We start from the raw sequence: 72,089 nt of genomic DNA, 5'->3' as shown, positions 1-72,089 counted from the left end.
CATCAGCCACTCTCATAGATAAAGTCATAGAAAGTCAATAGCTGATTTCAGTCAACAAGGATGATCTTGGCCGATACTGATGTTCTGCTAATATATTGGTGAATGTCTACTTCCTACAGAAACATTACACAGGGGGAATTAGGCATAGTACTGAAAAGAGCAAGTGGCTAAATCCTGTAGACAATATTTGACACTGCATTTAATCCACCCTATACCAACAGTGTAACCAACAGTGCAATTAATATACAGGTGGGTCTACAATTACAAGATTGTGCAATTTTTCAAGCAATTTTTGTTGATTTAATCTTGATTACAGTTAATGAAAACCAAAAAAAAAAAAAATCAATCAACTCACTATATTATAATAAAGAGGAATACAGAAATGTCGACCTTTTGAAAATAAATGAACAAATCTGACTTGTCAAAATTTGTTAATGCATATGTCACCGGGGTTAAGGCCAAGGGTTTATTTCACCACACTCTGGAGAAGCAGACACCATAGGACACCAAGAGGCAGACAACCACAGTGACTTTAAAAGGTAAGTTTTTATTCAGTTTAAACAGGGTAAAAGCAGGGACAGGGACGTTCATGGCTCTTTGCGTCGTCAGACTCGTCGAATAGGCTCGTGGGATAGACAGTGACTCCTCTCGTCGTCAGACTCGTCGAATAGGCTCGTGGGATAGACAGTGACTCCTCTCGTCGTCAGGCTCGTCGAATAGGCTCGTGGGACAGACAGTGACTTAAAAGCTCACTTCACCAGCGTTGCTGCATACTTCCAGACTCGGACGGTAAGTAGGACAGGTAAGGATTCTTCACAGTACAAAGTATTTTCGTCGGTGCACAGTAATGAGACAGTGGTCTAAAAGCTTACTTCACCAGCGATGCTGCATACTTCCAAACTCAGACAGAGAGTAGAAAGGTAAGGATTCTTCACAGTACAAAGTACTCTTCGGTTCACAGTAGTGAGACAGTGGTTGACAAGCTTACTTCACCAGCAATGCTGCATACTTCCAAACTCAGACAGTGAGTAGAAAGGTAAGGATTCTTCACAGTACAAAATAGTCTCCAGCTCAGCTGTATCACTCTGGCTTCTGAGGGAGAGCAGATAATAACAACTTTCCACAAACGTGTACGCATGGGTTGGGACCACTTCTCAGCAAAAGCACACCACACTCGTGTTCACTTCAATTCCACAGCCATGAATCAATGTGTATCAATAAGGCAAAAGCACTGCAATTCACTCACACGATAGGGCTGATCAGAGGCCTACGATCCGTTTGTTACACTCACGTGGGGGAGATTCAACCTTCAGTTCCTCCTCGACACACTCTGCAACACACACTTCTCTAATAGTCAGGTTCACACTCACTGCATCCTCTTCAGGCTGTTTGAATGTTCGTAAGATGAAATCAATGCACTTATCTCTCTCTTCGCCGTGCAGGTCGAATCGATAACTCGGTCCGGCAGATTTCCTACAGACGATCACTCTGATCCAGCAGACTTCAATGGGCGGCGGCCGCATCCCGACAACTTTCCTGAACAAGCTGGTACCCGAAACCACTCTTCACTGCGCTGGAACAACCACTCGAACTCTGAGACAACCACTTCTCCGTGAGACAACCACTTCTCCGTGAGACAACCACTTCTCCGTGAGACAACCACTTCTCCGTGAGACAACCACTTCTCCGTGAGACAACCACTTCTCCGTGAGACAACCACTTCTCCGTGAGACAACCACTTCTCCGTGAGACAACCACTTCTCCGTGAGACAACCACTTCTCCGTGAGACAACCACTTCTCCGTGAGACAACCACTTCTCCGTGAGACAACCACTTCTCTGTGAGACAACCACTTCTCTGTGAGACAACCACTTCTCCGTGAGACAACCACTTTTCTGGGACAACCAGCTTTGAACACTTCAACCAGCTTTTTCTCTCCTCTCTTGACCACTTCAAGCCCTTCTCTTTATACTCCTTTTTCCCGGGCAGGTGGTTCAATGAAGCATTTCTCATGGGCTTCAGCTGGCGCTCATCATGGTCGGCGGCCATGATGTGTATACCCAGCGCCAGCCCGGTGTTACACCGGCATTTCTTCCCCCTGGAATGTGAATGTGGAATGTCAATGATTTTTGGTTCCTGGTTTGTTCACCCGGTGACACATACACTCTATACTTGGTCTGGCTGCTTTTGCACAAATTACTGCATCAGTGTGGTGTGGTGTGGAGGCCATCAATGTATGGCATTGCTGAGGTGTTATAAAAGCCCATGTTGCTTTGATAGTGACCTTGAAGTTGTCTGTAATGTTGGGTTTGGTTTCTATCATTGTCCTCTCTATGGGGTTCAGGTGAGACGAGTTAAGCACAGGAATACCATGCTAAGCAACACAGTTACTAGCAGTTTTGGCACTGTGGCAGGGGCAGAGTCCTGCTGGAAAAGGATATCAGCATGTACATAAAGCTCGTCAGCAGATGGAACCATGCTCGAAAATCTCCAGGCAGAAGGCTGCATTGACGCTGGACCTAAAACCTAGTGGACATGACAATTCTCTCAACGCTGCTTTTTGGATGCAAAACTTTGAGACCCACCTGTACATTTAAAGTTGTGTGTGCTACAATATAAATTTTCAACCTTTATCCACTACCTATGAGATGGTAAAAAGTGGAAACAGAGTACATGTATGAAGGCAATATAAAGCAGTACTTACCATGCAGAGCAAGGTAACCATCTCACCCTTACTTCCTCTTGCCCCTACAGAAAGACACAAACATATAATCAGGTTTTGAATTTCATAATTTTTGGGGCAAGGCCACTTGGCCTTCAGTTGAACTTAAATGGACTCAAATTACCAATGCTTAAATGGTCAGTATTTTATGATATGTGAAATACCAGATGAGCCACAGACAATGGAGAGATGATCAGACAGCCTAATGAAAAATATATTTCTTACCTCATTTATCCTTCGTCCTGTTATGGAGTCATATTTGAAAACTTTTTGCCTACTACATTTCCGGCAACCTTAAAATAACACAAATAATAATAATAATATTAATTAACCATAAATGTAAAAAAAAAATCTTGAAATTAAACTTATAGTTGTTCTCCAGGTTTTTTGAAACTTGAAGTTTAACTTTAAGCATTGTCCTTGAACTTTGAAAACGTCAGAAAATACAGCTAAATAACTAAAGAATACATATATAAAGGGCCATTCACACCAAAAACGATAACTATATAAAAAAAATATTGTTCTCGTTAATATGATAAACTATAACGACATTGAGAACAATATCGTTGGGGATCGCTTTTAAAGTGATTTTGAGAACAATAAAAAGAAAAAGCCAACAACCAATAAGAACCTATCACATCTTAGCCATCACATTTATTAACACAAGGTGAGACTTTGCTTATAGTTGGTCAGTCTGTCTGGACGCTTTTATCGTTATAGTTATAGTTCCTGGAATGAACTGCTCTTTAGCAATCAGATTCAGTGATTTCATAACCGAAATTTAGCCTAATTATCCTACTGCCTAGCCTAAAGGTTATTGAAGCAGATTGTGAACAGTGAAAGGGGGGGATAAGCTACCTGGGCTGCCCACTGATGTGTGTGTGTGTGTGTGTGTGTGTGTGTGTTCTCTCCTCAAGTGTGTATTGCTCATTTCTTTACTCCTAGAGTGTGCGTGTTCAGTACTGAAAGGTATGCATGCGAGGACAAACTCCTTTGTGTATCAGACTGGCCTCTTAAAATTACTCACTATTAACTACGGTAATTGACTGCACTTAAATTCACCTAAAGATTTCTGTATTTCATGAATAATGATTACAAAAAGGAGAAATTCATACATAGTGGGCTAAGACCACAGTTAACTTACACTTTCTTTTTTTTTGGGGGGGGGGGGGGGGTTGTGGAGGAGGTCTCTTCACAGGGAGAGTGACAGGTGTAAATATAAAATGTCTACTTTTCTTGGGCCTGGGCCTGAGGGTGTGGGTCTGGCTGGGCCTGAGGGTGTGGGTCGGGCAATGTCGTCGTGGAGTTCCCTACAATATTGCATGTGTATGTTAATTTTCAATATTTCACCATCATAAAAAAAATAGGCAAGACTTAAATTACACAAATCCTACCTTCTTTGATCAATACAAAATTGTAGGCCTTTCTCATGGTGGCCACAATTTTTAGGTTGTCCTCAGTGAGTAGCAGATGGGTCACCACATCAGACACCCACTTTCCAGAGGCCTTATCTTTCTTTGCGAAAAATAGAATTGGGACATAGCCCAATGCACTTAGTTTTTTCACCTGTAATAAATAAAAATAGACAGCAAACTAGTTATTCCCACTGCATTACTTTCCACCCTATTGGAAAAAAAATTGCATTAAATACATTAGTGCTACTGTTTCTAATATACAGGTTAGGTACACAACTTATAATGACCAACCTTAACAGCTTTTCCCCTTAGAAACAACATTACATGATGTTTTATTAACAAAGTTCGGGAGGAGCACGTTCAGATAATTAAACCTAATTAAACACATGTGGAGCACATGTAGATAATCAAACCTAATTAGACACGAGTGGAGCAAACTCTGCTAATCAATCCAATCAACGAGTTAAGAGGTGTATATACACTCCTAAACAAAATCTTAAGACCGGGGGAAACATTGCAAGCATTCGCATTTCGCGCTGGTGGATCATAACTGGGTTGTAAGTACTGCTTCAAAATGCCAAAAGAACAAACAGGAGCAAGAGACAAAAAATAGAGAGTTGGCAATTTATTGAAAAGTGCATTTAAACTTAAACGGGCTGTTCATCAGCTGATCAAAAGTTTAAGACCATAGCCCAAAAATAAACCTACAACAGAACTAAAAGTGTCAAAAAAGGACTCAGTAGTGAGTAGCCCCACCGTTCTTATTGATCACTTCAAAAACTTGTTTCAGCATGCTTGATGCGACTGTTCCCAGGAGGCTGCTGGGAACGTTGCTCCATGTGGTGAAGATGGCTTCACGAAGGGCATCCACGGTCTGGAACTGACGTCCATTTTTGGAAACTTCCCTTGCCATCCATCCCCAAATGTTCTCAATGGGATTTAGATCAGGAGAACACGCAGGATGGTCCAAAAGAGCAACGTTATTCTCCTGGAGGAAGTCCTTCGTCAGGCGGGCGTTGTGAATTGCAGCGTTGTCCTGTTGAAAGACCCAGTCATTACCGCACAGACGGGGGCCCTCAGTCAAGAGGGATGCCCGCTGCAACATGTCCACATAGCCAGCCGCCATTTGACGCCCCTGGACAACCTGAAGCTCCATTTTCCCATTGAAGGAAAAAGCACCCCAAATCATGATGGAGCCTTCTCCACTGTGCCGCGTAGAAAACATCTCCGGTGGGATCTCCTTGTCATGCCAGTAACGTTGGAAGCCATCAGGACCGTCCAGGTTAAATTTTTTCTCGTCAGAGAATAAAACTTTCTTCCACCTTTCAATGTCCCATGTTTGGTGTTCCCTTGCAAATTCCAAACGGGCAAGTTTGTGGCGTGGGAGGAGACGTGGCCTTTGAAGACATTTTTTTGTTCTTGAAGCCCTTCTCTCGCAGATGACGTCTTATGGTTATTGGGCTACAATCAGCATCAGTAAGTGCCTTAATTTGGGTCGAGGATCGACCTGTGTCTTCACGGACAACCCGTCGGATCCTGCGGCTCAGTGAGTGCTTTTTTGGGTCTACCACTTGACTTTTTTTGTCCCATAATTCTCAGGATCTTTTAAGAAATGTAAAATGACTGTCTTACTGCGTCCAACCTTGGCAGCAATGGCGCGTTGCGAGAGGCCTTGCTTGTGCAGCTCAACAATCCTGCCACGTTCAAAGAGAGAAAGCCTTTTTGCCTTTGCCATCAGGAGATCATGACAGTGTGACTGCCTGAAGATCAATGACACGAAAGCCATATTTTTGTGCAGATTTTACCTTTTTATGCCTATGGTCTTAAACTTTTGATCAGCTGATGAACAGCCTGTTTAAGTTTAAATGCAGTTTTCAATAAATTGCCAACTCTCTATTTTTTTGTCTCTTGGTCCTGTTTCTTCTTTTGGCATTTTGAAGCAGTACTTACAACCCGGTTATGATCCACCAGCGCGAAATGCGAATACTTGCAATGTTTCCCCCGGTCTTAAGATTTTGTTCAAGAGTGTATAACAACAAGCTTACCTCTGTCCGTTGACAGTTTGACAGCATCCCTCCACCACCTCATCTCCTCACTTCTAGCCCTAAATACTTTTATAACAATGGGGGAAGTACTCTGGGTTCGGGCAAAAATCCTGAGCTCGGAGACCTCCCCCGGACCGCACGCCAAATACTCATAATCTTTACTCTGTTAAATTGATGTAAGTGTGAACTCCTGAAATATGTACTCCAGTGGTTCTCAAAGTGGATTTGCTTTGAATGAAAAAGTTGTGCTTAATCGTTAACCCCGGATTTCCACGAACTGAAGAACGGCTGCGGATCGGCTCCGCTGCGTGTCGGATCCGTGCTCCGCCGTCCTTCAATACCTACCAGATCCGGATTTGTTGCAGAACGGCTGCGGCCATGACTGACAGCTGAAGTCACGAGGACATACGATATCTCGCTAATTTAAGTTTGATCGCGCGATATAACAGGATTTAGTTTCTATAAACAGAACCACAAAACCAGCAACAGTTTGTTTCCATCCAGAGGTGTACAGGGGAAACAACTCTGTGCTGACCTGCTGATCTCCTTTTTTTGTGGAGATTATTGTGATTCTAGTACAATATAATTATATAATCGACTTATAAAATGCTAAATGTTTATTTTGGGTTCCTTTTTGAATGAATTGGGAAAGTAGTAGGCTGTGTAAATAAAGTTAACTATTGTTCTTGTTGGAAAAGTATATTTTTATTTTGAAAATTACCGGATGTTTTATTTTGTTTCTGTGCTCGATTTCCTGCGGGGCTCTCCGGCATCCGGCAGAAATAGAAACTCTGCGTATCTTCTCCGGAGGGCTGCGGTCGTTGGAGCTGGGACGGAGTCGGAACGCAGCCGTTCCGCAGTCAGTGAAAATACACACATTGACTTGAATGGAAACCTATTGACTCCGCCGCCGTTCCGGAGCGGATCCGCAGCCGTTCCGCAGTTGGTGGAAATTGGGGGTCAGAAATGCTTATCAATGACGATGTAATGATCTAAAATCTACATATAAAATCTTGATTATAAATGCACTGATAAATTAAAACATTAACATTGAACTTTTTTGTGATTATGATTAATCAAGTCAATCTGTTGTGAATCACTTGAATCACTTCACTCAGGTCATGATGAACCATTCTTCCTGCTGCTTAGCTTGGCTTATTTGCCATTAAGATAGCTGATGAACATGGATAAATGTTTGAGTCAGTCCACATCATTTCTACCCCTTTTCCACCAACAAGAACCGGGTGCTGGTTCAGAGCCAGAGCCAGAGCTGGTTCGGAGTTGGTTCGACTGACAAGCTTACTAAGAACCGGTTTGCCTTTCCACCGGCTAGAGAGCCACAACAGAGCCAGATCTTACGTCACTGCATTCGTGTCATGTTGCCCAGCAACGCTTGTGCGGTAGCGCCAAACACAAAATCGCCAGGCTTGTTCGAGATGCATCGGCTTCTCGCAGATCGATCGCCACATGACATCAAAGCACTGCGAAAGCGATCCAAAAGCACAAGGAGTCGTATGATCTCCAAACACTCCCGCAGCTCCGATCGGTCCGCGCCGCTCCGATGCATCTCGAACAAGCCATCAACAATAACGGACGTTGCGTTACTATGGATGCTCATGGGTTTAGAAAAATACATCGGAATCCAACGCGTTTGTGCAGCTCGCCGTAACTTACATAGACGGATATTATAATCAAGCTGCTATTAGCTCGACTAGCTGCTATTTAAAAATGGCGGTCACAAGTTTCTATTCGTCTTGTTGGTCACGGTAACCCCGCCCCCAGCCACTCTTACTTGGCTCACTTCTAGACCAGCAATGATTTGGTGCTACTTAAGAACCACTTTTCCTGGTTCGGAGCTGGTGCTTTGCGTGTGGAAAAACAAAGAACCGAATTGAAACTAGGCTCTGGCTCCGAACCAGCACCAGCTCTGCCTTGGTGGAAAAGGGGTATAAGTGATTCAAAATCTAAAGTTGACTAAAGACCAAGTTAGTACACACCAGCTAGAAAACACGGAATAGTGAACCCGGAAACAACTTAAGAGAATAAAAATGGCATCAAAGTATACAAATGGTAGCGAATGTAGCGGGACTCGACTACGCCACCCTGTTTATCAGGGAAATATTAATCCTAAAGATTTAATGTTTTACACAAAAGACACACAGGAACGGGATTGTCAAAGGAGGCCAGAGACGTGGATACTAAATATACAAAAGTTTTATTTTAATACTCACAACCATTTAAAACAAGGACATTAAGAAAGAACTGGTTCATCAGCATTCACCACAACAGAGACCAAGAGATAAAGGAGGCCGAGGCTTAACGGCAGATACACAAATCTCAGTGCGCACAAAGCTTCTATATCACTCTCAACCCCCCGTGCACAAGCATCAACACACACTGCAATCCAATCCAGCACAGCACTCTGTGACGAGCCCACCACCGCACGTAAGGCCTACTAGTGGCCTACCCTGAAGCCTCGGCTCCTGTAACGAGAGTAAAAATTACTACGGGTCTCAACTCACAAGACACTTATTTCAAACATGCACACATAATAAACATTTAGACAAGTAAACAAAAAAAACATATTACAAAAAAAATGAAAATCAAGGTTTGATGTCACCACTGGGTTTCTATTAACCTCCCCGACCTTCTACCAGCACATTTGAGGGAAATCAGACCGCAAAACACAACACAATTCTGCAAAAACACTGACAAAGCAAAACAATCAGAACACTCCAAATGCAAAATGAAACCAATGACAAATAAAGATACACAAAAAAATAAAGATAACAAACAAACACACAACTTGAAAGACTAGTTAGTAAAAAAACGCCCAGCAATCACAGTGACACGCACTGAAAGACAAGCGTCCCACAAAACACGTAGGCTGTGCACACACGCGTTGGGAAGAGTTATTATTGTAAATAATCTGAAGGTACAAGCAGCAGCGTCACACAGCGTTGCCCACCAGGCGCGCAGAACATCTATTACTCCTAAAATACAAACATAAACGTATTTGCAATATATAACAGAATGGGCGCTGCACAAAATGGATGTTTCACGTACCTTTAATTCAGAAACTGACGCCCATCCACGCCACACCGAACAAGCACGGGAATGCGAGAGGAACATGCAAAGGGAGAGCAGCCGCCGCCCAGAGCCCACACAGCGAGCTATCCCCACCGCTCAAAGCATCAGGCGACACGGGACTGCAAGAGAGGCATGTAACGGGAGAGCCGGGGCCGCCAACAGCCGCGAATTATCCTGAAGCTCAAAGGCGGAAACAGCAACGAAAACAGAAGGGGCGGTCCCCGAGCAATGACGCGACTCAGATGGCAAGCACAAGAGGTGCCTACAATTCCTTTTTATACTGTCCCTCCTGTTTGTGATTGGACCCTCACTACCACCGGCACATCAGTTTAATTATAGAGCCACAATAAGTCCCACTACACAAGCATATGCTTAATTGTTTTGATTATGAGGGGGTCCTTGGAAATTGTTCTCCCACACAAAGGGTCCTTGGCACAAACACTTTGAGAACCCCTGCTCTATACAACCAATATTCATCTAATGTTGTGCTGGATGCTGGTGGTCAAATAGTTAGCAATCTGGGATTCTAAAGGGAACACTTAAAGTCCTGACACCCTTCAAAAATAATTATATTGATTGGACACACACAAAACAAAATGTGATAAAAATACATTTTGACTGGACTCAGAAGGATCTCAGAACTCAGACTCAGAAATCAGAAGGAGGAGATGAAGAAAAAATAATTTTTTTAATAAAACAGATAACAAAAAAAGTCAGTGAGACCGATAAAGAGGTTTGTGAAAGAGAAATAACAACAGAAGAAATTATACAGGCCATAAATCAGTTAGGAGTAAAGAAAAGCCCAGGAATAGATGGAATTGGAAATGAGTTTTATAAAAAAATTTAAGGAAAAAATGAGCATAATTTTAAAAGAAATCTATGGAGAAATTTAAAAAAAGAAAAAGTACACCCAAGAATGGGACTGGGATTAAAGGTATTGTAGGTAGGAATTTTTTTTTAAACTTTTTGCCAAATTTGTTTAAACTTTCTATATATATCAATGCATAATTAAAATATAAGTACTCTGGAAAAGAGAGTATAAAAATCGAGTGTCTGTAGTCCTCTCAGGGCTGTAATAAACACAGCTACTTATCTCCATTCACTTCCACCCCCTCGATTCTGGGCTCCTTCCAAAACCACGCCCCCAAAACACATGAACGCGCGATGCCGACAGCTCACAGCTGGAGGACGCGCTTACCAGCGCCGAGCGGAGAGGAGCAGTGCATGTAGTGACCTCATGTCAGACTCACATGTAATAAAATACCTAACTTTATCATTATGAATATAAACAACTAACATGGCTGTTAGCAGGGACGTGCACAGGGGGGTTGCTCAGGTTGCCCGGGCAACTGCCCATATGCCCTTCTCACTCAAGTTGCCCTTCTCACTCAAGTTGCCCTTCCGAGAAAAAAATTAAATCGTACAATGGATGCAGAATTTCACGTAGGCCTAGATTAAAAAAAAAAATAATAATCGCAAAGCCTCATTCACTTCCATTCGGGCACCGAAAGTGAAAGTCAGTATGAAGGGCAAACGCTGCACGCGACCATAGACTGCACGCGACCGGCGTAGGGCCACGCAAATTACTTAAAGCCACGCCTCCATCTCGTGTCATAGTCATAGCGCGCCGTCAAATGTGTAGCTACAACATCTACGACAAAATGAAGCGAAACTATCCTTCTGGTCACGAAAAGAGGAAGAAGAAAAAAACCATGAGAGTGAATTGCGGGAACAACAACCAGGTAAACTTGTGTTCTCTCCTCTCTAAGTTTGATGTCAGTAAAGTTTGATGTTTTTCGGTCTTGCTAACCTAGCTGGGCAGGCAGTGCATCTCTTGCATCACTTTGTGGCTGACAAAAGTGAGAGTAAAATACAATTATTTATTACGTTTGATTTTGATAAACGACAAAGTGCAACGGTGTTTTTTACTGCAGCTCGGAAAACATAACCGCGTCGCGTGTGTTATCATGCGTTCATATGCGCGTTGCCTAAATGAAACTCGCATTTTTCAAGCAGAAATATGTGGAGACCAGACATACTGTACAATACATGCACGTGAATGATGCCACTCCCAATCAAAGTACACATTATACTTTTAAAACAAGACACTGATTATCAAGTCTCAGTGTAGTTACAAACTCTAAACAACTGCACTAATTATGCAAGATAGAAAGCAATGTATTGACAATTTGACATTGATTGACTATTGATTTATAGGCTATATTGAATTAAAAATGTTGATTAGCTGGACATACTGGTCAAAATGGATGCACATCCCTCAGTAAATAATAACCATAAATCAAGAATTGCTTCAACATGCATAATAAAAAAAAAAAAAAAAAATTCATACTGATGCCGAAAATGCCCAGGCTGTAGAAAGAACCAAAGTTAATCCCAAAAGCCAAAGCTCAGGGTTATTATTTATTATTTTCTTCTTATTTATGTTTACGTTAATATTCACTTACTTAATAATATTCACTTATTATCTTAACATTCTATAGAAAATACTCTATTCAATAAATATTGTGTGTTTGAACCTCATTCTGTTCTATATTGTTGTACTTATTATTTGACTGTTTTGTTTAAAGGGGGGAGGATGGGAGTGCTGAAGTGTCAGGTGTGACTGTGGCAATGGCAAATGGTTTACATAGCTCACGACATCAGAGGGCCCCTTAGCAGAATTTTGCTTAGGGCCCGAGGGGGAGGTCAGGATCGGCACTGGGTGTAGCAGTCGATTCTGTTCCTTACCGGAATTCCTGTTCCCTTTACGCAATCATACTACAAATCATGCGTAGTTGCCCAGATGAGCAAAAAGCACAATTGAATGTACGGGAAGCCAAAAGGTTAAAAAAGGATTGTATTTTTTCCGAAATCTAAGCGTTTTATTTTATTTTATTAGAAGCGAGTTTTTCCCCATCTGTCAATTCAATCCAGATTATTTATTTAAAAATAAATAAATAATAATAATAATAATTAAAAAACAATAAACAATAATATGAGGAACTCTTTTTCTCATGTGTATTTTGGTGACATTTAACAAATTGTTAATACATTTTGTATACTGTTTACAAAGTTGTATATCATAAACCTGTCATCTTTGACGTTTGCAATCTTTATAAATAATAATAAGACCATAATATGAGGCATTGCGTTTGGAAATAAACACGATCAGATAAGGCAATTTGTATGGGCAAAATTCAACTGAATATATTCCTTCATATAGCCCGTGAGTTTTGGGGGTAGTGCCCTTTTTTCAGGTCAGAGCAACTGCCCCACAAAATTCCTGTGCACGTCCCTGGCTGTTAGTACTCACTATCAAGCTAGCATATCGATACTGGTAAAGTTTAAAATATATTGAGTTTGATTCGTTAACGAGCTAGTAACATAAAGCAAAGCTAAAAACAGGTTGCATTGATACACGTTTTCCCATTACAATCAGTTACACTGTGATGAAGGTGAATTTCGTGTAAGATTCATAACATATACGCCCAGGGGCGGACTGGCCATCTGTGTGATCTGGAGTATCACAGAACGGCCGGTACTCCAGGACGGCCGGCGGGCCGGCCCACCACCCGCCGCACACGCAGTCATAACCTGTTTTTTCCCCCCACTAATCTGTTTCACACTCCAGAACTGTAGGTGGCAGCAATGCACCTTTAAGTTGGATGCCAGCGCGGAGCATTATCAGCTCGGCCCAAAAAAACTGCGATCGCGGCCGAAGCAGCTGTGCGGACTGATCTCGATCACGCGAACATTATTACACAGAGTTGCGCGATCCACTGAGAAGCATTTCAATTCAGCGCAGAATTCTCTATCTCTATTATAAACCCACAGATGGCTGTGATTTAAGCTAGTTAAAAGCCAGATTAAACAGCGCTGATATTCTCAACATCTTGACGCAAAAAAACAGGTGAAACATTGTTCCAAGAACAAACCAGTTAGAAGACATTTCACTCCACAACTTATGAATTAACTGTAACTTAGTAAAACAAACTTTTTTGGCAGAAATGTGCCTGTATTCATATTAAAAATGCTGTTATATTAATAGTCATGTAGGTCTATAAATGTAGGCTATTAAATGTAATGCAGTGATGTTTTTGTTTAGAAGTTATGGCAGTTTATTTATTTATTTTGCATTAAATATTTATACTAAATGTTTATGCTACAATAGGTTTTTAGAGAATAATATATATATATATATATATATATATATATATATATATATATATATATATATATATATATTACAAATTTTTCAGGAATTGTTGAACCAGAATATCAAGATATTTTATTATTTCGCATATGATGGTGAAAAATAAAAAAGTTAAAGTTAAAAGTAAAGGTAAAGGTAAAGGTAAGGTAAAAAACACCACCATGTTATATGTATAATAAATATTTTTGAGTATAGCCCTTCTAGATTATTTTATCCCTTGAGGTAGCCCTCACACACAAAAAGACCCCTGGTATATAGTAACTAAATGTTTTATAATTACAAGTTTGTGTAATTAGGGTTTCTGTAGCCAGTGACATTTCATTATTTGTATTTTATTTTCAATGCAGATGTAATGGCATTGTACATTTTGTTGTTTTTATTTGAAGACTGAGGCTTCATTAATAAACAAAACCTCAATTGTCATCATTGTTTTTGAGATATTACTTGCTGTGAATACCTTGTCTGATATAGGTTACAGTATTGTGGCATAGTATCAGGACATCCTAGTGGCTAGGGGCGAATGGCTGGATGATGGGCCTATTTGGGAGAAAGTCCAGGGCTGTTTTTTAGCCCCAGTCCGTCCCTGTATACGCCGTGTTTTGCATGTAATTGTGTCTCTTACTAGTCTCTTGCCCTCCTCGAGTCAAACGAGTGCGCGCATGTGGGCAGCGCATGTAGCAGCGGGGGTGTTGCCATGGTTGCGAGAGAGTGACAGTCGCCTAAGCCAATCCATTGTTTCGTCCCGGAAGGAAATAATGAGCTGTGTTTAGTGCAGATTAAACGGTCTAGAGTCACTCGATTTTTATACTCTTTTTATCAGAGTACTTACATTTTAATTATGCATTGATATATATAGAAAGTTTAAACTAATTTGGGAAAAAGTTTTTTAGACCAAAAACGACCTACCCTACCTTTAATGAAAATCATTTATAAGAAAAAAGGAGACAAAACGGAATTGAAGAATAATAGGCCTATCACAATGTTAAACACAGATTTAAAAATTTTAGCTAAAGTTTTAGCAAACAGATTAAAAGAGATAATGCCAGATATAATTGAAACTAACCAGGCTTACGGAGTTAAGGGGAGGGACATAGCGGATATCACAAACAGTATAAGAGATATAGTGGGATATAAAAGAAAAAGGAAAGAGCGCATATGTAATAAGTATGGACTTTGAGAAGGCTTTTGACAGAGTGGAACGGGGGTTTTTAATGGGAATTTTAAAACAATTTGGGTTTGGAGAGAATTTTATCAAATGGATTTCAGTTTTATACAGTGATATTTTAACAAAAGTAAAATGTAATGGTTTTTTAACGCAACCTTTTAAAGTTTTAAGATCAATCAGACAAGGATGTCCACTGTCCGCACAGTTATATTCTTTGGTGGCAGAACCTCTAGGGCTTTTAATAAAGAGAGACAAAGAGATAAAAGGGATACAATTTGAAGGAAGAAACAATTTTTCAATATGCAGATGATACGACAGTTGTGGTGGAAAATAGGGAAAGCATAAAAGAAGTGATGAGAAAAATTAAATGTTATTGCGGAGGCTCAGGGGCAAAAATAAATGAGGAAAAAACTATATATATGAAGTTTGGAAGGACAGAGAGTTTAACAGATGTTTTTAAATTTAAGGAAGTACAAGAGATGAAGATTTTAGGGGCAATTGTAGCAAAAAATGAGAAGGAAGCAATTGATAATATGTGGGAAGAGACATTGGGAGAAATGGAAAGAAGATTGATTTTTTGGAGAAATAGATTTTTAAGTTTGAAAGGGAAAATTTTAACTGTAAACAGTTTAATGTTATCAAAGATGTGGTATAAATTGCAAGTGATGTCATTACCAAACTGGGTTTTTAAGAGAATAAAAAGGATTGTTTTAGAATATTTATGGGATAAAAAGCCTTCAAGGGTAGCGTATTATACGCTCATAGGAAAACCGGAAGAGGGAGGGATGGGACTAGTGGATGTGGAACTGAAAATGAAAAGCATGAGGGTAAAAGTGGTAAAGAAGTACTTGGATGATAATAATAGAGCTGATTGGAAGGAATTGATGGTATTTTATTTAAATAAATGTGGGAATTTTAATCTGGGGGAAAACATTTTATGGATGAAGATAAAAGCTGGGATGATGGAGGGAATTCCACAATTTTATAAAGAGGTTTTAAATGCTTGGAGGCTTTTTTTGACAGAGGTGGATTTTAATCCAGAGGGGAGGGAAATGATTTTAAATCAACCTTTGTTTTTAAATGACAAAATAAAGATAAATGAGCGTGATATATATTTTAAGAAATGGTTGCAAGCAGGCATTGTAAAAGTGAGGGATATTTTACGGGAGTGGAAGGAGGGATTTTTACCACTACAAGTGATAAAGGATGCGATGGAGGAGGAAAAGAAAGACTGACATGTGATCAGTTTAAAAAAACGATATGAAGATGTTAAAAAAGCAATCCCAGGACAATGGTTAGAGGAGATCAACAATAATGATGGGAAAGAAAACAAAATGATGGTGTATCTAAAATGTAAAGACAAGAAGGTGGATCTTAATATGGGAACTGTGAAAATGTTTTATGAGTTTTTTAGAAGCAGAATTTTTTTTTAAAAACCAGGGGCTAATGAGGTTTGGTTCAGGAATTTGAGGGGAATTGAAGAAAAAGATATCTGGAAAAACAGAGCATGGAGTTGGTTAGATGTAGATTTGGAATGTTTGGATTATTTTATTAGACAAAATGTGATATATACTGAAATGAGATTGTGTATAATGAAAAAAGAAAGTAATGCACAATGTAAAGTATGTAAGAAGGAAGATGAAGGGATTTTACACTTGTTTTTATATTGTGAAAAGCTTAATTTTTTTGTTAATGAACTGAAAGAATTTATAAAAGAATTAAGAGGAAAAGAAGTGGATGCTGAATGGGATACATGTTTTATGTTGGGAATAGCAGAGAAAAATGTAAATAAGAAGCTTGTGAATTTGTGCTTACTTCTGGCGAAGAAAGCAATATGGAAAAGAAGGAACATAGCAAAAAACAGAGATGTTGTTTTAAATCTATGGGGGATTTTTAAACCGATGGTAGATGATTATGTGGAAATATTGTACAATTATTTTAAAATGGAGAGCAAAATGGGGGAATTTTATGGAATTTTTAACAAAGATGTCATGTGTGTTTTTAAATAAAAAAACTTTTACTTGCCAGAGGATTGAACAAGATGGAAATGTAATGTTTGTTTTAAAAAGTATAATGATGTGTTTTATGTAAATCAATGATTGTAAATTGTTGGAATTTATAATAAAAAAATAGATAAAAAAAGCACGCCCGATCTCGTCTGATCTCGGAAGCTAAGCAGGGTCGGGCCTGGTCACTGAGCTTCTTCAAAAAGCTGGACATAGTCTCTTTGTTTCTTCAAACAGCCTGAAATGGTCTCTGAGTTTCTTCAGAAACCCTGAAAGTGTCTCTTCATTTTTTCTTCAAAAAGCCCGATTTTGGCAGCAGTTTTCGCTTACGGCCATACCACCTTGAGCACGCCCGATCTCGTCTGATCTCGGAAGCTAAGCAGGGTGGGGCCTGGTTAGTACTTGGATGGGAGACCGCCTGGGAATACCAGGTGCTGTAAGCTTTTTAGTTTACTTCACTAATGTTCTAACCTTTTAAATAGGCCGATTTTGGCAGCAGTTTTCGCTTACGGCCATACCACCTTGAGCACGCCCGATCTCGTCTGATCTCGGAAGCTAAGCAGGGTCGGGCCTGGGTAGTACTTGGATGGGAGACCGCCTGGGAATACCAGGTGCTGTAAGCTTTTTAGTTTACTTCACTAATGTTCTAACCTTTTAAATAGGCCGATTTTGGCAGCAGTTTTCGCTTACGGCCATACCACCTTGAGCACGCCCGATCTCGTCTGATCTCGGAAGCTAAGCAGGGTCGGGCCTGGTTAGTACTTGGATGGGAGACCGCCTGGGAATACCAGGTGCTGTAAGCTTTTTAGTTTACTTCACTAATGTTCTAACCTTTTAAATAGGCCGATTTTGGCAGCAGTTTTCGCTTACGGCCATACCACCTTGAGCACGCTAGAGGGAGCTAGTGAGCAACAGGAAGTGACGTGGCTGTAGTTGGGAGAGGAAGGCTCTCCTCCATTTTGTTTTGTTCATTTTTTTTGTTTGATTGTTCGTTTATTTGTTTTCGTTTATTTGTTTTTTTGTTTTTTTATTTTTTTGGGAAAACCACCTAACAGCAGCATATCGCTGTCTGGAGGGTGGTTGATCTTTTTTTTTACACAATGGACGGATTATCTGGTATCGACTCGGAAACTGGCTGGAGAGACACGAATGGCAAACGACACTGGACTGGCTGGAGGAACACGCACGGCAAACGACACTGGACTGGAGAAGCGACAAGGAGCTGGAAATGGAAAGGAACAAGGAGCAAGGAAAAGATTTGGTGAAAGAAAATATTTAAAGGAGGCAACAGTGATCGTGAGTACGGAGAATGTGAGTGGAGTGAGAGCGGAGGATATAATCAAAGCAATTTCGGAACAAATCGGAAGTGGAAAGGTGTTGGCTGTAAGACCCAGACAAGGCAAAGAATATGAACTGACACTGGAACAGGAAGAAATGTGCGACATTTTAATCGATGGATTGACAATAAAGGGAGTGGACTGTGAAGTAAAGAAACTGCAAAATAAAGATTACGTTGTTTCCTTCATGCACCTGCCTGTCTACCTGGAGGATAATGACATTTTGGACAAATTGGAAGGTTGGGGGGTTTCCCCCATATCTAAAATCAAAAGAAGGTGTTATCCGGGCACTGACGTAGAAGACGGCACCAGGTTTGTGAAGGTGAGGTTCCCCAGAGAAGTGGCATCACTCCCTTATAGCACAAAGCTGGAAACAGCAGAAGGGCCACAGTACTTTAGGGTGATGCACAGCAACCAGGTGAAGACCTGTCGGCTGTGTATGAGCCCAGGACATCTAATGAAAGATTGCCCAGACTTTAAGTGCTATAAGTGTGAGGAAAGGGGACATTTTGCACGAGACTGCAATGCTGTCAGGTGCCCGGATTGCCAAGAAATTTTAAATAAATGTGAATGCGGGATGGAGCGAGAGGTAGGAGGAAGGGAAGAACAGGTGGACAGACAGGTGCATGAAGGAAACAACGAGGAAGAAGGACATTGTGAAGAAAGACAGGAAGAGGAAGAATCGCAACCAACGGAGGCAGAGGAAGGAACAAATAACAGACAGGAAGGAGAAGGAGAAAAAGAAAGTGAAAAGGATGATGAACAGATAAGAAAAGAGGACACTCAAGTGACACCAATGGACATATCTTCAAGTGATGGACAAAAAGGAGAAGAACAAGATAAAGAAACTGACAGCGAAGGAGAAATAAGAATGGAGGACGAGAAGGAAAAAGGGGAGAGAGGACAAGTACGAAGAAGATCGCTACAGGTAAAGCCAAATATAGAAACTGCAAGGAAAAAAGTGAAATGTTCAAATAGGTTTGAGGCGTTAAAGGATCTGGAGGAGAAAGACTGAGAATGATGGGTTTTAGATATTTATTCCTTTTCTTTTTAATGGTTTTAAGTGTTGTGACTTTTAATGCGAGAGGACTTTTGGACTTGAAGAAATTTGAAAATGTAAAAGAAATATGTAAAAAAGAAGACATTATTGTGCTACAAGAAACAAACTGGAGAGAAAATGTGATGAATGATTACAAAAAGAGATGGGAAGGAGGAATTTTATACAATAACGGAGATGGGAGGTTTGGGAGAGGTGTTGCTTTTTTAATGAAGGATGATGTTTTTAAAGCAAGTAAAATTATATACAAAGATACAATGGGGAAATGTATGGTGGTTGAGACAAAACATGAAGGAAGAGAATTGATTTTAGTAAATGTACATGCACCAACTGAGGAGAAGGAAAAGAAAGAGTTTTTTAAGGTTTTAAGAAAAATTCTAAAGAAGTATAAGGAAATAATAATGATGGGGGATTTTAACACGGTTTTTAGTAAACAAGACATGGCAGAAGGAATGGTTTTTAAAACTGATACAGGGAGAAAAGAATTAAAAGCATTAATGGCAGAAAATAATATGATAGATGTATGGAGAGAAAGAAATGAAAGGAAAAACGAATTTTCAAGGAGACAAATAGTAGGGCAGTTTGTGTGCCAAACAAGAATCGACTTTATTTTATGTACGAGGAATGTGGAGAATTTTATCGAAAATATTAAGTATGAATACACAAGTTTTAGCGATCACAAGTTTTTATTTTTTAAAATGGACTGGAATAAAGTGCAAAGAGGGCCAGGAATATGGGTTTTAAATACAAAAATTTTAGAAAATGAAGACTATGTTTTAAAGGCTAAAGAAATTATAGAAAAAGAAAAGGAAAATGAAATGTATGAAGAAGATAAGAGAATATGGTGGGAGAACGTAAAGTTTTTAATAAAAAAATTCTCGATTAAGTACTGTAGTATAATACGCAAATGCAAAAGATACAAAGAAAAAGAAATAAAGGAAAGTTTGGAAGTGGAATTGAATAAAGAAAATAAAGATATACAAAAGATAAAGGAAATGGAGGAAAAATTGAAAGAAATAGAGGAAAAAGAATATGAGGGGGCGAGGTTAAGAAGCAAAGCTAAATATACGGTAGAGGGAGAAAAATGCACAAAGTTCTTTTTTGATTTGGAAAAAAAGAAAGGGAAAGCTGAAACGATAAAAGAGATTAGAGGGGAAAATGGGGAAATTGTAGAAGGGAATGAAAAGATTTTAGAAGAAATAAGGACTTTTTATGAAGATCTTTTTAGTACAAGGGGTGTAGAAGAAAACGAAAAAAGGGAATTGTTGAATCAGATAAAAGCAAAAATTAGCGAGGAAGATAAAAAAGAATGCGATCAAACAATCAGAGAAGAAGAGATAGAAAGAGCAATACAGCAGCTGAATAAAAAGAAAAGTCCAGGAATGGATGGTTTGGGAAGTGAATTTTATATATGTTTTAAAGAGATTTTAACAAAGATTTTAAATGGAGTTTTTAAAGAAATTTTTTAAAAAGAAGTAGTCAATGAGAGAATGGGTATGGGGATAACAAAACTGATATATAAAAAGAAAGGAGAAAAAGTAGATTTGAAAAATTACATGCCGATCACGATGCTGAACACAGATTTTAAGATTTTAGCAAAGGTTTTAGCAAACAGATTAAAGGAAGTAATACCAAGTATAATTGAAACAAACCAAGCATACGGAGTAAAAGGAAGGGATATAGCGGACATTACAATGAGCATAAGAGACACAATATGGTACATGAAAGAAAAAAAGGAAGATGGTTACGTAATTAGTCTAGATTTTGAAAAAGCTTTTGATAGGGTTGAACACGGGTATTTATATGATGTTTTAAAGAAGTTTGGTTTTGGGGGGGATTTTATCAAATGGATTAAGATTTTATATAAGGGCGCTTTAACAAGAATAAAATGTAATGGGTTTTTAACAGAATGTTTTAAAATTACAAGATCAATAAGACAGGGATGTCCGCTTTCAGCGTTATTATATTCACTTGTATCGGAACCGTTAGGATTAGCAATAAAACAAAAAGAGGAAATAATTGGAATTGAAATTGAGGAAAACAAAGCTGAAGGGAAGGTTTTTCAATATGCTGATGACACAACGATCATAGTAAAAGGAAAGGAGAGCGTTAAAGTAGTTATGAAGATTGTAGAAGAATATTGTAAAGGATCTGGGAGTAAAGTAAATGAAGATAAGACAGTATATATGAGATTTGGTAAAGCAATGGTTTTAAGGGATGTTTTTAATTTCAAGGAAGTGGAAGAAATTAGGATTTTAGGAATTTTAATGGGGAAAAATGAGAGGAAAGTAAGAGATGAAATATGGGAGCAACTAGTAACAGACATAGAGAGAAGGTTAAATTTTTGGAAATTGAGAACATTAAACTTGAAAGGGAAGGTTTTAATATTGAATGTTTTAATGGTTTCTAGGTTATGGTATGTTTTATATGTGTCGGAGATGCCATTGTGGACAGAAAAGAGATTGAAGAAATGTTTTCTTGACTTTTTATGGGAGGGGAAACCAGCAAGAATAGCTTTTAACACGATTTTAGGGGAAGTTGACAAGGGGGGTTTGGGTTTAATAGATGTGGAACAAAGAAAAAATAGTTTAAGAGTGAAAATAGTGAAGAAATACCTACAAGATGAGGGCAAACCAGAGTGGAAAAAGACGATGAAATATTTTTTAAACAAATGTGGGAATTTTAACATGGGGGATGGAATTTTATGGATGAAAACGAAGATTTGGATGACAGAACGATTACCAGAGTTTTATAGAGAAATTTTTAGTGCCTGGGAGAAATTTTTAGCCAAAGTAGAATATGATCCACATGGGAGAGAAAACATTTTAAATCAACCTCTTTTTTTAAACAAAAACATTTTAAAACAAGAGAAAGAAATGTTTTTAAAGAAATGGATGGAAGTGGGGATAACGAGAGTGAGAGACGTTTTATATGAATTCAAAGAAGGGTTTTTACCGACACAATTTATTGTGGATGCAATGGAGGAAGCAAAAGAGGATTACAGTGAACAAGAAATAATAAACAAATATGAAATAATTAAAAGTGCAATACCCGAAGAGTGGATTAAAAGAATAGAAAGTATGGAAGGAGAGCCAAAAGAGAAAGGTATTTATGTGAAATTAGGGGAAAAACTGTATGATTTTAAGGAATGTACTGTGAAAATGATTTATTGTTCTTTTAGAGATTGTGTTTTTAACCCTCTGGGGACCAGAGTGTTTTTGGGGCCCTTGGGATGTTTTGACATGCACTGACATTTGTGCTTTTTTCAGTTATTTATAAACATGTTAATGGCAAAGGTGTAAATTCACTCTATATAGCACAAACTTGGCTACCATGATGAGTGAGCAACATGTATGTACATGTTTGTATTTTTAATAGAATAATGTTTATGCGTGGTTATTGAAAAAAATAAAAATGAAAGTTGCTGAAATAAGACCACAAAACACATATTGATTATTTCTTCACAAGACTTTTGAAAATTGTATCACATAGCCTAGAATATTTGCTCCAAAACTATGTGAGAATCATCCTGACTACTCATTCAGATAAGTCAATAAAGTCTTTTACATTTTTAATGACGTGTTTTGTTTGAGAAAGCTTTATGCAGGAGGCGTGGTCTCTCATTAATATGTGTGGAATTTCACACCTGAGAAAGACAAAGACCCTCCCCATAATGGCCCTATTAGGTGCTATCAGGCCATATCATTACAGGAGCCTTGCACAAAGAATGAGGAGATTTAAAAAAGAATGGCTTTTAGATTGTTTGGATTTATATAAGGAAAATACAGGGTGCATACGTCTGGACACTTCTATCACACACCCTTCACCATATAGACATGGTTTTATTTCAGTTCAAAGTTCAAAGTTAGAGTTGGAAACATCTTGAAAAGAAAATTGTCTTTCTCCATAAATGTCTTAGTTTGATCATACATATTTCAAAGTTGAGGATTCATTATTTTGATATAGCTTGAACAAACACTATAACATCTTAGTTGATTAGTTTATTGACAAAACATACTATATATTTAACATATGAGCAGAAACTCCTAAAAAAAGCTTATTTGATGTCTATTTTAGAGTAAAAACTTTATCCAAAACGAGTCAACGAAATGTTATTTAGTCTGTAACAGTGCGTATCTGTGCGTTCATTCATTCATTCACACACACACACACACACACACACACACACACACACAAACATGATTCACATTTAACAGTACGCTATTTTTCCGTTTACAGACACTAACGTTATTCTATATCGCGATTAGAACAAAGCACTTGCAAAAAACACTTACTTCTCAGCTGAATCTGTTCATCCTCGCAGTGAAAATAAACCCAGTGGTAAATGTCCCAGGATTGTTCCTCATATAGCCGCGCAAGACGACAGTAGATTAATCTGACTAAAAAATAATGTGTGTTTTCAGAGTTTATGGGCGTTAACGCGTCTCAATGTGTTGCTTCACATATTTGCGTTTGAATAGCGCGTGCTCTCCGTGGGCGTGTCACATTACCAGTGATAATCAGCTGAGAGAACGATAATGAGACGGGCTGACACGTCTCTCTTTTTATATAGATGACATAAACGGAGAATATTAATTTTAGTTTTGAATCGGATCATTTAAAAGTACAAACTCAAACGATTTAAAAGATATATTGCTTATGGCTGGGTGAATAGTATTAGCTGAGTTGTGTTGAAGATTAGAGACGTGCTCCAGAAAAAAAGTTCACGGTGACTGAGAGGCAGAACGCACACCCTGTTTATTTTCTTTATTTTACAAAAGCACAATATTTTATTTCGATTGTATGTGGGCACATAAAAAAGTAGACATTTAACAGATTATTTTCTCATATTTCTTAACTCTATATGAACAGAAATGATGGTAGTACTTTAAGTCTATTTTTCTGCTATGTGAAAAAAAACGACCAAAACGCGCCCGCGCGTTTCTGGTCCCCAGAGGGTTAAAGAGCCAATTGCAAATGGATACTGGGTGCAGAAATTCAAAGATTTTAAAAAAGAGTGTATATGGAGAAACATGAGGGGGAGCAGGGTTCCTGCACACTTTTGAAAGTCAAATTTAAGGCTTTTTAAGACCTTTTTAAGACCTTAAGAAATCAAAATTAATACCGTACATTAGGGCTGTGCAGTATTGACAAATATATCTTGATATTTTTAACGTTTTGTTGATAATAACTAGATGATATTTTACTGATTGTGTTTTTGTGCTGGTGCCATGGCTGGTTTAGGTCTGTTGTTGACAGCTGACTCACGAAGATATTCATATTTTTCATATTCTATGCAGTGGTCGGTTCACAGCAGTGACAGAAATTAATATTTTGATTAAGGGGCAATATTTGCCACCTTAAATTGATTTTTTCAGGGGCATTTTCACCTATATATGGACATTTTTTCTAAACTTATTTAGAGTTATGCATCACCTTTAATGTCAAATACTATCATTCAAATTAAATTATACAGTAATTATACAATAATACTTAATTATATAATAATCATACAGTACCACTGTTACCAGTCAAATTAAATCATTTAATCAAAATCCATCTTTGCAGTGCAGAGGTGACAGAAGCTGCATCAGAAGTGGCATTAATATATTTACACTCCATTTACAACTGCATAAATAAAGCTATGAGATATATATTTTTAAATCAATATTCAATATTTAAATATGAAATGATTTCTAATTTTAACATTTTATTTAAAGGGTACTTTAAATATGAAACCGCAGCGGCAAATCAGTCTTAATAAGTGAGTTGAGGGAGTCATTCATTCAACCGATTCGTTCAAACGGCTGATTCATTCGGGAAAGAAGCAAGTGATTCGTTCAAAACGCGGATTTCAGTCAAGAAATCATCGCTGTCGGTTGCATTGAGACTCTGCTACGGTTTCATTTTGAAATGATAGTGGGCGAAATAAAGGGAAAACAAACAATATTGTGTCTAAAAAGTAGTTTCAATGTTAACTTATTTATATTATACAACTGTTAAATTAACAATATCACACTTGGAATCGTGCACGGGACAACGGCACTCTTTCTGATGTGATATTCTAATATAAGAACATAATATGATATAAATATAAGACAAAAACTAATTTGGGGACATAACAGTTAACCGTTACACTGCACACATCACGCAGTGAAAGCACGAGACAAATGCGATGTCAGCTCGCAGTGCCTCGTACATTGTTAAAACAATGATTACAATATCATAATAGACAATACACATCGCACACCATACGCACATAAAGAATGAACTTACAACTGAACTGACATTTACGACCTCTCTTCTCTTTCTCTCCTCTCGCGTGCAGGAGACAGTTATGCTGCCGCGACTCGCGAGTGACGCGAAATGTCACGTGAACTAGCAAATCCACAAAGATAGAATAATAAATAAATAAAAATACGTACGCTAATTAGATAGTTTTAATTTGGAAAGCTTTTATATATGTCTAAGTCAAAGTGTCATCTAAAATTTAAGACCTTTCATAAGTAAAAATAAGACTTTATAAGACTTTTTATGGTCTTAAATTTTAAAAATCTAATTTAAGACTTTTTAAGACTTTTTAAGGATCCGCGGGAACCCTGGGGGAGGTGTGTAGAGACAAAATTGGAATGTTTGGAGTATTTTATAAGGCATAAAGTGGTTTTTACTGACGCAATTTTAAATAAAATTGGAATGGAGCAAAACGCACTGTGTAAAGTGTGCCAGGAAAAGGAAGAGTGGATTTTACATATATTTTTATATTGTAAAGAATTGGATGAATTTTTAAAGAAACGTAAATGTTTAATTAAAGATGTGACTGATGAGTGGGATGAAAATGGAATGGAATGGAACAGAGTGGTGATGTTTGGTTGGGAAAAGAAGTGTCAAAGCAAGAGTTTTATAAATCTGTGTGTAATGCTAATGAAAAGTGCAATATGGGAGAGAAGAATTATAGCTAAAAAGGAAAAAATTGTGTTGGATGTTTGGACTGTGTTTAAAAGGAAAACGGAATTATATTTTGAAAGATTGTATGTGTATTTTAGAGGTGAAAAGATGTTGGATGTTTTTTATGATGTTTTTACCCCAAAAGTTCGTTGTGTTTTAAAAGATTTAATGTGGAAGCTGCTGGGAACCGAAGGAGATTTTTAAATTATGTATGTAAATGGAAGACATGTGATGAAGAGATGTTTGTATAATAACAACTGTATTTTTATTGTATTTAATTGTATTGTATTTTATTGATTGAAATTTCTTAATAAAAAAAAAAAAAAAAAAAGCACGCCCGATCTCGTCTGATCTCGGAAGCTAAGCAGGGTCGGGCCTGGTTAGTACTTGGATGGGAGACCGCCTGGGAATACCAGGTGCTGTAAGCTTTTTAGTTTACTTCACTAATGTTCTAACCTTTTAAATAGGCCGATTTTGGCAGCAGTTTTCGCTTACGGCCATACCACCTTGAGCACGCCCGATCTCGTCTGATCTCGGAAGCTAAGCAGGGTCAGGCCTGGTTAGTACTTGGATGGGAGACCGCCTGGGAATACCAGGTGCTGTAAGCTTTTTAGTTTACTTCACTAATGTTCTAACCTTTTAAATAGGCCGATTTTGGCAGCAGTTTTCGCTTACGGCCATACCACCTTGAGCACGCCCGATCTCGTCTGATCTCGGAAGCTAAGCAGGGTCGGGCCTGGTTAGTACTTGGATGGGAGACCGCCTGGGAATACCAGGTGCTGTAAGCTTTTTAGTTTTCTTCACTAATGTTCTAACCTTTTAAATAGGCCGATTTTGGCAGCAGTTTTCGCTTACGGCCATACCACCTTGAGCACGCCCGATCTCGTCTGATCTCGGAAGCTAAGCAGGGTCGGGCCTGGTTAGTACTTGGATGGGAGACCGCCTGGGAATACCAGGTGCTGTAAGCTTTTTAGTTTACTTCACTAATGTTCTAACCTTTTAAATAGGCCGATTTTGGCAGCAGTTTTCGCTTACGGCCATACCACCTTGAGGGCGCCATAGAGCATTCAGGAAGTGAGTTGGCAGTTTGTAGTGAGTAGTAGGTGAGACAGGCTCACCAATTTTCCGTTTTTTATTTCAATTTTGTTTTGTTTTTTCAGTTAGGAAAGTTTTTTTTTTTGAGAGGGTTTTTCGTATTATTATTTTTTTATAATAAAAAATTCTTTGTTCTTTGTCCGTTAAATCCATATTTTTTGTTGTCTTAAACCCCAAACAGTAAAAAACTGTTTGGGGTTTAAGACAACAAAAAATATGGATTTAACGGACAAAGAACACGGACTGGTAAAACGACATGATATGGGATATACGGAACCAGGATATGTTGCAGACATGACTGAAAGGAATATAAATGAAGGAAATGGAGAAAACAATAAGGAAACATGGGCGATGGTGGTTTCAAGGAGAAATCAAGAAGGAAAATCAAATGGACAAAAACGGAAAGAAGATCTACAAATAACTGAAGGAATGGGAATTGAGAAAGAAGTTGGAGAAAAAAGACATGATCTATCTCAAAGACAACAAATGATAAAGAGAGTAAGTAATCAAGCAAGGTATCAGAGGGAATATAAGAAAGAAGCAACATTAACAATGACTGTTAAAGATTTAGACAACATAACAATAATAATGATAATTAAAGCAGTTGAAGACAAAGTTGGAATTGGAAAGCTGATTGGACTAAGAAGAAAGAGTAATAATGAGTTTGAAATGACTTTGGGAAGTGAGATGGACTGTGATTTGCTGTTGAATGGAATAATGATTAACGGACAAGAATGCGAGATGAGGAAACTGTGTGCAGCAGAAAGAATGGTATCCTTCTTGAGTCTGCCCAGCTACATAGAGGATGATGAAATCAGTCAAAAACTGATCAATTGGGGTGTAACTCCCATTCTGCCTCTAAGACGGAGATACCATCCAGGGAAAACGGTGGCGGACGGAACACGGTTCCTGAGAGTAAAGTTTACACAAGAGGTGACTTCTTTGCCATATAATACAAGTTTCATGACTGAAGAAGGAGTGCAGTACTTCAGAGTTATCCATGATAATCAAGTGAAGACATGCAGGATCTGTGCAAGTCCGGAACATGAAAAAAAGGACTGCCCTCAATTCCTATGCAGAAACTGTCTTGCGCAGGGGCATTATGCGCGGGAGTGTAAAGTCCCGCGGTGCCAAGGCTGCCAGAAGACAATGTTAAGATGCAGATGTGAGAGAAACGACGAGGAAAATGAAGATACAGGAATGGAAATACAAGAGGTGATGGGAGTTACAACAATTGAGAGTTTAAATGATTCACAAAGGCAGACTCAAGGACAGGAAGATAAACAAGATGAAGAGGAAGAGGAGAACACTAAAATAGATGAGAATGAAGAAAAGAATGAGGATGGAGAACAAGGAATGGAGATGGGAATAGAAGCGAAAAAAGAGGATGTAAACTTGATTGATTTTTCTAAGGAACAGGACGATGTGGACACTAATGGACTGGACTATGGAAAAGGACAAGGAAAGGAAAAAGCGGAGGAGAAGGGAATAAAGATACTGACTGAGGTAAGAGGAGCAGACAATGGAGGGGGAATTCGTGGAATGGAAAACAAAGGAAAAGAGAGACTGAATAGAGGTGTTAAAGCAAAAAAAGGGGGCCTAGACATTCAACAGGTTCTTAAAAAGCAGAAGATAAGAAGAGGAGAGCTAAAGGAAAGGCTGGAGAGGAGGAAAAAATAATGAAACGGTTTGAATGGTGGTTTTTTGCCTATTCAATCTTTTCTTTGATGGGCTCCATAAGTATTATATCACTGAACGCTAGAGGATTATCCAAATGTCAAAAGTTTGAAAGATTAATGTGTCTGACCAAACAATGTGATGTGATATGTTTACAAGAAACGAAATGGGAAGATAAAATAAGTGATGAAATAAGAAAATTATGGAACGGAGAAATATATAGTAATTGTGATATGGAAAGAAAGAGAGGGGTAGCAATTTTAATAAGAAAAGGGATTTTTGAAGAAGTACATTTAGATTATAAAGATACAAATGGAAGAACAATAATTGTTAATTTTTTGTGTAATGGAAAAGAAATGAAAGTGTGTAACATACATGCACCAAATGATGAAAGAGAAAAATTTAAATTTTATAAGGATATGAATGAGTTAATAGGGAAACATGAAAACATTATAGTGTTAGGTGACTTTAATACTGTAATACAGAGAATTGATGTAGATGATTCAATGGGATTTAGAAGAGATAGAGGGAGGAATGAAATACACAATATAATGGAGAAATATAATATGGTGGATGTGTGGAGAGAGAGGAATGGTATGAAAAGAGAATATTCAAGAAGACAAATTGTGGACAGAGTTCTAAAGCAAAGTAGAATAGACTTATTTTTATGTAAGAAAAGGGAAGCTTTTTATGTCACAAAGGCTTCGTACAAAAATTATAGTGAGAGTGATCATGATTTTTTATGGATATCAATGAATTTTGACGAGGTTGATAAAGGACCGGGGGTGTGGGTACTAAATACAGAACTTCTAAAAAATGAAATATACAGAATGGAAATAGAAAGCATAATAATACATAGTGTTAATGATGAAATGTATGACATGGAAAAAGGGTATTGGTGGGATATTCTAAAAAATAGAATAAAACAATTCTCAGTGGATTATTCAAAAAAGTTGCAAAAAGCCAAAAAGGTGAAAGAAAATAAGATAAAAAAAGAGTGGGAAGAAGAAATGAGGAAAGTAAGTGAGAATGATGGGAATATTGATAAGATAATAGAATTACAGGAAGAATTAAAGAAAATAGAAGAAGAGAAGTGCAAAGGAGCAATAATAAGAAGTAGGGCAAAAGACATTGTAGAAGGAGAAAGAAGTACAAAATATTTTTATGATTTAGAAAAAACAAGACAGAGAGCGGATATAACAAAAAGTATTAAAACACAAGATGGGAGGATTGTAGAAGATAAAATAGGAATTTTGAAAGAAATCAGAGAATTCTATAAGGATTTATTTACTGAAAATGAGGTCGTTTTAGAAGAAGAAGATTTTTTACTGAGTAAAATACAGGTTAAAGTTAATCAGGGAGACAAGGAAATGTGTGAGAGTGAGATAACGGAATTAGAAATAGAAATGGCAATTGATCAATTGAAAAATGCTAAAAGTCCTGGAATAGATGGATTACCAGTTGAATTTTATAAGACGTTTAAAGCTGTTTTATGTCCAATTTTAAACGAAATATTTATAGATATTTTTAGAAAAGGGAATCTAACTAATAGTATGAAGAAAGGTATGGTGAAAATAATTTACAAGAGAAAAGGGGATAAGAGAGAACTGAAAAACTACAGACCACTAAGCATGCTGAATACAGATTACAAAATATTAGCCAAAATTTTAGCCAATCGACTGAAAATAGTAGTACCAAATATAATTACAACAAATCAAGCATATGCTGTTTTAAAAAGAGATATCACTGATGTCATTAACAATATTAGAGATATGATATGGTACATGAAGGAGGAGAAAGAAACAGGATATATAATAAGTGTGGATTTAGAAAAGGCTTTTGATAGAGTTGAACACAAATACTTGATGCATGTTATGGAGAGATTTGGGTTTGGGGAGATTTTTTTAAAATGGATAAAATGTCTATATACAGATATAAGTAGTTGTGTGAAAGTGAATGGTTTTTTAACTAAAGATTTTAAAATAACAAGATCAATCAGACAAGGGTGTCCTTTGTCAGCATTATTATATACAATAGTATCCAAAGCTTTAGGACTGGCAATAGAACAGGAAAAGAACATACAAGGAATACGCATAAAAGGAGAAGAATCAGAACAAAAAATATTTCAATATGCAGATGACACGACTTTGTTTGTAAAAGATATTAAAAGTATGGATAAAGCAATGGAAGTTTTAGAAAGTTATTGTAAAGGAACAGGGGCAAAAGTTAATAAAGAAAAAACCACATACATGAAAATTGGATTACCAAATGATTTACATAATAAAATGCAATTTAACCCTCTGGGGACCAGAGTGTTTTTGGGGCCCTTTGGATGTTTTGACATGCACTGACATTTGTGCTTTTTTCAGTTATTTATAAACATGTCAATGGCAAAGGTGTAAATTCACTCTATATATCACAAACGGGGCTACCATAATATGTGAGCAACATGTATGTACATATTTGTTTTTTTAAGAGAATAATGTTTATGCGTGGTTATTGAAAAAAATAAAAATGAAAGTTGCTGAAATAAAACCACAAAACACATACTAAATATGTGTCCACAAGACTTTTGACTAATGGATGTTGTCGCTTCGAGTTCTGGCTTCAAAATGATGTGAAAATCATCCTGCCTGATCGTTCACATAACACAATAACATTCATTTATACTTTGTATGACAGTTTTTTGGTCAGAAGAGGTTTATGCGTGGGAGTGGTAATGGCCTATCAATATTAATGAGCTTCAGACCAGGGGTGTGACAGACACTCTCCCAATGGCTAATGGCCCATCAAGTGAGGCAGCCTGAACAAAGAATGAGAGGAGATTCAAAGGTTTTCAATCTGTTTTATTGTAATTACTCTATGTGGAGAAACTAAATGTTCTAAATTTGCTCTAAGCAAATCAAATGTGAGTAAAATAAATAAATAATCAGTCGGCTATAAACAAAGCAATTGTGAGCGATAAATAAACAAAACTAAAGGCAGGTATCTCACAGTAAATGCATATACCCCATTGATGCGGGCTCTAAGCAAATCAAATGTGAGTAAAATAAACAAAACTAAAGACAGGTATCTCACAGTAAATGCTTATGCCCCATTGATGCGGGCTCTAAGCAAATCAAATGTGAGTAAAATAACAAAAGTAAAGGCAGATCGCTATCCTCGCAGACCACGCCTGTCATTACTTACTTACTTGTCATTTTCAATTGTTCTCAAAACTGAGCGACACCGGTTGCGTGCCCTCCTCCCAGTGTGAGTTGCAGGTGAAGGTGAGAGTGATGCTACCACATTCCTATAAAAATAATAATATTAATAAAGGTTTAACAAAGTACTATGCCAGCACATGCATAACTGATGGACAATCAGCATGTTGATAAAATAACAAAAAATAAGCTTTTATATTAACATTACCAATCACTAATTGTAATATTAGCATGCATAACAACAACACAATTTTTGCAAAGCCACACAGGCACATATGCATATTGTATCGTCACTAAGTAGGCCTATATAAACAAAATTGAACTAACATCTGTAAAATAGTGGGTATATGTACTTACTCTTTCTGATTTCCGTCTGTGTTGTTGCGTGCCCTCCTAGTGCGAGTTCCAGTTGATGGTGAGAGTGAGCAAGCTACATTCCTTTCAAAAAAAGTTGAAAACTTATTATCATAATTTACAGAGTAGGCCTACTATTCCAGCACATGTATAACTGATAGGCATTAGCATGCTGATAAAACATATGTAACATTATCAACCAACCTCCAAATATAAATAAATATATTATCACTAAGTAGCCTATATAAACAAAATTGAACTAACATCTGTAAAATAGTGGGTAAATATCTACTTACTCTTTCTGATTTTCGACTGTGTTGCGCGCCCTCCGAGTGGCAGGTGAAGGTAGTGATGCTGCAACTACATTCCTTTAAAAAAAGTTGAAAACTATTATTACATAAATATTTCAAAGTATAGTACCATTGGCCTATAGTATGAATAACTGATGTGAAAAATGGTAGACGCATGCTGTATATGCGTGTCAATGTGCCATTACCGGAGATAGCACTAACATTAAACATTAACACATTTGCGCACTTCATCAACCGGGCATATTTACACATTTCAGCACATTTACAACAGATATTTGCGAGGCAATGCAAGCACACGCTTAGTTGATGATAATGAGGCAGCAGAAACACTATAGCCTAGTCAAAATATAATCTAAACATAGATAATATTTTTTAAATATCATTTTACATATCATACAGCATTTAGCCTATAGGCTAGACAATTTAAATGTAAGTAAAACCTGCCTATTAAGATATATTTTAAATTTCAATACTCTGAATAGGCCACTGGATGGCAAGTCTGGAAATAGTCCAACCAGTAAAATATGTACATGTTTATATAAAATAGCTTGTCAACTAATGTAAGTTCAACTAAAAGACTTACTCATCCGAAATTGTATCCATGGCTGGATCAAGTCGCTCTTCAAAATACAAACGCTCATCGTCGGAGTCCCGCTCTTCTTCTGAGGAAAATGTGAACTCTTCGTCACTGTCCAGGACGAGCTGAAGAGCTTCCGCGCCGGTGTATCGTGTCATCTTCCAAATGCGCAGGAAAGTGAGTGAATCTTATTATGAAACTTGCTGCTTTTAAGGCATTTGCCTGGGGGCGTTTCTATTTTGCAAATGGCCTCAACACATTATCTTATGAATAGCGCGCTCTGCGAGTGGGTGTGAACAAATTAACGATAATGAGCTGAGACAGGAGAAACTGTACTTCTCTTTAGTTTTATACAGTTTACATTGCAGGAGAATATTTGTTTTAAATGTGAATTGTTTTATTTAAAAGTAGAAATTTAAAGCGTTCTTTAGAGGTATGTTTCATGTTTGTGTGATAAGTATTAGCGGAGTTTCCGTTAATTTTCCAGACATGTTTCAGAAAGATTTTTGCGGAGACAGAGTGAGCTGAAAGCGCACCCTGTTTATTTTATTTATTTTAAAAAAAACACACGGTTTTGATGTTAATGTGAGTGTACACAAAAAAAGAAGACCCTCTATAGTTTATAATCATGTATTGATTTTATTTATATGACCATAAATGACGGAGTATTTTAAGTCTATGTTGCTGCTATGTGAAAAAAAAACAGCAAAACGCGCGGGCGCGTTTCTGGTCCCCAGAGGGTTAAGGAAGAGAAGAAGAATATGAAAATTGTAGGTATAAGGGTTGGAGAAAATGAAAATGAAATAAGGGAAGTGGTATGGGAGGAGGTTTTAAAAGGAATGGAAAAGAGATTAAATTTCTGGAAATTAAGAGGTTTATTTTTAAAAGGGAAGGTTTTAGTTATTAATTCTTTATTTTTATCAAAAATGTGGTATGTATTAGGTTCTGTGAGTTTGCCTATATGGGTGTATAAAAAAATTAAAGCTATTGTTTTAAAATTTTTATGGGAGGGGAAACCATCGAAAATTGCATATGACACTTTAATTGGAAAGGTGGAGGAAGGAGGGTTAGGACTAATAGATCCATTAATAAGAATGAAAAGTATAAGAATAAAAACTGTTAATAAATACTGGAAACATGGGAAATATGCGTGGAAGGGTGTAATGAACTATTTTTTAAATAAATGTGGAAAAATGGGAGATGATGTTTTATGGATGAAGCTAAAAGAAAACATGATGAACGGAATACCAGAGTTTTATAAAGAGGTTGTAAAAGCATGGGGTGATTTTAAAAAGCATGTTGTTTGTACGTCTTTTACCAGGGAAGAGATTCTAAGACAACCATTGTTTTTAAATAATCAAATTAAAAAGGGAGAGGAGACCATTTTTTATAAAAAATGGTTTTATGCGGGGATAAAGCAAATAAAGGACATATTGTATGAAGTGATACCTGGTTTTGTACCAGTGCAAGTAATAAGAGACGCAATTGTGGAAAATTATGAAAATGAAACTAAAACAGTCTTAGAAAAACAATACAAACAAATGAAAGAAGTAATACCGGAAGAATGGATAAATGTTTTAGAAGGTACGGAAGAAACAAAATGTAATGATGGAATGATGATTCATTTTAAAAGTAATGACAAACAACATGCTTTTAAAGATGGTATTTTAAAGATGTTTTATTCTTGTTTATGTAAAGATGTTTTTATCACACCAAGAGCAGAAGGATATTGGCAAAGATTATATCCAGGCATGGAAATTAAGAAAACATGGCAAAATCTAAGAGCTTGGTGGAAAAGCCCTATTTTAGAAAACTTTGATTATATTTTAAGGCATAATTGTTTACTAAGTGAAATGAGACTGTGTAAAATTGGGATGGCGAGTGATGCAAGATGAAGGTTTGCTACATCTTTTTTTTATATGCACAGGGTTAAAATGTTTTATAAAAAAAGTAAAAGAAATGTCAAGTAAATTGGGTGTAGAACAAAGATGTATTAATGAAGAATGGGAAACAATGTTGTTATTTGGTTTTAAAGGTAATGTTAAGAATGAGTGTTTTTTAAATCTGATATTAACCATTGCTAGATTTGTAATTTGGAGTAGAAGAAACATGGTCAAACAAAAGAAAACAAGAATACCTGTGTGCAAACTTTTTAAGGTAAAGATGTGTTTTATTTTAAATGTTTTATTTGATTATTGTAATATGAATCAAGAGAAAGATGTTTTTGTCAAAAAATTTGTAAATGATAACCCATTTATTGAAATGACATGGTTTCGTTTTAATGTTTTGTTGCCAGAATGTGATTCAGACTGTTTTTAAATGTATTAACATGTTTTAAATAGAAAAAAAAAAAAAGCAAAAAAAAAAAAAAAGCACGCCCGATCTCGTCTGATCTCGGAAGCTAAGCAGGGTCGGGCCTGGTTAGTACTTGAATGGGAGACCGCCTGGGAATACCAGGTGCTGTAAGCTTTTTAGTTTACTTCACTAATGTTCTAACCTTTTAAATAGGCCGATTTTGGCAGCAGTTTTCGCTTACGGCCATACCACCTTGAGCACGCCCGATCTCGTCTGATCTCGGAAGCTAAGCAGGGTCGGGCCTGGTTAGTACTTGGATGGGAGACCGCCTGGGAATACCAGGTGCTGTAAGCTTTTTAGTTTACTTCACTAATGTTCTAACCTTTTAAATAGGCCGATTTTGGCAGCAGTTTTCGCTTACGGCCATACCACCTTGAGCACGCCCGATAGTGGTACAGTCCAAGGATTGAGTTGGTGAAAGAGCTAAAGAAGTAATTCTGTGTTTAAAACTTGAAAACTACGTATTTTTTTGGTTATATTTAAGAATAATTTTGAGCATCAAAGGTAGAAGGTAATTTAAGTTGACAGTGTTCCCCCGACAGCTTTTGCTGTTAGGGGGACCAGCGTTTCCAAGTTGTTCTCTGCAATGGCGGCAGAAAGCATGGCAGCAAACAAAGAAATCAAAATGAAAGATGGACAAATGGCAAAAGGAAAGAATATTGGAAATGGCGACGAGAAAGGATATCATTCTAACAAACGGATGGGAGATGATCAACAAGAGAGAAGAAATAACAGAAGAGAGGTATGTGAAGAGCAGCGCACAGAGAAATATTCCAAAGAGCTGACTGTGGAAGTTGAGGTAGCAGGAGCTGCAAACATTTCCATGATGGATTTATTGAGAGAGGTGAAGAAGGTGTGTGGAGAAGTTGTTGGATGCAGAGTGAGAGGAGAAAGAGCTTATGAACTGACAATGAAAGATGAAGGGGCAAAGAAGAAACTAATGGACGGTGTAAGGGTGAAGGGGGCAATAGTACATGCCAGAAGCATTATAAATAATGAAATGGTTGTGTCATTTATTAACCTGCCAGTTTATCTTGAGGATGGGAAAATATTGGAAAAGCTGGAAGAGTGGGGGGTACAACCCCTGTCTGCAATCAAGCGCCAGGTGTGGCCGGGAACAAATATGGTGGATGGCACAAGATTTTTAAAAGTGAGATTTACAGATGAAGTGCGCTCACTGCCTTATTCGACCAGATTCGACACAATGAGAGGAGCGGAATACTTCCGTGTAATACATGATAGACAAGTACGTGTCTGTAGATTGTGCATAAAACCGGGACATTTGTTCAAGGAATGCCCAGAGTTCAAATGTTTTGCATGTGGAAAGGTGGGGCACTATGTGAGGGAGTGCGGAGAGCGGGGAGCAAGAGAAACGGGAGAGGAAGGGGAACAACAGGACGATGACGAGAGGAGGGAAGAGGATCAACAGGACGATGACGAGAGGAGGGAAGAGGATCAACCAGAGAACCAAAACATGGAGTGCGGAGATGGCGTCGAAGGTGCATATGGTGGAGGAGAGAGCGCTGATGGACAAGATAAAATGAAATGGGGATGGAGAGTTGAGACAACAAGCGAGGAGACTGATGATGAAGAAAGGATGGAAGAGGGAAAGAACGATGAGTACGGGGAGGAAGAAGAGGATGGCAAGCAAGCAACGCCTGGGAGGGAGAAGAAAGTAGAGCAAGAAGCAGTACCCCATGAGAATAAAAGTGGACAAGACCAAGAGACAGGTTTGCGAAATAGGCAGATGAATGCCCAAAGACAGAATGGCAAAAGAAAGGCGGAAAGAGACAAAGACGGAAATGAACAGATAAAGGAGCCGCGCTCTGGTACGTGAACTTTATGTGCTGATGGTATCAGATGTTTTGTTTAAGTCTTTTTATTTTTTATTTTTGTTGTTGTTGTATGATTACTGTTACTTCGGTAAATACAAATGGACTGAGGAATATGACTAAGTTGAAGGAGGTAAAATTCACTTACCGGAGTGATATTATTTGTATTCAAGAAACTAATTGGGATGAAGATAAAGTAAAAGAAGTAAGGGAAGTATGGAAGGGTGATATTTACTATAATAATGGTGCAAGAAATGCGAGCGGAGTAGCGGTGATGATTAAAAAAGATAAGATTGAAAATGTAAGGCAGGTGTACAGAGACCAGGTAGGTAGAATTTTAGTATTAGAGTTTGAATATAAAGGTATTGAATTTAGATTAATTAATATATATGTTCCCAATGTAGAATGTGATAAGAGATCTTGCATAGAAGAGCTAAGGGGGCTAATCCTGGGAAGGTGTATAATAGTGGGTGATTTTAATACCAAATGTAGTAGATTAGATGTCGGGAAAGGGGGGAGTTTCAGGTGGGAAAAGTCAAGAATAATGTTGATGGAAATGATGAAAGATAAAGGATTGATAGATGTATGGAGATATGAGAACCCAGAGAAGAGAGAGTTTACAAGGAGGCAGATGAAAGATGGAAAATTAAAACAGAGTAGGATTGATCTTGTGTTGGTACAAGGTGACACTATAAACTATATAGATGAAGTAAGACATCAGGCGAATCATTTTAGTGATCATGATGCTGTTAGATTTGGAGTTAAAGTAGGGAAAAGAGAAGTGAGCGGGGGGATGTGGATATTAAATGCAGGATACATTGGGGAGGAAGGGTATAGACAGCAGATAAAAGAATTGTTTGTTCAAGAAAACCAGTGGTTGGAAGAAAGTCTGAAGAGGGATAAATTAAATGATGAGATTGGAAAGAGATGGGAAGAGACGAAGGATAAAATAAAAACTTTAAGTATAAGGTATAGTAAAGGAAGGAAAAAAAATATGATGAAAGAAGAAAGGGAGCTCAGAGAGAAAGTAAGGATAGAGCTTAGTAAGGCTGATGATGAAGAAGGATATAGTATGGAAAAGTATGTAGAGGCGAAAATGCAGTTGGAGAGATATGAGAAGGAAAAATGCAGAGGGGCAATTTTAAGAAGCAAGGCGAAATATGCACTCGAAGGAGAGAAGTGCACGGGATATTTCCTAGGGTTGGAGAAAAGAAGGCAGAGTAAGACATACATCCATGAAATACATTCAAAAAAGAAAGAGATAATTACAGACTATGTGGAGATTTTAGAGAGGGTGCAAGAGTTTTACGGTGAGTTATATAAGAGAGGATGTGTAGATGAGGCAAGCATAGATGAAGTATTTAAGTGTGTTGAGAGTGAACTCGGAAAAGAAGATATGAGATGGTGTGATAGAGAGATAGAGGAAGAAGAAGTTATAGCTGCAATAGAAGGTTTAAAAAGCGGGAGAAGCCCTGGGAGTGATGGGATAGGGGCAGAATGGTATAAAGTTTACAAAAATGAAGTAGCACATATACTAGTAGAGGTATATAAGGAAATTGAAAGAAAGGAAGTAATCCAGGGTAAAATGGTAGAAGGAGTGATAACCTTGGTCTTTAAAAAAGGAAATAAATTAGATCTGGAAAATTATAGACCGATTAGTTTACTAAACACAGATTACAAGATACTCACCAAAATTCTAGTAAACAGGATGAAAAAAGTAATAGGAGATATAGTCCAGCCAACACAAAGCTACAGTATACCAGGAAGAGACATAGCTGATACGATCGCAACAATCAGAGATGTGATTGAGTATATGAAAAAAGATGGAAAAGGTGGGATAGTGGTGGGGATAGACTGGAATAAGGCATTCGATAGAGTTGAGCACAATTTTTTATTTAAGGTTCTAGAAAAGTTTGGTTTTGGGGAAAGAATGGTGGGATGGGTAAGGAGATTGTATTGTAGTGCCAGAAGTTGTATAAAAGTGAATGGCGTCTTAACTGACACATTTGAGGTGGGAAGATCAGTGCGACAAGGATGCCCCTTATCAGCGTTGTTATATGCTATCTCTGTAGAACCCTTGGCCTTATTAATTAAGGCAGATAAAACAATAAAAGGAATTGAGTTGCCATTTGGAGGGAAATGCGTAATAAACCAGTACGCCGATGATACGACAGTAACAGTAAGAGAGATAAGCAGTGTAAAGAAAGTCTTAGAGTTGGTGGAAAAGTATGGAATGGCATCTGGTGCGAAGATAAACAGAGATAAATCAGAAATAATGTACATAGGAGAAGTAGAAAGTACTGATGTAGGCTTGAGAGTGGAGGAAAAGTATATGAAGGTTTTAGGTATATATTTGGGGGTAGATTCTAATGACGCGAGAGATGTAACATGGACTGGGGTAATAAACAGGATAAGAACAGTCTGCACAGCATGGAGAGGGAGAAAACTGAGGTTAAAAGGGAAAATAATAGTGGTTAATAATCTCATGTTGTCTGTTTGTGTATATACAATGAGTGTAATTGAAATGCCTGAGTGGGTGATGAACGAGTTAAACAAAATTGTATGTGACTTTATATGGGAAGGGAAGGGAGTTAAAATTGCACAAAAAACATTGGTTGGGAGGAAAGGAGAGGGTGGATTAAAGCTGATTGATTTAAGAACAAAAAAGTGTGCAATAAGAATAAAAACTGTTAGAAAATATATGGAAAGAAGATGGGATTATGGTTGGAGGGAGTTTTTGAAGAAATATATCGATGACGTGGGGGGAATAGGAGAGTATGGGTGGTTTATGGGATTTAAGCAATCAATGACGGAAAGAATACCTGGTTTGTACAGAGAGGTGATAGAGGCATGGAGACAATTATTGCTGAAAATAGAGTATGAATGCACAGAGGTGCAAGAATTTATAAATTTGCCACTGTTTTTAAATGAGAAATTTAAACACAACGGTAGAACGATATATGAGCCCAAATTTATAGAGGCCGGAATAAGGCAAGTAAAGGACATCATATATGAAGTTATTCCGGGGTTCCTAAGAAAGAACTGCATATATGACTCAGTATGTGAGTTGGAAGGAATGGAAAGTAGAGAAAAGGTGAATAGAATATACGAAAGAATCAAAGCAAGTATGCCAGCAAAGTGGGTGAATATTATAGAGGGTAGTTGTGTAAAGAAAAAGCAACAAGATTTACCTGAGGTGTACATAATAAAAGGCGAGGAGAGATATAGTATAAAAAGCATAAGTGTGAAGAAAGTATATGACTTGTTAATAATAGATCAAATTAAGGAGCCAGCATCTGAAAAAGTTTGGAGTAGAGTATTTGAAGATAATGTAAAGATGGATGTAAAGAAAATTTGGTCAAATCTAGATATAAAATACAACACTATAGAATGCGAAAACAATGATTTCTTAATTAGGCACAATAGGATTTATACCAACATGGTATTAAATCAAATAAATAGAAATATCAATGCGATGTGTGATGTATGTAATGCTGATAATGAGAGTTTTCTGCATTATTTTCTAGAATGTGATGAACTAAAGGATTTTTTTGCTTTTTTAAAAAGTCTGTTAAAAAAGAACTGTTTTGATGAGGTGGATTTGGAAAAAGATTGGAAAAAAATATTTTTATTTGGAGTGTTTTTGAAAAAGAAGTCAAAAGACTTTTGGTTTATCAACTACGTGTTAAGCCATGCCAGGCTAGCGGTGGTGTACAGACGGAATTATGCACACTTTGAAGGAAGAAAAGTAAAAATTAAAGACTTGTTCAAAGCAATAGTGAAGAGAGATGTTGAAATGTGTTGTATATATGGAGAAACCGAGGTGAAGGACTTTTTTATAAACGGTAATAAGTTCATTAAAGAGGGAGAGAGAAAAGAGATTTTGTTCAATTGGTAAAAAATGTTGTGTTTAAAAGAGAGAATAATAATTATAATAATGTTTTGTGTGACAAATGATGTAAAAAATTTATTAGAAAATGTGTGAATTTCAATAAAAAGATAAAAAAAAAAGAGCACGCCCGATCTCGTCTGATCTCGGAAGCTAAGCAGGGTCGGGCCTGGTTAGTACTTGGATGGGAGACTGCCTGGGAATACCAGGTGCTGTAAGCTTTTTAGTTTACTTCACTAATGTTCTAACCTTTTAAATAGGCCGATTTTGGCAGCAGTTTTCGCTTACGGCCATACCACCTTGAGCACGCCCGATCTCGTCTGATCTCGGAAGCTAAGCAGGGTCGGGCCTGGTTAGTACTTGGATGGGAGACCGCCTGGGAATACCAGGTGCTGTAAGCTTTTTAGTTTACTTCACTAATGTTCTAACCTTTTAAATAGACCGATTTTGGCAGCAGTTTTCGCTTACGGCCATACCACCTTGAGCACGCCCGATCTCGTCTGATCTCGGAAGCTAAGCAGGGTCGGGCCTGGTTAGTACTTGGATGGGAGACCGCCTGGGAATACCAGGTGCTGTAAGCTTTTTTGTTTAAAAAAAAAAAAAAAAAAAAAGAGTCACTGAGCTTCTTCAAAAAGCTGGACATAGTCTCTTTGTTTCTTCAAACAGCCTGAAATGGTCTCTGAGCTTCTTCAGAAACCCTGAAAGTGTCTCTTAATTTTTTCTTCAAAAATCCCGATTTTGGCAGCAGTTTTCGCTTACGGCCATACCACCTTGAGGGCGCCAGAGAGTCGCTGGTTTAAGGAAGTGTTTGGCTGCAGTGGGTGAGGGAGGCTCACCATTTTGCTTTTTAATTTTTGTTTTGTTTAAAATACAGTTTTTGTTTGTAATTTGATTTCTTTTTTGAGTGAATCACTTCCCAGCAGCCAAGGCTGTCTGGGGAGTTTTCTTATTTTTTATATCTTTTTACAAAATGGACGGATTACACGGTAAAGACATGGATATGGCAGGAGGATCAAGTCGGAAAGGAGACCCTAGCATGGACAAAGGATTACGAGAAAGAAAAGACAAAGACAGAACAGAAAGGATGCGGATTTATAAAAAGGAAGCAACTATAACTGTGGATTTAGCAGAGGTGCCGGATGGAAAAGCAGAGGATATAATCAAAGTTTTAACGGAACAGGTGGGACTTGATCAAATTTTGGCAGTACGGCCTAAACAGAACAAAGAATATGAAGTGACTTTAGCTACAGAAGAAACATGTGATGATCTAATAAACGGACTAGAAATTAAAGGAAAGAGGTGTGAAGTCAAGAAACTAAAGGACCGAGTTTTTGTGGTTTCAATAATGCATCTGCCGGCCTATCTAGAAGACGCCATTATTGTGGACAAGCTGGAGGGGTGGGGAGTAATCCCTATCTCACAAATCAAAAGGAGAGTCTACCCGGGTACAGACATTGAAGATGGAACGCGTTCTGTTAAAGTGAAATTTCCTAAAGAAGTGGCCTCGCTACCTTATAGTACACGCTTTGAGACAGCGGAAGGAACTCAGTACTTCAGGATTATTCACAGCAGGCAGGTTAAAACCTGTCGGCTGTGTTTGAGTCCGGAGCACATTATCAAAGACTGTCCAAGTTTTGTGTGTTTTAAATGCGAGGAACAGGGCCATTTCGCGAGGGATTGCAAAGCTGTCAAGTGCCCGGACTGTTTTAAAGTTTTAAATAAGTGTGAATGTGAGATGGAAGGAGGAGAAGAGGAGACACAACAAGAGGAGGGGAGGCAGATGCAGAATGAAACTAATGAAATGAATGAACCAAGTGAGTCGGAAGAACAGCAGAAGAAAGAAGTAGAAGGAGAGGAGATCGAAGAAGATCCTGAAGAAGACAATGTACAAGAGATTGTAGGTGAAGAGGAGGAGATGGAACAAGAGAGAAGGACACAAATGGACACATCAACAAAGACAACAGAACAGTGGAACACAAGGGGATATGAAAGGAGTAAAAGGTTGAAAAAAGACAGAGAAAAAGAAAAAGAAAACGGACAAGAGGGCAAAAGAAAGGACAAGGAATTAGGTGGAGTGACAAGAAGAAGAATGCAGAAGGTAATACCTAATCTAGAGTTTGCTAAAAGATTTATAAGTAAAGAAGAAATCAAATGTACGAACAGATTTGAGGGTTTAAGATGTATCGAAGAAGAAGAAGAAGAAGAAGAAGAAGAAGGACTGTAAAATGATGTCTTTTAAACTCTTAGTTATTTTAATTATGGTTTTGAATATGGTGATTTTAAATGCAAGAGGTCTACTGAATAGGGAAAAATTTGAAAGAGTAAAAGAGTTGTGTAAAGAAGATGTTATTGTATTACAGGAAACGAATTGGAAAGATGAAATAATGGAAGACTTAAAAAAGAGGTGGGGGGGAGAAATATATTTTAATAATGGGGATGGAAGAATGGGAAGAGGAGTTGCTATTTTAGTAAGAAAGGAGAAGGATATTGAGGTTAAAGAAATATATGATGATGGAAAAGGAAAATGTATTGCTGTCGAAATAAGATATGAAGATAGAACATTTATTTTGATTAATGTACATGCACCTAATGAAGAAAAAGAAAAGAGGAACTATTTTAGTGCTTTAAGAGACTTAATGGAAAGTTGGGAGACAATAATGATGGTGGGAGATTTTAATACAGTTTTTAATAAAAGAGATATGGCAGATGGAATGGTTTTTAAAACAGATATGGGGAGAAAAGAACTTAAGATGCTGATGGAAGAAAAAAGCTTACTTGATGTGTGGAGAGAGAGACATGAAAAAAAGAGAGAATTTTCTAGGAAACAACTAGTTAGGAATTTCTTATGTTATATTATCCCAAAGGAATAATGTTGGATGCCGCTGCCATGAGGCCCAGCATTCTTTGAAATCGCTTTACAGTGATGGCCTGGCCTAGCCTTATTCCAGACACCATCGACAGAATAGACTCGATACGTGCGGGAGACATTCGTGCCCGCATCGTAACTGAATCCCACACCACGCCCAGAAACGTTGTGCTCTGTGATGGTTCCAACACACTCTTCTTTGTGTTGAGTCTCAACCCCAAACTCTGAATATGGCTAAGGACGACATCTCGATGCCGAACTGCCATTTCTCGAAACTGGGCCAAAATGAGCCAGTCGTCGATATAATTCAGTATGCGGATGCCCTGAAGTCTCAATGGAGCTAGTGCTACATCCATGCATTTGGTGAACGTGCGGGGAGAGAGTGCTAGGCCGAAGGCAAGAACCCGATATTGGTACGCTTCGCCCCTGAAAGCGAACCTCAGGAACCTCCTGTGACAAGGAAGGATGGATACATGAAAATAAGCGTCTTTTAGATCTATCGTGACAAACCAGTCCTCGGACCTGATTTGATTCACGATGATGGGGATAGTGAGCATTTTGAACCGAAATCTCCTCAGAGAACGGTTCAAATGCCTTAGATCTAAAATTGGCCTCAGCCCTCCATCCTTCTTTGGAACTATAAAGTACCGGCTGTAGAACCCGGACTCCCTGTCTGAAGGAGGAACACGTTCTATGGCCTCCTTTAACAGCAGAGACTGTACTTCTTGTTCCATCACCTGAGCCTGCTCTGGAACCACTGCAGTCTGCACCACCCCAGCGAATCTGGGGGGGTGGTGACCGAACTGCAGTCTGTAACCCATTTTTATTATACGCAGGACCCATGCAGATATGTTGGGAAGATGACACCATGCCTCTACAAAATCTACTAAGGGAACCAGCCTCTCGAGGCTGGCCTCGGGTGTTTCTCAAGCACTGTTCCCGACTTCCTGAAGCGGAAGACCGGCAGGAATTAGTCGATATTACATTACATTTACATTTATTCATTTAGCAGACGCTTTTATCCAAAGCGACTTACAAATGAGAACAATAGAAGCAGTTAAACTAACAGTAGGACAACAATACGTAAGTGCTATAACCCCTCTCAGTTTAATTTTAGTGCAGGTTTTTTTTATTTTTTTTATTTTTTATAGAATAGAAGAGAAAGTGTTAATTCTACTGAATCAAGTGCTGCCGAAAAAGATATGTCTTCAGCAGTTTCTTGAAAGTGGCTACTGACTCAGAAGCTCTGGTTGAGTTAGGCAGATCATTCCACCAACAGGGAACAGCCATGGTAAAGGTCCGAGAAAGAGATTTTGTGCCTCTTTGAGATGGTACCACAAGACGACATTCGCTAGCAGAGCGCAGGTTTCTGGATGGCACATAAGTCTGAAGTAATGAGTTTAGGTAAGAGGGAGAAGTGCCAGTGGTTGTTCTGTAGGCAAACGTCAGTGCCTTGAATTTAATGCGAGCGGCAACTGGCAACCAGTGCAATTGTGTGAGGAGAGGAGTGACGTGTGCTCTCTTCGGCTCATTGAAGACTACTCTGGCTGCAGCATTCTGGATCAATTGTAGAGGTTTGACAGAGCAAGCTGGAAGACCAGCCAGGAGAGCATTACAATAGTCCAGTCTGGATAAAACAAGTGCTTGGACAAGGAGTTGTGTGGCATGCTCTGTTAGGAAGGGCCTGATCCTCCTAATGTTGTGCAAGGCAAATCTGCAGGACCGGGCAGTTCTAGCAATGTGGTCTGTGAATTTCAACTGATCATCAATTACAACCCCAAGGTTCTTAGCTGACCTTGATGGAGTTATGGATGACGAGCCTAGCTGAATGGAGAAGTTGTGATGAAGTGTTGGGTTAGCCGGGACCACAAGTAGCTCTGTCTTCGCAAGGTTTAGTTGAAGGTGGTGGTCCTTCATCCAGCCAGAGATGTCTGTAAGGCAGGCTGAGATACGAGCAGCTACCGTCGGATCGTCAGGCTGGAATGAGAGGTAGAGTTGCGTGTCATCAGCGTAGCAATGATAGGAAAAGCCATGTTTCTGAATCACAGATCCTAGTGATGTCATGTAGATGGAGAAGAGGAGTGGTCCAAGCACTGAGCCACCCCAGTAGCTAGATGTTGGGTCTTAGACGCCACACCTCTCCACGACACCCTAAAGGACCTACCTGAGAGGTAAGACTCGAACCATTGGAGTGCAGTTCCCGAGATGCCCTTCATCTTTAGGATTGACAGGAGGATCTGGTGGTTAACTGTGTCAAAAGCAGCAGACAGATCCAGCAGGATGAGGACTGAGGATTTGGAAGCTGCTCTTGCCAGTCTCAGAGCTTCAATTACTGAGAGCAGGGCAGTCTCAGTTGAGTGTCCGCTTTTGAAACCAGACTGATTGTCGTCCAAGAGGTTGTTCTGTGTAAGAAAGGAGGAGATCTGGTTGAAAACAACTCGTTCAAGTGTTTTCGCGACAAATGGAAGAAGAGATACCGGTCTGTAACTTGTTAGATGTGCTGGATTTAGATTGGGTTTCTTAAGCAGTGGGGTTACTCGAGCCTGCTTAAAAGCTGTGGGAAAGGTACCAGTGTGAAGAGAGGTGTTTTTAATGTGCGTGAGTGTGGGTACAACTGAGGAAGAAATGGCTTGAAGTAGATTAGTGGGGATAGGATCAAGCGGACAGGTAGTAGGGCGATTGGAAAGGAGGAGTTTAGAGACTTCCGCCTCTGAAAGTAGAGAGAAGGAGGGTAGAATGTGTGCGTTTGTTGGTAAAATGTGTGTGTCAGTTTGTGGATTGGTAAATTGGCCGCTGATGGTGGTTGTTTTTTCTATGAAGAATGTGGAAAAATCGTCAGCTGTTAGGGTTGATGAAGGAGGAGGAGGAGGAGGGTTAAGAAGAGAGGAGAAGGTTTTGAAAAGCATGCGAGAGTCAGAAGAATTGAAAATTTTGTTGTGATAGTAAGCCATTTTAGCAGTAGAGATATTAGCAGAGAAGGAAGAGAGAAGGGATTGATAAAGACCCAGGTCTGTCGAATCTTTCGATTTGCGCCACTTTCTCTCTGCACCCCTGAGTTTAGTACGATGTTCGCGAAGAATATCAGTTAACCAGGGGGCAGAGGGTGTGGCGCGGGCTGGCCTGGAGGAAAGGGGACAGAAGTTGTCCAAGCAGGATGTTAAAGTGGAGAAAAGAGTATCAGTTGCACAGTTAGTATCAAGTGTTGAGAGCTGATCAGGTGGATGGTCTTTGTGACCATAATAGATGCATCACAAGATAGCCGGCAATGATGCACAGATGCATCATTATGGTCACAATGGTCTTTGTGACCATAATAGATGCTCTTTTATCTTCTGACGCGAACAACACGGTGTGTGTTCGCTGGAAATTGATGCGGCCCGAAGCGTCAGAGACGGCGGGTACCCGACATCGATTTCCTGAGGGCTCCGCTGCGAGAACAACCTCGGTTGCTCTGCAGCGGGGGGGACAGCCCTCGGAGGTCCTACCACTCCAGTTAGGACCTCTTTCCCGAAGCCCTCCTAGCCTGAAGGACGTCCCTCAAATCGCCCTTCTGGCCAGAAGACTTCACCTGAGAGCGTTTCCTCTGTTGCCAAGCTCCCAAGGGAGGGGCTCTAGAGGAAACACTCTCTCTCTGCTGCTGGCGATATGAGGAGCTTGATGACGGCTGGGGCTGATCTCCTTGCCCCACCCTACTTGATTTGGGTCTAGATCGTCGGGGGAGGAACTGCTGGAACGCCGCAGATTGCTTCTTCGTCTCCTGCAACCTGTCGACGACAGTTGTAACTGCGTCACCGAACGTTGCGTCCAACGATTTCGAAATCTCATTATGAAGATCGGGAAAAAATGGTTAACCCCGGCGCTGAGGCTGTGATCTGTGCCGCAGGAAACGCTCATCTAATTTACTTTTTATTTGCGTTTCCTGCTCATCTTGTGGCCAGCTGATGTTAAGTCTGGCCACAGCACGAGTCACAACCTCAATAAGCTCCTCATACGCACGACCGTGAACCGGCGAGTCTAATTCACGATCGTCCGCGTCGATGCTGAGCACGTCTACTTCCTCAGAAGCAGAGAGCTCGAGCATCGGGACCTGATCATGGGCAGAAGAAGCCGCGGCGCGGAATTCTGCACCACAAACAGGAGCCTCATGATCTTCAGAGGAAGAATGAGAAAGTGCCTCAGCAGTCTCATTCTCCTCTGCAAGATCTTTTTGCGATCCCCACGATCTCAATCGCCGCGCTGCCTCAACAGACGCGGGACCAGAACCGTGGGGAGCGCGAGCCTGGGCGTGTTCATCAAAACAAGCCAGGCGGGAGCGCAGCACTCTAATAGGTAGTGCTTCACATTCACCGCAAGCAGCTCCCTCAAGAGCTGCCCGGGCGTGCTGCACTCCCAAACATTCCACACACAAACTATGCGTGTCCCCACCCGTGATGAATCTAGGACAGGGGTGCACACATTTTTTGAATTGTTCACTCGCCATTCCTTCAAAATCACTTTCACAGACAGACAACACCAAATAAGACTGACAACAACAGAGAGCGCTTGCTGAAGAGCGAAAGCTAGTGTGTGTTGTTCCGGTTTCGCTTTTATGCATCCGGTTATGCCGTCACATGTTACGTCATGACGCAACACCAATCAGGATTGGAATAGTTTCATTCATACTTCAGAGGTGCACGCTAAGGGAGCGTCCCCAAAGTGTCGATTCTCGACGCAGTGTAGAGCTCCCTCGAAAGGGAACATTCTTATATAGCTACGGATGTTATGAATTTGATGCTCAAGAAACATTATCAATGTTGAAAACAGTTGTGCTGCTTATTGTTGTTCTTTTCTTCTTCTGAAAACCAATATATACAACAATTCAAAGATTTTGGTTAAGTGATTTAAAATATAATACTTTTATATAGCAAGGAAGTAATAAATTAATAAAAAGTTGATCAACATTGATCAAAATTAAGAACCTTTCTTAACTGAGCACCAATAATAATGGTTTCTGAAGAATCATGTGATATCGAAAACTAGGGTAGGTCTAATGATACATAAAATTCAGCTTTTACATCAGTCTAAATGACATTGTGATTATATTAAAGGTGACCTATAATTCAAAATTGAATTTACCTTGGTATAGTCAAATAACAAGAGTTCAGTGCATGGACATGACATAGAGTGAATCTCAAACTGGACTGTTTTCGCGTTCTCATTTAATTCACGTTTATGAAAAACACCCCTGAAAAATGGTCGGTTCTCCACACAATACCGACTGTGACGCAATAGTCGGGATCATTAATATGTACGCCTCCAAATATTTGCATAATGCCAGCCCTCAATGCCAGGCGGAACTGCGCAGCCGAAGCATGGCAGTTGCTCAGTGTGGATGTACACATGAACACAAAAGTATTTTTTAGTTCCTTCATCTGAGCCTCTGAAGAAACAATGGGTTAATTTTATTTTCTCTGGAAATTTCCAAACATTTCACCGAGTGTTTCCTCAACTTGGGCCAATACAGAGCTGGCCTCGGATCGACCAAGCAACACTTTCTGATGTGTAATTGTTCAAGTTCAGACAGGTAATCTTTCTCTCAAAATCGTTCAATACTGTTTATGCATCAGTAAGTCAAGCCAGTGACTAAAATATCAGCTTCACATCGTTTCTTTTAGTAGGATGAAAATAATCGTATTTAAATTGTGAACAAATTATATGCAGAAAGCGATCAAAGAACAATCTTTCCACACAGCGCGAGTTTATCTGGACACTTGCCAAACTCGTTATGAAATCAATGACGCACGTTACTGCACAACGAAGCTCTTACTGTATTTACATCATCGTGTTTGCATTGGTGAAAGCAGAGAGAGTGCAGAAACTGCTTTGCAATGATAAGATCTTCATTCTCGCGATCAACACTGTCATCTGCTCAATGCTCATTACGGCAACATTTTATGTGATGGGAATAGATCTAAATACTTTAAAAACATCTCACGATTCGTTAATCTCGATAGCTGTTATAGTAAAAAGTAAACGTATAATAGCAGTAGTAAAAGTATTCGGGAGAGAGTTTCACATGTAATGCGTAGCTATTTCATATGCAAGCATGTCAGCCAATCACAGCAGTGGCCGCGGTTACACTGAATCCCACAGCAGACACGCCCCTTCAAACAGAGTGTTCAAATCAGAGGCTAAAAGCAGGCTAGGAAAAATGCCATTTATTTCTAAATTATGATTATTTTTTATCTAAAAAACATACTAACATTATAAGGGTAACCCAGGAAACATTATAAAAAAAACAAAAAAAAAAACATTCTAGGGCACCTTTAAAAGAAGTCGAGAGGACTCCTAACTCACTAAGACCTATTCACAAAGGATTGTAGCGCATAGCACCGCCTCTCGCAGTCGTCCGGGGTCCGCGACACAAGCGGGAATGCTGCATTGATCTGCAAACAAATCCTCTCCCATTCTCACGCTTAGTTTTGCTTGATATCCCAGTGCCGAATTCCCCTTTTATTACGTTTTTCAGAATTCTCATTTTTGGGTGAACTAACCCTTTAATAAAATTTAATGTAAACAAGTAACAAAATATTGAGATCATTTTTGCCATTATATTAAACATTGAATATTAATTTAATTTTTGTGTTAAGAACACATTCCTGTTTTATTCTACTTAAGCATGAGATAACCCTTCTTTAGGTTAAACAAAATAATTGTCAGTGAAAGTCAAAATTGCTTATTTAGATTACACTACCTTGCGTTTGTGGCAAAACTTGCTCTCATCAATGTGAACAAGGACATTAACTCCACCAACTTTCTATCTCTTTTTTTCCGGTGCTTCTCCAGGCTTTGTACACAAATTCTTCTGAGTTTCTTTGACATCATGGAAAGTGTTGCTGTGCTCTTTGCAATACCATCTTGAAGCATGTCTACTTGCCGTAGATATAAACTGAGCAAATCTACAAAGATTAACAAAAATTATTATCATTAAATCAGAATATTGCATTTTCACACAAAGAGATTGTGCGCTTTATCAACCTCCAGGCCACAAAGCATAATTTGTACCTGGTATCCTGTATTTTGAACACTAGTTTTTTTTTTTTTTTTTACTATTGACTAAGTATAAAAAAAACATAAGCATATTAATACATTCTGTCAAACATACATAGCTGACTAAACAGGGCTGGGTTTCCCAAAAGCATCGTAAGCTTAAGTTGATCGTAGAACAATTGCCACCAATGGTCTCTATGATCAATTTAGGCTTACGATGCTTTTGGAAAACGCAGCCCAGTACAACATACTGTAGTGCTGTACAGTAACTGACTAAACTTGATAGCATCACAGTGAAAACATTTTCTGTTGGAAGCTTCTGTTAGATGTTTTATAAGACATCCTAAATACTAATTCAAATTATGGTCCAAATATAGTCAACTTGATACAATTTTAAAAATAGTTTGTTTTAGAGTTTTTGGGTTACTGTAAGATATCTGGCAAAGTATGGTGGGGTATATTACAGGAAATACTTTTCCAATAGGATATGCTATAGATTGATCATCATATTTTTTTATGCCACCATAAACTATGAAAACGTGCTGTAATGCAATTGTGCTATATGGACTCAAAATACACCATACAAAGTGTGATATGTCAAATACTGTAGTTATGTAATATATTTGCATTGCTTACCTATGTATATACTTCATCCATGTGAACAGACTGCAGTGTGATTGTGAGAAAAGTGAATTTGTCCGAACACTTCTTCTCAACCGTCCACATCTTTTACGTCGACACTCCCTGGTAGTTTCAGGACATAAGACTGTATTACTAGCTCGAGGCTCGAGCTGCTGACTTGATGTATTCACTGGAGATAAAACTTTTGAACAAAGTTTATGTTAGAGAAACCAAAAAATCGTCTTTAAAGTTAATAAAATGGTTGCAAAAGATTGGCTTGTTGAAACGCTAAATGAAATGCAAGAACTGCGGGCATAAAATGAACATGGTTGCCTCCCAGTCCAAGAACCATTACATCTGGTAAGAAATAAATGCTTTGTTTTTATGATTAAATTTTTTTTTAAATTGGCGCACTTTTCTTTTCATTGGCTTACGATGTTATCAGAATCAGAGAGTTGACACGTGACCGAACACTTCTTCAGTCTGATAGGCCAAGCACTGCCTAAAGCTACAGGTTGCTCTGCAGTATGCTCCGAGTCCGAACATTTGATTGTAGAGATGGTAAGTGGGCCTATCAAATCCCTTGGGAAATATTGTCATTTATTATTTTCATTCTTGTGAAAAAATATCTTTATCTCACTTTTTTTCAGCATCAAGATATGATCAAGCGCCTTCAGTACACTGCCCCTCAGCTGGCACTGGCAGTGGGGGGAGTGCGGGTACCATGCATTTTACCCGCGCAAATGCACGGAGAGGAAATACCAAGGGAAAAGAAGGAGAAGAAGTTTCCATACACAAAAAAAGTGGTAAGTTGTGTTTATAAATGTGGAAATTGTTGGTGTTAGTGTGTTACCAAACACAAAGCTGATATTTCTGGTGACGCGATTGCATACAAGTCAACACAAATTCGCTCTGGGCGACGCGATAACGTGTCTAGGCAAATTGAAGGTGATTTAGCTTGAGCGAATGATTCACACAATGCGACAATTCATTAGTCTGAACGCTGGCATGAAGTTGGTATGACGTTCGACATTCGCGTATTTAAGGACTGTCTCTAAAGTTACATGCGACATTGATATAGATGTTTCTAGCATTAAAGACAATGACTTACAGCCATAAAAACCAACTGTAAAGTGTTCATTTAGGTGTCGAGTATGATGCACACCTTTTAGATTTTTGATATTAATGACAATAAACTGTTAAATCATATGTAAATATTGCTATGTATTTCACTACTGTATGGGGTCTTACACAAAATATGACATTATTTAAAGCTCAATAGCATTTGAAGACAATGTCTTACGGTCATAAAACCAACTGTAGTGTTCATCGTTTTGTGTTCAGCAGCTTTGTGTTTTATGACTGTAAGTCATTGTCTTCAAATGCTATTGACGTTAGAAACGTTTATACCAATGCCGCATGTAACTTTAGAGACGCAACCAACTTCATGCCAGTAGTCTGAACTACGTTACCTAATGGTGAGGGCTAGCTGGTCCTGAGAAGCATTCATTGGTTTGTATGCTAGGATGCACTTTTTGTTAGAATGCTATAGTTAACTATTGTAAAGTGTTCAAATTTGGTAACACTTTGCAATACGGGTGCACTGATATGCATTAATTCATACTTGACTAATGAACAGATAATCATGAGTTAAAGGTGCCCTAGAATGGGGTTATTTTATTATTTTATAATGTTTCCTGGGTTACCCTTATAATGTTAGTATATTTTTTAGATCAAAAATAGTCATCTTTTCGAAATAAAATGCATTTTTCCTAGCCTGCTTTTAGCCTCTGATTTGAACACTCTGTTTGAAGGGGCGTGTCTGCTGTGGGATTCAGTGTAACCGCGGCCACTGCTGTGATTGGCTGACATGCTTGCATATGAAATAGCTACATTACATGTGAAACTCTCTCCCAAATACTTTTACTACTGCTATTATATGTTTCTACTATTACAGCTATCGAAATTAACGAATCGTGAGAAGTTTTAAAGTATTTAGATCTATTCCCATCACATACAATGTTGCCGTAATGAGCATTGAGCAAGCAGATGACAGTGTGTTGATCGCGAGAATGAAGATCTTATCTTTGCAACGCAGTTTCTGCACTCTCTCTAATGCTTTCACCAATGCAAACACGATGATGTACATACAGTAAGAGCTTCGTTGTGCAGTGTAATGTGCGTCATTGATTTCATAATGAGTTGTCTAGATAAACTCGCGCTGTGTGGAAAGATTGTTCTTTGATCGCTTTCAGTATATAATTTATTCACAATTAAATAAGTTTTTTTCATCCTACTAAAAGAAATGATGTGAAGTTGATTTTAGTCACTGGCTTGACTTGATGCATAAACAGTATTGAACGATTTTGAGAGAAAGATTAACTGTCTGAACTTGATCAATTAGGCTACACATCAGAAATTGTTGCTTGGTAGCTCGATCGATTTATTTTCAGACGTTCATCGAGGCCAGCTCTGTTTTGGCCCAAGTTGAGGAAACAGTCGTCGGTGAAATGTTTGGACCATACACAACTTTGGGAGTTGTGTCGGCGCATTTCCAGAGAAAATAAAATTAAGTCAAGTCAAGTCAAGTCACCTTTATTTATATAGCGCTTTTTACAATACAGATTGTATCAAAGCGCTTCACAGTGATAACATGAAAACAATATAACAAAGTTTGTTTCTAAAAGAAATTGCGTCAACGTCCACCTTAAGTAAGGCAGATCAATAATATTATTGAATATTAAATGTTAAATGTCCCCAACTAAGCAAGCCAAAAGCCAAGGCAACAGTGGCAAGGAACCAAAACTCCATCAGGTGACAAAATGGAGAAAAAAACCTTGGGAGAAACCAGACTCAGTCGGGGGGCCAGTTCTCCTCTGGCCAATGAAGGAACAGTGCATGATTCGGGCAGCATTACAAGTCAGATTGGATCGGAACATTTAGAGTATTTTTGGAAGTCCAAGTATGCACGCCGGTCTTAAGACGAGTTGATGAGGATCAGTGCCGTCCACCGTAGAGAGTCCATATCGCCCGTGTAGAGTCGTCACTTCATAGGCTTTGTGATTGGAGCATCTGAAGTCTCTGTGAGAGGCTGGATACAAACTGGAGCTGACGAACGCCATTTTCTCGGGACTCGCGTCCCGAGATAACAGCAGAAAAGCAAAGGGAAAATAATTAGCGTAGCTGCTGTTCATAATGATGATTTCCATAACACAGGCGTAAATGACAAAACATGAAGACAGTGACTCTGGCGTCCCAAAATCACCCCCCTCCGTCCCCCACTCAACTCAGCCCAGCTTACTGACCTCTACGTCCCTCCTGCTGCTGAGACCTAACCACAATCTCACAATCTCTCCGCAACCCAACCATACGCGCCAACCCGTTGACTAAGGCTGTCGAGCCCCACTGGTGCGTGAATAGGCAGTTTCAGTGGACAACGGTTCCATATGGCATACTACCTACCGCAACACAATATCTGCCCAACCACCCATCATTCACGCAATATACACAGGAACGTAATGACTGCAAATACTATGCAACCTATACAGATAACCTACAGTCTCTTCAAGTTTTATAGTATTAAATGCATTTGATCTGATTCAGCAGTATTATAAAAGGTAAGCATTATGTAAATGCTTGGCTAAAAAGATGCGTCTTTAATCTAGTTTTAAACTGGGACAGCGAGTCAGAGCCTCGAACAATATCAGGAAGGCTATTCCAGAGTTTAGGAGCTAAATGTGAGAACGCCCTCCCTCCTTTAGTGGACTTAGATATCCTAGGAATGACTAGAAGCCTCGAATTTAGTGATCTTAAAGAACGCGATGGATTGTAGGGCGATAGAAGGTCCATTAAATACACAGGAGCTAAACCATTTAGGGCTTTATAGGTCAGTAATAGTACTTTGTAATTGATACGGAACTTGATAGGTAACCAGTGTAGAGATGATAAAATTGGTGTTATATGATCATATTTTCTTGACCTAGTAAGAACTCTAGCGGCTGCATTTTGCACTAACTGTAGCTTGTTTATTGAAGATGCAGGACAACCGGCTAATAAAGCATTACAGTAATCTAGTCTCGAGGTCATGAATGCATGAACTAACTTTTCTGCATCGGAAACAGATAGCATGTTACGTAATTTAGCAATGTTTCTAAGATGGAAAAAGGCTGTTCTTGTAACATATGAAATATGATTTTCGAAAGACAAGTTGTGGTCTAGTATAACTCCCAGATCTTTTACCGTAGAGGATAAAGTAACAGGACATCCTTCTATATTAAAGTTGTATTGTAAGTGGTTTTGTGGATAGTTTTTTGGACCAACAAGTAATACCTCCGTTTTATCTGGATTTAGTAGCAGGAAATTATGCGTCATCCAGCATTTTATATCTTTAAGACACTCTGTCAATTTTGATGAGTTAGTGTTTTCATCTGGCCGTGATGAAATATATAATTGAGTGTCATCAGCATAACATCCATCCATCCATCCATCTTCTTCCGCTTATCCGGGGCCGGGTCGCGGGGGCAGCAGTCTAAGCAGAGATGCCCAAACTTCCCTCTCCCTGGACACTTCCTCCAGCTCTTCCGGGGGGACACCGAGGCGTTCCCAGGCCAGCCGGGAGACATAGTCTCTCCAGCGTGTCCTAGGTCTTCCCCGGGCTCTCCTCCCAGTGGGACGTGCCCGGAACACCTCCCCGGGAAGGCGTCCAGGAGGCATCCGAAACAGATGCCCGAGCCACCTCAGCTGACCCCTCTCGATGTGGAGGAGCAGCGGCTCTACTCTGAGCTCCTCCCGAGTGACCGAGCTTCTCACCCTATCTCTAAGGGATCGCCCAGCCACCCTGCGGAGAAAGCTCATTTCGGCCGCCTGTATCCGGGATCTTGTCCTTTCGGTCATGACCCAAAGCTCATGACCATAGGTGAGAGTAGGAACGTAGATTGACCGGTAAATCGAGAGCTTTGCCTTACGGCTCAGCTCTTTCTTCACCACAACAGACCGGTACATCGACCGCATTACTGCAGAAGCTGCACCGATCCGTCTGTCAATCTCCCGTTCCATCCTTCCCTCACTCGTGAACAAAACCCCAAGATACTTAAACTCCTCCACTTGAGGAAGGATCTCTCCACCAACCTGAAGTGAGCAAGCCGCCCTTTTCCGACTGAGGACCATGGCCTCGGATTTGGAGGCGCTGATTCTCATCCCAGCCGCTTCACACTCGGCTGCAAACCGTCCCAGTGCACGCTGAAGGTCCTGGTGTGAGGGGGCCAACACGACAACATCATCCGCAAAGAGCAGAGACGAAATCGCGTGGTCCCCCAACCTGACACCCTCCGGCCCCTGGCTGCGCCTAGAAATTCTGTCCATAAAAATTATGAACAGAACCGGCGACAAAGGGCAGCCCTGCCGGAGTCCAACATGCACCGGGAAGAAGTCTGATTTACTACCGGCAATGCGAACCAAGCTCCTGCTTTGGTCATACAGGGACCGGACAGCCCTTAGCAAAGGACCCGGGACCCCATACTCCCGGAGCACCCTCCACAGGCCGCCTCGGGGGACACAGTCGAATGCCTTCTCCAAATCCACAAAGCACATGTGGACTGGTTGGGCAAACTCCCATGAACCCTCCAGCACCCTGTAGAGGGTATAGAGCTGGTCCAGTGTTCCACGGCCTGGACGAAAACCGCACTGCTCCTCCTGAATCCGAGGTTCCACTATCGGCCGTATTCTCCTCTCCAGTACCCTGGCATAGACTTTCCCAGGGAGGCTGAGAAGTGTGATCCCCCTGTAGTTGGAACACACCCTCCGGTCCCCCTTCTTAAAAAGAGGGACCACCACCCCGGTCTGCCATCCCAGAGGCACTGTCCCCGACCGCCACGCGATGCTGCAGAGGCGTGTCAGCCAAGACAGCCCCACAACATCCAGAGACTTGAGGTACTCAGGGCGGATCTCATCCACCCCCGGTGCCTTGCCACCGAGGAGTTTCTTGACTACCTCGGTGACCTCAGCTAGGGTGATGGACGAGTCCACCTCTGAGCCCCCAGCCTCTGCTTCCTCAATAGAAGACGTGACGGCGGGATTGAGGAGATCCTCGAAGTATTCCTTCCACCGTCCGACGACATCCCCAGTTGAGGTCAACAGCTGCCCACCTCCACTGTAAACAGCGTTGGTAGGGCACTGTTTCCCTCTCCTGAGGCGCCGGACAGTTTGCCAGAATCTCTTCGAGGCCAGCCGATAGTCCTTCTCCATGGCCTCACCGAACTCCTCCCAGGCCCGAGTTTTTGCCTCCACAACCACCCGGGCTGCAGTCCGCTTGGCCTGCCGGTACCTGTCAGCTGCCTCAGGAGTCCCACAAGCCAACCAGGCCCGATAGGACTCCTTCTTCAGCTTGACGGCATCCTTTACTTCCGGTGTCCACCACCGGGTTCGGGGATTGCCGCCTCGACAGGCACCGGAGACCTTACGGCCACAGCTCCGAGCCGCCGCTTCGACAATGGAGGCGGAGAACATGGTCCACTCAGACTCAATATCTCCAGCCTCCCTCGGGATCCGGTCGTGGCTCTGCCGGACGTGGGAGTTGAAGATCTCTCTGACAGGAGATTCGGCCAAACATTCCCAGCAAACCCTTACAGTACGCTTGGGTCTGCCGTGTCTGTCCAGCTTCCTCCCCCGCCATCGGATCCAACTCACCACCAGGTGGTGATCAGTTGACAGCTCCGCCCCTCTCTTCACCCGAGTGTCCAAGACATACGGCCGCAGGTCAGATGAAACGACCACAAAGTCGATCATCGACCTACGACCTAGGGTGTCCTGGTGCCACGTGCACTGATGGACACCCTTATGCTTGAACATGGTGTTCGTTATGGACAAACTGTAACTAGCACAGAAGTCCAATAACTGAACACCGCTCGGGTTCAGGTCGGGGGGGCCGTTCCTCCCAATCACGCCCCTCCAGGTGTCACTGTCGCTGCCCACGTGAGCGTTGAAGTCCCCCAGTAGAACGACGGAGTCCCCAGTCGGAGCACTTTCCAGCACTCCTCCCAGAGACCCCAAGAAGGCCGGGTACTCTGCACTGCCGTTCGGCCCGTAGGCACACACGACAGTGAGAGACCTATCCCCGACCCGTAGGCGCAGGGAAACGACCCTCTCGTTCACCGGGGTAAACTCCAGCACTTGGCGGCTGAGCTGGGGGGCTATAAGCAAACCCACACCAGCCCGTCGCCTCTCACCATGGGCAACTCCAGAGTGGTGAAGAGTCCATCCTCTCTCAAGGAGTGTGGTTCCAGAGCCCAAGCCATGCGTAGAGGTGATCCCGACTATCTCTAGTCGGAACCTCTCAACCTCACGCACGATCTCAGGCTCCTTCCCCGCCAGCGAGGTGATGTTCCACGTCCCTAAGGCTAGTTTCCGTGTCCAGGGATCGGGTCGTCGAGGCCCCCGCCTTCGACTGCCGCCCGATCCTCTCTGCACCGGCCCCTTACGGCTCTTCCTGCAGGTGGTGAGCCCACTGGAAGGCGGTCCCACGTCGCTCCTTCGGGCTGAGCCCGGCCGGACCCCGTGGGGAGAGGCCCGGCCACCAGGCGCTCGCATACGAGCCCCAACCCCGGGCCTGGCTCCAGGGTGGGGCCCCGGCTGCGCCATACCGGGCGACGTCACAGTCCTTGTTTTATTGTGCATCATAAGGGGTTTTTGAACCGCTCTTAGTCTGACCCGTCGCCTAGGACCTGTTTGCCTTGGGAGACCCTACCAGGGGCATATAGCCCCAGACAACATAGCTCCTAGGGTCATTCGGGTACTCAAACCCCTCCACCACGTTAAGGTGGCAGTTCAAGGAGGGGATCAGCATAACAGTGGAAATTAATTCCATGTTTTCTTATAATATTACCAAGTGGCAGCATATATATTGAGAATAGCAGAGGGCCTAACACCGATCCTTGCGGCACTCCATAATCTACTGACGTTATCTTCGATTTTTCCCCATTTAAACAAACAAAATGGTAACGGTCTGATAAATACGATCTGAACCAGCTTAATGCCTGTCCCTGAACACCAGTGTAGATTTGTAGTCGATCCAAGAGTATTTTATGATCGATAGTGTCAAACGCAGCACTAAGATCGAGTAGAACTAATATTGAGATACAGCCTTGGTCAGAAGCTAAAAGTAAATCATTTGTAATTTTAACTAGCGCAGTTTCTGTGCTATGATGCGGTCTGAATCCTGACTGAAATTTTTCATATATCTCATTTTCTTGCATGAAAGAGCACAATTGAGCGGACACAGTCTTTTCTAGTATTTTAGACATAAATGGAAGATTTGAAATCGGTCTGTAATTTGCTAAGTTATTTGGATCTAATTGCGGTTTCTTAATAAGAGGTTTTATTACTGCCAGCTTGAATATTTTTGGAACATGACCTAAAGATAAAGACGAGTTAATAATATTAAGAAGAGGCTCTTCCACTACAGGTAACACTTCTTTCAGAAATTTTGTTGGTATTGGATCTAATAAACATGTTGTTGGTTTAGATGCAATGATAAGTTTATTTAGCTCTTCCTGTCCTATAGTTGTAAAGCGGTGTAGTTGTTCTTGAGGGGCGATAAGCCATTAAGCCATTGTTTCTTCAGAGGCTCGGATGAAGGAACTAAAGAATACTTTTGTGTTCATGTGTACTACATCCAAACACTGAGCAACTGCTATGCTTCGGCTGCGCAGTTCCGCCTGTCATTGATCATGGGCTGGCATATGCAAATATTTGGAGGCGTACATATTAATGATCCCGACTGTTGCGTCACAGTCGGTGTTATGTGGAGATTCGCCTATTTTTCAGGGGTGTTTTTCAAAAACGAGATTTAAATAAGAAGGAGAAAACAATGGTGTTTGAGACTCACTGTGTGTCATGTCCATGTACTGAACTCTTGTCACAGTCGTGTTATGTGGAGATTCGCCTATTTTTCAGGGGTGTTTTTCAAAAACGAGATTTAAATAAGAAGGAGAAAACAATGGTGTTTGAGACTCACTGTGTGTCATGTCCATGTACTGAACTCTTGTCACAGTCGTGTTATGTGGAGATTCGCCTATTTTTCAGGGGTGTTTTTCAAAAACGAGATTTAAATAAGAAGGAGAAAACAATGGTGTTTGAGACTCACTGTGTGTCATGTCCATGTACTGAACTCTTGTTATTTAACTATGCCAAAATAAATTCAATAACACGTCACAGTCGTGTTATGTGGAGATTCGCCTATTTTTCAGGGGTGTTTTTCAAAAACGAGATTTAAATAAGAAGGAGAAAACAATGGTGTTTGAGACTCACTGTGTGTCATGTCCATCTACTGAACTCTTGTTATTTAACAATGCCAAAATAAATTCAATTTCACATTCTAGGGCACCTTTAATGTATGACTCTGTGTTGTCTCTTTTTTTTCACCGTAATTCTTAAAGTTAACATAATCTGACTGAGGAATCTTAGACAAGTAAATATTGTAACTGTGGTCAAATGTAAATTAACTTGTGCCTATTATTCAAAAATTATTATTTAATTCTGCAATTTGCCTTCATTAGCGATTATCATCAATTTGATTACACAGATATTAATTAAACTAAACAGCTAGACAATGGCATCTCTGAATTCAATAATGAAATGCCTTTAACTGAAAATTGAATGTTTAATCTTATTATTATACATTACTGACACTCTATCCTCCAATTTGATACTGTTAAGTGCTTTTTTTGTACAGTATATTTTAATATTTGATAACAGTAGGTAATAAAAATACATCATGTTAGCTCTGGTCCAATTTAAAAATATTAACAAATATACCTCAGGACATTTTTGTTCATGTAAAATATACCTCATTGTCATGTTCTAGACTTGTTATATTTAGCTTTATATAAAAAAAATACCCCCTTAATATTGTGGCAGTTTTTTTCTCTGTGGTATCGAAAATTGTATCGAATATCGATATTTTTCAAGGTATCGTATCGAAGTTAGAAATTCTAGTATCGTGACAACACTACATCATACAGGTTAGAATAAGTGGTTCAAGTCATTTCTTCTGAAGAAATGTGATTGGAGTTGGTTGAGAAACACTTTCCTTCTTGACATCGCCAGTGTTTTTGCAAACAATATAAATTCTACAGTGTTCTTAGCACAATGCATGGATTAAGTATGAGGCAGTTGTAAGTGAGTTTCAATTAATGATCCAACTAGGAGACTGCAACCTACACCAGATACCATATGGATTAAATTACTCGAGACGTACTGAACAAAATCGTTTTCTACTGCCTTAATATTCTTTTTGGGGTTTTAAAGTTTTAGTACTCATTGACTTGTGTTGTATAGAAATAATATCATCACATCTCCATCAAAATTTCATGGTTTGGATTTTGCTGAAGAAATGAAATATACAAGTTAAACAGCATAAGAGTGAGTAAATCATTTATTATCTATTTTTTGAGTATTCTTTTGACTAAAATTATCTCTGAAATATATGATCTAAAAAAAAGAAAAGAAAAGATATTACATATAAAACAAGGGTGTGTTTTTGCATTCACATTTTTAAATTAATTCCAAATAAATACAACTAGTCCTAACGAACTGCATTATCAGTTACCGTCACAATATGTAAGAAATGCAAGACTTTTTGTGTTTCTGTTTACTGTTTTTCTTTATATATTTCATTTAATTATGTTTATTTAATATACATTTAATAATGATTTAATATATATTTCTTTATTATTTTTGCAAAGTTAAAGGTCCAGAGGAGGTCATCAGCCGCTACCATCAAGTCCTCAAAACCTTCAGGAAAGTTCGCACCATGTCAGAGGCATTCCATCGGCATAATGTTGACCGAGGAATAGCAACAGCACCAATAGCAGAGCTTCAGATTATAGACCCCAAGACCTACAGCACCCTGGTTTTCGATCCAGCTATGGAAACATTGCTTGCTTTTGCAAAAAGATGTGCCAGTAGTGCTGAAATTAAAAGATCCATGAAATCCTGAAATTACCCAGCGAGCAAAAAGTCGTCTAGAATACGTCTAAAAGACGTAATTGTTAGACATCCAGAAGACGTCCTCACAGGAGCCAGAATGAACGTTTTTTTATACGTCTTTTCTGGACATTGTTTAGATGTCAATTAAAGACGTGCTACAGACATAATTGTTAAGACATCTAAAGGCAGAATAAATATTAGACACGTTTTCCTTAGTAGAAATGTCAAAGACTGTTAAGACCCATACTGACATGAAAATCCCATCTGTGTATATTTGGTAGGATCCAACTTTAAACAATGTTTACTTCAAAATAGTGGCAGAGTTAGTTCTGAGAAAAACCCAGTTACTAATGCTTGTCGTGTCATGAAACGGCAGGCACAGATCTAAATTAGGCCCCGTTTACAAGATGGGAAAACGCAGATATTTCTCTGGGTTTTGCCCTCTCATTTACACGAAAACGCCGTTTTTATCACAGAAAACGATTATTTCTAAAAACTCCGGGCAAAGTGGAGATTTCTGAAAACACCGGTTATGTGTAGCCGTATAAACTGGGAGAAACGGGGTTTTAGGTTCTCTCTTGTCGATTCTGAGGATTTTGATTGGCTTGCATGGCTTTATCCTTCTCCCTACACTGCCTTACACGTAGCCTTAGATTTAAAAGAATATTGATAATATTGAATATTCAATTGAATAACTGTCACTAGTGATGTGACATTTGAAGCGAGGCGTCGGAGCTTGTGTCGAGCAAAAAGGGGCGTGCCAGATGAAGCCGCGATTCGAGGCTTGTGTTGTTAACGTGAAAATCACGTGACTAATGACAAACGAGGCCTCGGTTTGTGTGGATACGTCATCGGTTCGGTCTGAGTGTCGTTTCCGGATAAAGGGGGTTCGAAACTCGCGCCTCCTTGTGGGTGTTGCAGGAGTAGTAGAATCAGTTGTAGTAGCGTCAGCGAGTCAGAGAGTTAGAGTTAGAGAGTTGTTTCATCGTCGTTATTGTGCAATATATGTGTTAGGGCTGTATATTATTACATTATATCAGGTTAGATTAGTTATAGTGTATTGTTAGTATTAATTATAGTAGCTATATTATAGTATTGTTATATTAATTAGATACGATTATTTGGATTGCTTTGGATTTTTGGATTTTGGACTGGACTGCTTTTTGTTTTGGATAGCCCTTTTGGAATTGTTTGCCTTTTGTGACCTCTTCCTTTTTCCTTGTAATGGAGCCAGCAAGAAAGAGGAAATCCTCCCCTGTGTGGGAGTTCTTTGAAATGGTTGCTCACAATAAGGTACAAACACAATTTGTATTATTTTTGTTATTATTATAATTTTACTGTCTTTATATAATAATCCTCACTATATGGCTGTATTATATTTAATGTCTATTCATTTATGTTTCAAGGTGAAATGCTTGCTGTGCCTAAAGGAGCTGACATACAGCAATAACACCTCCTCTATGCTCAGGCATTATCGAGCACTGCACAAGCATGCACAGACTATTAACAATCCACACAGTAGTCAAAGTAATTGATAATAATCATTAAAAAACATTATTTAAATAATGTTTTAGGCTCCTACAATACACCTGCATTTTATTTTATTATAGATTCCAAAAAAGAAATGTTGAATGAGGCCCTGGTGAACATGGTCATCAAGGACTCCCGAGCCTTTTCCATTGTGGATGATGATGGATTTAGGGAGCTCCTGCATGTGTTGGATCCCACTTATGCGATCCCAACTCGAAAGGTATGTGATTAATAAAGTGGTTCATCATTTTTTAAGAAGTTAAAAGTAAGAGTAACTGCATTTATTTCTATCCACAGGCTTTGAAGGTCATGGTTGATCATAAGTACAAGGAGGCTAAGGAGAAGGCAAGAGAGCAGTTGCAGAAAGTTCAGGCTATAAGCCTTACCTCTGACATGTGGACATCGCTAAACATGGATGCCTACCTAGCATTGACTTGCCATTTTATAGACAATGACAAGCTCTGCACTATTTTACTAGGTGTAGAGCATTTCCCTAAGAGCCATACTGCTGAGAACTTGGCTACTGGACATATCAAGCTCATGGAGGAGTGGGGCATAAAGGATAAAGTTAAGTGCCTGGTAACTGATGCAGCAGCCAACATGATAGCATGTGTACGATCACAGAATGTTAGGCATGTGATATGCATTGCACATGCACTAAACCTTATTGTGAGGAAATCTTTTGATGACATCAGTAGCTTCAACGACATTCGAACCAAATGTAGGAAACTTGTGACCTATTTCCGAACAAGCACTACAGCAAAAGAGAGACTGGCCCAAGTACAGTAGCAGATGGGGAGACCAGTTCTGAAAATAATTGAAGTGGACACTCGCTGGAACAGCACTTATAACATGCTGGAACGTCTCTATCAGCTGAGAGAGCCAGTGGGGGCAGCCCTGGCCTCTCTAAAGACCGACATCACCCCTCCTACAGCCCTGGAGTATGAGGCAGTCCAGGATGCTTTACATGTTCTTGGCCCTTTCCACCAGGCTACAGTAGAGCTTTCGGGAGAGAAAAGGGTGTCTACCTCCAAAGTGATTCCTTTGATGAAGATGCTGAATCACGCTGTAACGACTAAGCTAGAAGGCCTCAAGTCCAATCCAGCAAGGCAGCTGGGTGACAGCCTTGTACGAAGGGTCAGGGAACACGCAGTACATTTAGAATCAATCAGTGTGATGACCATACCCACGTTGTTGGATCCCAGATTAAAAAAACTGGCATTCTTAAGTCAAGGGAACCTGCAAGAAGCCATATCAAGATTAAAATCTGAATGCGCTACTGTAATCATAAGTTCTGATCTCCATTCTGCTTCCACCAATACACCCCCAACTCAGCTGCCAGCCTCGTCAGAAGCAGGTCAATCCACAGACAACAGTAAGTACTATATGTGTTTATTGTGTGAATGTTCACATTAGTGATTAGTATTGTGAACCATTGTTAATGGAGTTTTATTTCTTTGTACCTCTATTATTAGGTGACATTTGGTATCTGCTGGATAGCACGGTTGATCACAGTAGAAGGAGCTCAAGTGCAACAGCAGATGCTACTGTAGAAGTGGACCGATATTTATCTGAAGTGAATCTCACAAGATCTGAGGATCCACTGGTATATTGGGCTCAACATAAACATCAGTATCCTCATTTATACCAGCTGGCCCTGGCATTTTTATGTTCCCCCGCATCCTCTGTTCCATACGAAAGGATCTTTTCCAAGGCTGGAGAGGTTCTGTCCAAGAAGAGGAATCGTCTAAGCCCCAAGACACTTGAAAAAATTCTGTTCCTCAATAAAAATCATTTTTAATCCTTCCTTCGTTCCTCTACGTCCCCAGTCCCATAAGCACAACACTGCACAAAAATAGTAACAGTTCAATGCACAAAATCACCAGAAACAATTCTTAACCTTTACCACCCCACACTTTTCTGTTGCGCTTTAATACACTCCCTCCACCATAAGCACTGCACTCAACAGTGTCACTTTTGTTGTTCATACTGTCACTATCCAAACCATTTATGAATAATTAATTAACTCTCTCTCTCTGGGTGTGTGTGTGTGTGTGTGTGTGTGTGTGTGTGTGTGTGTGTGTGAGTGAGTGAGAGAGTTGTCTCTGCAGAAGTAAATTCAGACAGAGAAATATACATATTTTATACCCAGGCAATGGACAAATGTCTGCTCAGGTATTTTTATTATTGCAAATGAAAGGTTACAGACATTAACAGTGAGAAGAAAATAAATAAATAAATAAAACAGAACAAGGGGGTATACTGACATCATAAGTCTGCTCAGGTCATTGTTTCAGAATGAATTAATTGGTCTGCTATTTCTTTGTACAGTAGCTAGGTGTCACTAGTGAGCAATGCTGAATGAAGCTTCGAGTAATGAACCTTTGGGTGAAGCAATGGTCTGCGAGGTCTCAGAGGTTCAGGAAGCCTCATTTTGCCATCACTAACTGTCACGAACCACACCAGGGAACACAGGAGAAGATCCAATGGGCTCTATGCACGGCGGTATTTCCGGTGAAGGTCTAAGGATGCTGGATTACTTCCGCCGATCGTAGAGTCCAATGCTATACCGAGAATTTATATTGGTTTTTATACTCTATTGCTATACTAAAGAAACGTTAGTCACAAAAACAGACAAAACAGACACCCCTCATTTTGTTTATGCTTCTTTGTTTATTATATTAAATAAACATAACTATATATAAAATTACATCTAAAAGGTATTAAAGTTTCATTTCAAAGACGAGAGGACAGTACATTTTGAAGACTCTGCCATAATACCGTTTTCCTCGGTTTTCCTCCGCTTTAAATCTCCCCAACCAGAAACGCACGAGCATCCTTGCGTCAAACGCGGAAGTTATGCGTGCATATAGCCCATTGCAGAAAGTATGTTTAATTAGGGAAATCCGTTACTCAAAATCCAGTCAATAGTCAATATCATAATCCATCCAAAACAAGAACATAAACAGGAACACAGAAGTGGCGTGATAAATACAAGGACTCCGTGACATACTAAAACAGACAGGGTTATATACACAGGGAAATGACAATGCTAATGGGGAACAGGCTGAGTGCAATGATCAGTGATAAGAGACAGCTGAGTGCAATGAAAAGACAAGGATCATGGGGGATGTAGTTCAAGAGTGTGATGGACACCGTGGGGAAGGAGGACATCTAGTGGTGACCCAAGGAACATAAACCAGACACTGTGACAATAACTGTGTAGTGTATATACTAGTCTTGCATTTTTTTATCTTATCAATATAATTTTAATAAACTGCCTACTATTTTCCTGTAAACCAAACTGATCACTCGAAGACAACAATGATTTAAATCTCAAAATATATTTTTATTACTAATTTTACCCAAACTTAAAGGGCCTCTGTAGCAGCTGGGTCCCATTTCATGACAGCAGCTAAAATCAAAGCAAAAAAATCCACATGTAAAATAAATAACAAACGCCACAGTTGTGGTCTAGATGAAAATTTGAGTACTCGATTAAATGAAATAGTTATTAAATCAAGTCAACTTACATCAAGCCTGATATTCAGCATTCCACACACACACACACACACACACACACACACACACACACACACACACACACACACACACACACACACACATACATATACATATTATACACACTTTTTTTTTTTTTATTGCCATAATATGAAGCTTACCTTTTATTGCTGAAAACAATTTCTTGTCTTCAATTCCAATTTGATCCTTTTTGCCCTTCCCCTTCATATTAAAAAAGGTCATCAGCTGATTGGTGAAGGGCCTAAATCCAATCCAAGACAAAAATAATATGCAATTATTACTTAAACACACACACACACACATGTAGCATGATTGTCCATGCATGGTGACCGCAGGCTGCATTTCTCATATAAGTTGAATTTTTAAAACTTTTTTCCGGCAGGAATTCAAAATAAATGACAAAAAAACAAACAGCGATTTTGATAGAGCATTGGCATTATGCACAGCCATAAGATTTTTACCTTCGCCTGAAAACAACACTATACAATATAACCAATACAGATCTCTACATCAGACCTCTTGCTTGGCTGAGATGGACAAAGGGCTGCATAAATTAACCATCGTCAGCCTTAATGTGTGTTCACTGTGCCCAAGTGCACAGTCCTGCTCCTTACTTAAAACATCAACTAAACCAAACCCCCAAATCAAGCACCAAATGAAAAAGAAAAATGGGGACACAAGAAAACCAAAGCAGAGCTGAACTAACATGGAAAACTGTTCTGGTCAAATGTCTAAAGACCTGTGTCTGTTAAGTTAATGTGTAAATAAATACCTGTCCATCACTTTGTGCGTGCAGTCTTTTACATCTTTCCCCCCGACTCTTGCCAGCTGACAAACCTATAATAAAAAAAACACATGGAAATATATCAAGGGTAAAAAATTGAGAACATTGTACGGATAGAGAAAAAAGTTCAACCAGTGTGGTCCAATTGTTTGCAGCCCTGAAAAACTGTCAATTTTAAAAATTATATGTCTAGTCTTGAGATAATTGAATGATTTGTTTAACTCTAATATCACATACTTTCCAACACATTGTATCAGCAGGTAAAATACAAAATTCAGATAGAATTTGCTAGAACGATATTGAAATGATCAATATGATCTGTATTACTGTGTTTCATATATCTTCTGGCACAAAATGCCGACTGCAGTCAGTGGTGTGTCTCCTTATAACGAAATTAACACGCCTAATCTTTCGGACCCGAATCACCCTGACTGACTCGCAGCTTGGCACACAACAAAAACTCCTGCTGTTCGGATGTTGCCATTTCTGATATTATAATATTCCAACATTTAAATTAAAAGAAGTACACTAAAGTTTGATCAGAAATAAAAATTCTATTATAATAAGCTAAACTTAAGTTACCTAAGAGATCACCTACCGCTGCAGATGTGTACTGAAGTGAAAAGCGGAAATGATTAGACCCGTTTTTCGGTTAGAACGCTTAGCGCACCGCATAAACCCCCTATTGGAAGAGGGTGAAAAATATTTTACCAAGGTTTCAAATTTGTTTTTCTCCAAGAAGAGAAGCCTCCTCCCTCTCGAACTCTTCCAAGGTGTCAATCTTGCTTATATCAATCCCAGACTTAGGTAAGCTCCTCTGGAGTTTTTTGACCTCATCAGTGAGAGTCACCAGCTTTGTCACCACTATTTTCTGGAATTCTGGCAATAATGAGAAATTAAGAAAAAAATGATTACTCAAGGCATTTCAGCCTTTCAGTAAAAGAGTGCTCTCTAGCAATCCCAGAAAAATGAATGACTATTCAATTAGTTACTTAACACTTTATTCAACAGGGAAACCTTAACCCTGTATTTGACTAATCAGTTTCATTAAAGAACAATTTTATTAAGAGTTCTAGACCAAATGTCATAAATGGCAAAGCAACAAGATGAAAACCTTGAGTCTGATTAACCAAACAGTTACAAAGAGAATGCAATGTTATAATACATATTAGTCTGGGTTTCACATGAAAATATTTTTGTACTTACTCGCTTCTGACAGGGGGAATGTGGTTGGCACAGCCTTACTGTAAATGGGCCTTGCATGTGAAAAAACTAAGCAGGAAAGAAAAAAGTGTGTGAAGCAATCAATATGTTTAGAATATATGTGCAATGTGCCTCACTGAGTGATACAACCAATGACATTCACCATCTAAGGACCTGCTCTCCACGGCTTGGGACCTGGGTACACCTGAGAAACCCAAACCACCAACATTAGTCAGTCCAGTAGCAATAGTATTCCTCATGATAATATGATATTCAATAAGACAAGCCAAATGTAACTGGCAATACTCACGACTACTTGAACTGTCCCGGCCCATGGACCTGTATGAACCTGTGCAACCCAAATGTATCCATTATCAAAAGTGATAATGACCTATGCTGATTTGATATTCATTAAGACAAGCCAAATGTAACTGGCAATACTCACGACCACTTGAACTGTCCCGGCCCACGGACCTAGACCTGGACCTGGACGAACCTGTGCAACCCAAACCAATAGTCAATAGTTTTAGTTGCCTGCATCCTGATTGATAATATAACAATGACATTTTAAACTCACCACTAGTTGACCTGTCGCGGCCCGCAGACCTGGCTATACCTAAACAACGCAGAGTTGTTTAGGTATAGACAACTAATAACAACTAATCGGCGTTCGTAGATCAACTGGTAGAGACTCTTTTTCAAAGATGGCTCCTGTCTGTATACGCGAAGTTGACTGTATGTAAAAAATATCTTCTTATTAAACTGTCTGGACACTGACAAAGTTCTCAATGCTTCGGTTTGAAGGTAGGGACCCTCATTATGCTACCGTGTTAGTGTGGGGCTATTTTCAGCCTTGTTAGTGGTATTAACAAGCGATTTTTATTTGTCATTACTACATGCCCAATATACTAGCGTTATACTAGCTTTATAGGCTAAACTGTTTTTAGAGATAAAACTATTTACATTCGATAATCATGAAAACAAATCTCAGATAACGGTTGACTAGGTAACAATGTGTAATTAGACCAAAGGTTCATTTTGCGCCGGAGTTCTCCTTTAAAGTCAAATATAATTTGAATAGTAAAAAAAAACAGTACTATTGAAATACTAAAATTACAAAATGCTTTTCTCATGTCACGTTTGATGAACAATTCAAGTTAGCGAGAGTGAGAAACGCAAGGCAATGTGAGGTCTTTAGATGTACCGAGTAACGTTAGTACAGGAGGAGTGACAGGCTGCGGGATTCGTAAGGATGGGAAATAGCTTTAACATTAACTTTAAAATCGTCATCCACCGAGCCAAAATGCTTGTTATCATTAGTCAGCTAATTATTTTTTCCTCACTACATTGCGACTTAAAGAAGCTTAGCTGGGAGCTTCATGGAGACAGCTAAAGTTAATGTTAGCTGCCCTACAGCTGTCAGTTAGCTTCGACTTCATATATTACCTAATAGCTGTATTCTCAGGAACATCACAATCAATAAATGAGTAATACTTATTTAAATATTTAAAAAAAGACAAATGAAATTTGAATGGTATTAAATTGGAATATTGACAGCTCTACTCACCACTATTTGATCTGTCACGGCCCACTGACAACAAAGACAGACAGTTTAATACAATCACAAATAACTTAAAATTTGAATCTGGTTAAAATGTGCATGGTCATCTAAGCAACAACTCACCATTTTTTGAAATATTGATTGGTGGGGTGGGAAAGACTGGAATTATAGGACTGGCATCTTATCAGTAAATAAGGGGTATAAAACAAATTAACCTACAGTTTATTTAATTTTGTTATTAAGCGCAGGCAACCTTTCAATGCACATTAAATTAATGCCACAAGAAACATTTCTGTACCTCCTTTCCTCTCTTCTTTATCCTCCCCCTCAGCAGACGCCTCAGACAGGTCAGATCCTTTGAATATTAAAACACGTTACAGTTGACTGTTCGAAAAGACCCCTTAGTTACTGTCGCCATGTACCAACAAGCTATGCCGCTCTCATGTTCTCACACAGTTAAAAACACATCGCAGAGCAGACAGGAGACTGACAACACGCTGACAGACAGGACAGACCAGGTTACTTTTGATATTAAACATATTAAACAAAGTCTCACCTTACAAATTTGGTCATTTTTTAAAATAAATGTAAACAATAATTATCGTTTTGTGGCTCTTTAATGTGTCGTGACCGATCGCTGTAGAGGATCAATTAAAGCTGCTTGTGAACCGATCATCTCTC

General features: G+C 39.4%; 3 long non-coding RNA genes and 9 other non-coding genes across 12 annotated transcripts in view; 9 read left to right on the top strand and 3 right to left on the bottom strand.

The window, feature by feature from the left end:
* The window catches only part of LOC130084478 (uncharacterized), a 4,716-nt gene extending 394 nt beyond the window's left edge, over nt 1–4,322 (bottom strand). The window contains exons 1-3 of the long non-coding RNA XR_008806938.1: nt 4,117–4,322; nt 2,948–3,015; nt 2,705–2,748 (exon numbers count right to left, since the gene is read on the bottom strand). This is a non-coding gene — a long non-coding RNA (uncharacterized LOC130084478). The remainder of the gene's footprint in view (nt 1–2,704; nt 2,749–2,947; nt 3,016–4,116) is intronic.
* Nucleotides 4,323–16,980: 12,658 nt separating this feature from the next.
* On the top strand, nt 16,981–17,099 carry LOC130084555 (5S ribosomal RNA). Its single transcript, XR_008806985.1, has one exon. It is a non-coding gene; the product is annotated as a 5S ribosomal RNA (ribosomal RNA).
* Nucleotides 17,100–17,160: 61 nt separating this feature from the next.
* LOC130084587 (5S ribosomal RNA) lies at nt 17,161–17,279 on the top strand. The gene has a single exon (XR_008807014.1). It is a non-coding gene; the product is annotated as a 5S ribosomal RNA (ribosomal RNA).
* A 61-nt stretch (nt 17,280–17,340) lies between these two features.
* LOC130084546 (5S ribosomal RNA) lies at nt 17,341–17,459 on the top strand. Its single transcript, XR_008806976.1, has one exon. It is a non-coding gene; the product is annotated as a 5S ribosomal RNA (ribosomal RNA).
* A 9,025-nt stretch (nt 17,460–26,484) lies between these two features.
* LOC130084572 (5S ribosomal RNA) lies at nt 26,485–26,603 on the top strand. The gene has a single exon (XR_008807001.1). It is a non-coding gene; the product is annotated as a 5S ribosomal RNA (ribosomal RNA).
* Nucleotides 26,604–26,664: 61 nt separating this feature from the next.
* Nucleotides 26,665–26,783, top strand: LOC130084534 (5S ribosomal RNA). Its single transcript, XR_008806965.1, has one exon. It is a non-coding gene; the product is annotated as a 5S ribosomal RNA (ribosomal RNA).
* Nucleotides 26,784–26,844: 61 nt separating this feature from the next.
* Nucleotides 26,845–26,963, top strand: LOC130084522 (5S ribosomal RNA). Its single transcript, XR_008806954.1, has one exon. It is a non-coding gene; the product is annotated as a 5S ribosomal RNA (ribosomal RNA).
* Nucleotides 26,964–35,742: 8,779 nt separating this feature from the next.
* LOC130084622 (5S ribosomal RNA) lies at nt 35,743–35,861 on the top strand. Its single transcript, XR_008807047.1, has one exon. It is a non-coding gene; the product is annotated as a 5S ribosomal RNA (ribosomal RNA).
* Nucleotides 35,862–41,570: 5,709 nt separating this feature from the next.
* On the top strand, nt 41,571–41,689 carry LOC130084610 (5S ribosomal RNA). Its single transcript, XR_008807036.1, has one exon. It is a non-coding gene; the product is annotated as a 5S ribosomal RNA (ribosomal RNA).
* A 61-nt stretch (nt 41,690–41,750) lies between these two features.
* On the top strand, nt 41,751–41,869 carry LOC130084599 (5S ribosomal RNA). Its single transcript, XR_008807025.1, has one exon. It is a non-coding gene; the product is annotated as a 5S ribosomal RNA (ribosomal RNA).
* Nucleotides 41,870–68,006: 26,137 nt separating this feature from the next.
* On the bottom strand, nt 68,007–69,517 carry LOC130084477 (uncharacterized). Its single transcript, XR_008806937.1, has 3 exons — nt 69,356–69,517; nt 68,633–68,697; nt 68,007–68,101 (listed from the first exon to the last, which is right to left on the bottom strand). It is a non-coding gene; the product is annotated as an uncharacterized LOC130084477 (long non-coding RNA).
* Nucleotides 69,518–69,850: 333 nt separating this feature from the next.
* Nucleotides 69,851–70,344, bottom strand: LOC130084482 (uncharacterized). The gene is made up of 4 exons (XR_008806942.1): nt 70,293–70,344; nt 70,158–70,196; nt 70,011–70,052; nt 69,851–69,916 (listed from the first exon to the last, which is right to left on the bottom strand). It is a non-coding gene; the product is annotated as an uncharacterized LOC130084482 (long non-coding RNA).
* Nucleotides 70,345–72,089: the final 1,745 nt, after the last annotated feature.

The sequence above is a fragment of the Rhinichthys klamathensis genome, unplaced genomic scaffold, assembly GCF_029890125.1.
Source record: "Rhinichthys klamathensis goyatoka isolate OS25496 unplaced genomic scaffold, OSU_Roscu_1.1 h1tg000065l_1, whole genome shotgun sequence".
Taxonomy (NCBI): domain Eukaryota; kingdom Metazoa; phylum Chordata; class Actinopteri; order Cypriniformes; family Leuciscidae; genus Rhinichthys; species Rhinichthys klamathensis.
Note: the sequence above shows the minus strand (reverse complement) of the source record. Positions and strands in the feature narration are given on the sequence as shown.